A 71911-nucleotide genomic window follows, 5' to 3' on the forward strand; every position below is an offset into this window, starting at 1 on the left:
TCATAGCCTCTCTGTGCACCGGAAGAGCCACAAACACCGGCAAAAACTCCTCTGAAATGTTTTGAGTGGATAGTCTATGCCTCGGAGGTGGCGGTGGTTTGGGTAGCTTGGTAAGAAAGCGAGGAACATGGGCGGAGAAAATGGGCGCAGTGCGCCAGCTACAACGATGGCAATGGCGGAGCAAGGAGCACTGGAAGAGAATATGGACGTTGTGTCCGAGACAGACGAAGCAGGGAAGGACAAAGGCGTGCGTCCGCTCGTGTGCGTGTTATCAGTTCAACATAAAAGCGATTTAAATTTGGTTCGGTGATGGGTTAAAAACGAATAGAAAATGGACAATTTTATCACTGCTCGGCGTGTTGAGTTATGTCGTGTGGACCAATACAGATCGACCCGAACGATTTGGGGTGTGCCTTGGATTGGCCCGAGGATACTGTGACAACCCGAGACCGACGTTCCAGAAGATTCCCCTTCTATTCCGTTTTCGTCGTGTGTATATTTTTATTTGTCGCATCATCATCGCATCATGAGCATCATGTGCATCGCATCGGCACTCCGTTTCCGCCAGTTTTCAAAACTTGCATCCGTTGTTAGTTGCCGGTTCTCGTCGTTGTCCGTTCTGAGCCCGATAACACACGCACTTGCCCGTGGCATCGTCAAAACCTGTTTTTAAAAGTGTGTGTAAAATATTCTCTGATTGAGTCGAAACTTGACGTGCGGTCTTAATTAGTTGTAGCTAGGCCGCCTGTCAAATTTCGTCGCAATCGGAGTCCGTCTGGTACCCGAACGGTCGACCGTAGCACCACCATCTCCGGTCTATCGTCGGACGTTTATCGGTGTTTTAAAATCGCGTTGCCACGCCGCACCGTTTCCCTCTCTTCCCCAGCTAACCTACTCTACACAACCACTTACCCGTCCCCGCGTGCGAAACCGTCCGATTTAGATCGCGCGGTTGAAACCGGGGCGAAATTCTGCTAAACCTAGCCCCCCCCCCCCATTGTTATAAATAGGACCCCCATGCCATTTTAGACAACCATCCCTTCTCTCCTCGAAATCCGTACCACCCCCGAAACCGTAACCCCCAGTCTCTCTCCCTCCTTCAGCCGCTGGCCCGCGGAGCCCGCGTTGGGCCCGCCTGAGGCCATCTGGGCCTGAGCAGCAGCGCCCCTTGCTACCAAATCGGGAGGAGCCCCGATCCAGCAGCCTCGCCTCCCGTGGGACCTCGTCGGCCGGCCACCGGAGCGCAGCCGCCGCCCATCAGCCTTCCCGCCAGATCCGCCGAGGGACCCGCGTCGCGCCTCGAGCCTTGCCGCCCCGCTGTTGTCCTCTGGTGGTCGTCGTCGTCTGCCCCGAAATCCGTTGCCGCCTCAAGGCCACACCGGCCGGATTCGGCCAGATCCGGTCCGGGGACCCCATTCCCAAGTTGCGCCGCTCCTTCCCCGTTGGATCCCGCCGGGGACCCGTGTTGCCGTCGCCTGTGCGCCATCCTGCCGCCGCCATGGCCGCAGCCCCTCCTGTTCATGCGAGAGGACGGAGGAGAGTCGTCCCGTGACCGGCCTCGCCAGCTCCTGGGCCCAGAGCCGGCATAGCTGGCCAGCTCCGTCCGAACCGCGCTAGGCCAGGCCGCCTCCTTGTGGACCGGCCTCCCCAGCGCCTCGCCTTGGCCCAAGCTCCACCAACCTCGGCCCACCTCCAGATCTAGGCAGAGGCCCAAGGTGAGCCACCCCCGCACCCTATCCCCCACCCGTGGCGTGTTTTACTAAGTTGCACATGCCCAAATTAGGCCCATTAGCATATTTTAGGTTTTCCCCGGATTTATTTAATTCCAGAAAAATGCCATATTTTAAAATGCCCATAGTTTCTAAACCGTGTGTCGGATCGAGAAGTGTTGTATATGTAACTTGTGTAGTTTTGCGCGTAGATTAAGATTTTGCAACTTGCATGCATGTTTGAAATAGTTTGACTTGCCATATGCCTAGAAACGCGTGTTGTCCTATTATGTTTTCGTCTCGTATTAATTTTCGTGCGTGTCCGGATTGCTCACACCCCGTAGATAAAATGCTCATGTTTTTAGGGACCCTTTGCCATGTATTTTAGAGTAGTTGGTTGTATTTTTGCATGTAGGATTTCATAGCTAGTTTGCTATACCGTGTTTAGGATATATTCCCGCATATTCGTGTGACGTTATTTTGTTTTGCAACCCCACATGTTACATATGTTTTCGGGGTAGAAAAATCCATAGAATTTAACTGTGCAATTAGTTTTAGCTTTTGAGCAAGTTAGTGCGCGTGATATTTTGCCATGTTGTCCTTTTGTTTATTTTGTGGGACTTAATCTGTGCATGAAATGAACGAGTTGTCAACTAGAGATATGCCCTTGGATGTGTAGACTAGCCCCTGGTAATTTTGGTTGCAATAGAAATCCATGTTTAGGTGTGGTTTGCTTGCCCTCAACTTGCTAGGAAATAGTGTTGATTTGGAGATGCTGAAATATTTCTAAGTCTAAAATCCGTTATACTTTGTTGCTGTCTTTGCACGAGTTTATCTGGTGAACTGTAGCTCTTTTGAGGTTGGTGCAATGGAGTTAGTTGTAGACTTTAGGATTCTCTAGCATGCTGTGAATTTTCATGCCATTTGGAGTCCTGTAGCTTATAGTTTTTCTGCTATCAATATGCCTTCAGATCCAAAACTGCAGTGTCATAAACTGTGTTTTTCTCTAAGTTTGAAACTGTGTGTGAGATGCCATTTTATGACTTCTTTTCCTAGTGATCCATGCTTCCATGCTAGGTGTTATTAGTTGTATGTTGTAGTGCATCTTTCCCTCTATCGTCTCATGCCTCGGTTGAGCATTTTGGATTTGTGTAGCTCGTAGTTGTGGGGTGTAGAAAATGCTATGTGGCTGATTTTGGCAGATTGTAGTGATTTCTTGTTTAGCTCGTAGTTGTTGAACCGTTGCTCCGTTTTGATTGTGTCCTATATGAAACTTGCTTAGAATCTCATGTAGCTTCATATTATATTGCTGGTTCTGTGTTTTGAAATGTTTGTGGCTGTCGTTGCACACATATTGCATTCATGTCATCATATCTTGCGGTGTTTGTATCTTTTGAACCGTAGCTCCGTTGGAGATGTTCTCTATGTGTAAATTGATTGTAACGACGCGTAGAATCATGTGAACATATTTATTTTGCTGTTTAACAACCATTTTAACGTGTTAGTTCAGATCTGGAAAGAATTATAAATTAACGTATGAGGTCATCTCGGAGGTGCTATATGTCATTTCTGACCTCATTTGAAATGCTTAGATAGATAGATTAGTTACGCTTCACCTCTTGCCATGTTTAAACACAATTAATATTGCCGTGTACCTAATCGAGAGTGAACCAAATAATTCGTATGTGGAGTTCCGTCAATATGCAACTCGTTGCATATTGAACTTCACTTAATGTGTAGTGTTTGATTGTTGTGAATTGACATGTCATGTCTTGCACATATTCAGTTGTTCATGCATCATATGTGTCGTGCATCGTGTGGTGTATATCGAGTGTTGATTCTTGTTTCCGGTTTGCTTCGTATCCATAGAGTTCCGCAAGCGTGTCGGAATGTGAGGACACGTTCGACTACATCAGTTCGTCTGCTTCACGGAGTCATTCTTCTTCTCAGCGGGATCTCAGGCAAGATGACCATTTCCCCAGATACCATTACTATCATTGCCTTGCTAGTTTTACCGTTTCTATCGTTATGTCTCGCTGCCTACCACCTGTTAAATATCAGCCTCTCAACCTTGCCATGAAAACCTTCAACCTGTTCACAACCTAGCAAACCACTGATTGGCTATGTTACCGCTTGTTTAACCATGTGTTAGCGTTGCTAGCTGCAAGTGCAGTTGTTTCCATGTGATAACATGGGTTCCTTGTTTTATCACCATATTAAATGCTATTTAATTTTAATGCACCTATATACTTGGTAAAATGTGGAAGGCTTGGCCTTTCTAGCCTAGTGTTTTGTTCCACCTTTGCCCCTTAGTTTCGGCTACCGGTGTTATGTTCCATAATTGAGCGCTCCTAACACGATCGGGGTTGTTATGGGGACCCCCTTGAAAATTCGTTTTAGATTAAAGCTGGTCTGGCAAGGCCCAACATTGATACTATATTTGCCCAACATAATAATTCTGTTAATACTGAAAACATAGGGCGTGATGAACCCCAGGAGTAATTCTACATAATACAGGGGGGGCAGTGCGATGGTGCTGGTCCAAAACAGAGCCATTTGCGGGGCCAACTCGGGGCAACTCGGGAGATGTCTATCAGGCCACCGTATGTTGTGCTTATCCCTCGTGTCCTGAGAACGAGATACGCGGCTCCTATCGGGATCATCGACACGTCAGCTGGCCTTGCTGGATTAGTTTTACCTTTGACGAATGTCTTGTGCATCGGGATTCTGGTGATGCTTTGGGTAATCTCAGAGTTGAGGTTTTCCACTAAGGAGTCCGACGAGATCGCGAGTTTCGTGATCGAGGATTTCTATGCGGCTTGTGGTAATTTGTGATGGATTAGTTGGAGAACCCCTACAGGGTTAAATCTTTCGGAAAGCCGTGCCCGCGGTTATGTGGCAACGTGGAAACTTTGTTTAACACTGGTTCTAGATAACTTGAAATTAACTTAATTAAAACTTGCCAACTGAGTGCTTAACCGTGACTGTCTCTTTCGTGAGCTCCTTCTCCGATCGAGGACACGGTGGGGTTATGTCTGACGTAGGTAGGTGTTCATGATCATTCATTTGATCATCAGTAGTTCACGTCCGTTATGCGTAGATCATCCCCATCTTTATTCTTGTACTCGTAAGTTAGCCACCAAACAAATGCTTAGTCGCTTGCTGCAACCTCGCCACTTAACCATACCTCACCCATTAAGCTTTGCTAGTCTTGATACCTTTGGAAATGAGATTGCTGAGTCCCCTGTGGCTCACAGATTACTACAACACCAGTTGCACGTACAAGTAAAGGTTATTTGACGCGAGCGCGTTGATTGTTCATTTGGAGTTGCTTCTTCTTCTTCTTCATCGATCTAGGATGGGTTCCAGGCCGGCAGCCTGGGATAGCAAGGATGGACGTCGTTCTCTTTTCTCATTTGCTTTCGTCCGTAGTTGGATCCTGCTCTTCTTCATGATGTTTATGTATTGTACTGATGTGACTCTGATGTAGCTTGTGGCGAGTGTAAGCCAATTCCATATATCTCATCTATTCAGTACATGTACTTGTAACGATATCCATTCTTGCGAAATGACGAGATGCGCTTCTATCCCTGACGAGGCCCTCGTGCCAAATTAAGGATAGGATCGCATCTTGGGCGTTACAGATACGAACAACGATAATACTGCACTTACAACATGATGAGCAAATCCATCCACTAACAGCGAACGTACCACATGATGAGATGCACACCTTCAAGCCATCTCATCGGCATGCTCGGATCATGCCCCGCTTTTATTCCAAGGGGATACCGAGGTGCGTAGGCGCCCGTCTTTCAAGTTCGAAGAGTTCTGGCTCTGACTACCAGGCTTCAAGGAAATGGTGGCCACGACCTGGAATAAACATGTCCACTCAATTAACGCAATCCGCAAGGTTCACATAAAGTTGGCACAAACTGCAAAGGCTCTCCAGAAATGGCAAAGGGCACAATTGGAGTCCTCAAAACTCATATTGACATCGCAAAGGAGGTAATCTGGAGGCTTGACCTAGCCGAGGAGGGGAGGTCTCTCTCTCCAACACAACTGGGGCTCAGACGCAGGCTTAAGCTTTCATATCTTGGTCTTCTTGCCTTCCAGGAGGTTAAGTTGGGCCTGTGTGCACATCTCACGGGTATCACGCTTGGAGACGTCAACTCGTAGTTTTTCCATGCCAAGGTAAATGGGCGCCGACGGAAAAACTACATCCAGACGCTACACTCGGACCACGGGGTTGCCATCACGGCCAAAGCTAAGGAAGAAGTGCTCCTTTCCCACTTCCAAGACAACTTGGGTAGCCCCACGCCCCGGAACTCAAGTTTAATTTTGGACAACCTTGGGATAACTTCGCATGATCTCTCGGAGCTCGATGCACCTTTCGAGGAGGACGAGATAAAAGACATGGTTTTTTCGCTGCCCTCCGTCAAGGCGCTCGACCTAGATGGGTTTATTGGAGACTTGTTCAAAGCTTGCCGGGAGATCATTCGAAGTGACGTTGTTCAAGCAATCCTTCAGCTTGCTAACCTCCGGGGGGACAATGCTTCTCTCATCAACTCAGCGAACATCATTTTGCTCCCAAAGAAGGCTGACACTCGAGTGGTCGAGGACTACAGACCAATCAGCTTCATTCATGGTCTGTCCAAGATCTTCTCCAAGCTCCTAGCCAACAGACTAGCTCCGATCCTGCCCACACTAGTCTCTAAATGCCAAAGCGCCTTCTTGCAGAAGCGCTCCATCCATGACAACTTCTTGCATGTCTAGAATCTCATAAAGAACATGCATTGTTGGAACATCCAGGCCTCTTCCTCAAGCTTGACATTTCAAGACCTTTCGACTCTGTTAATTGGGCCTTCTTGCTTGAGGTCATGCAACGCTTCAGTTTTGGGTAGTGGTGGCGGGACTAGATTTGTCTCTCCCTGTCTTCTTCTTCATCAAGAGTACTGCTTAACGAAAACCCCGGAAGGAAGTTTAGACACGAAAAGGGCCTCCGTCAGGGTGTACCAATATCTATGATGCTTTTCATCCTGGCCATTGACCCTCTCCAACAAATCCTTCAGCTGGCCTCCTGACAAGGCATCCTCAATCCCATTCATGCTAGATCGGACAGATGGAGGATCTCCCTTTTCGCCGATGATGCAGGCATTTTTGCGAACCCAGACAAGGATGAGCTTCGTGCAATATCTGCAATTCTGAAGACCTTTGGGGAGGCAAGCAGACTGATCACAAACTTGAGCAATACTAAGGTCTTCCCGATCACATGTGCCAGCATTGACCTCTAGGATGTGGTGTCAGTCTTCCCTGCCAAGATTGCCACCTTCCCGGGACGGTACTTGCCCCCCTGCATTATCGCCGTCTTAAAGGGATTGATCTGCAACCCTTCATCAATAGGTTCACGAGTAGACTTCCGGGATGGAAAGGAAAACTGCTCAACAAGCCTCGCAAGGTGACACTCGCACAGTCTGTCTTCACAGCCATGGCTACTTTCCACATCACCGCTCTCAACCTATCAAAGGGGATTCTGAGAAAGATTGACAAAATCATTAGGGACTTCATCTGGCAAAAAGAGGACCAATCTCAGACCACGGGCGGTCACTCCCTTGTTAATTGTAAGACCGTCTGTCGCATGAGGCATTTGGGCGGTCTTGGGATCATGGACCTGGAGAGATTTAGCTGTGCCCTGCGCCTCCAGCGGCCGTGGTTGCAATAGACCGATCTAGAGAGGCCGTGGGTGGGATCGGAGTTACCATGTGACCAGGCAGACATGAACCTCTTTCGCGTGTGCACCTCGATTACGCTCGGCAATAGGCATAAGACCCTCTTGTGGCATGACAACTAGACCGAAGACAGCCCACTCAAGCTTCTAGCTCGAGAGCTTTACAAAATTACCTCCAAAAATAACAGATCGATACACAAAGAGCTAATGAACGAGAACTGGATCAGGGCGGTGGCCAGACTTCAGACACTCGAACTTAACCACATTTCGGGCACACTCTGTTGCCTCAGCCTACTCATGTTTCGACATGGCCAAGGTCTGGTCCGCAAACGCTGAGCCCAAATGCAATTTCTTTGCATGGCTAGCTCTACACGGAAGAATCGTCACCGTGGATATGCTCGTTGTGAGGGGATGGCCTCACGACCCTAGATGTGTGCTATGTCTTCAGTAGCCATAAACTACAACTCATCTCTGCAAGGATTGTCCCTTCACGGTAGCGGTATGAAACCAGGTGAACACATGGACAAATGAAGGCATTCCAATCTTCGGCTTCCTCCCGGAGCGAGGAAACGTGTTCGACTAGTGGGACAAGACACTAAAATCACAGCCCAAGCAGGTGCGTAAGAGGCACAGTGGAAGAATCATCTACACGCTATGGTCGATCTAGAAAGAGCGAAATAGGTACGTGTTCACTCGACAGCGACACACGCACCGCGAGGTGGCGGAACTTGCCATTGACGCAATTAATCAACGTGACCTGACGTTTGCTGCGAGCCTACCAATCACGGACATTTATTAAACTAGTTTTTAGATCGGTCGTTTTACGGTTCTGCGACGTTCCCTAAAAACACTGACCCCTCTATAAATTACTATACGTATTTTCGTCATCTCTTCGAAAAAACGGTGCTCTTGCCTGATCCTAAAGAAAAAAAATTAGTGACGGATGAGAGACCTCAAATGTGATTGTGAGGCAGACGACGTAAGGCTGGCCATAGTGGGAGTAACTAAGGTAGTATCATATACATGGGACTAGCAAACATGTTATTGTGGCAGACAATTAAAGAAGAGAGAGAGGGTTAGAGTAACATAGGTAGATACCGTAACATGTAAAATGCTATGCTACTATGTGTCATGCATGTCAATAAATAAAGTCATCTATGATACTATTTTATGATACTATGCACTATGAAGGTAGTATCATACAATAGTATCATATGCATGATACTACTATATGTTACTCCCTCCGTTCCAAAATATAAGACCTTTTAAAGATTCTATTAGAAGACTACATACGGAGCAAAATGAGTGAATCTATAATCTAAAATATGTCTATGTACATCCGTATGTAGTCCATAGTGCAATTTCTAAAATGTCTTATACTCCCTCCGTTCCATAATATAAGACCTTTTAGAGATTTCACTATAGACTAGATACGGAGCAAAGTGAGTGAATCTACATTCTAAAATATGACTACATACATCCGTATGTAGTTCATAGTGGAATCTCTAAGGTCCTGTTTGGAACCATCCAGATTATATAATCCAGTTTTTATAATCTATTATGTCTTCAAACAGGACAGATTATGGTGTAGATTATAAAAACTAGATGGATAGATTATTAAAAACTCATAATCTACTCTACACCAGCTAAAATCATATTATGAATTGCTAATGACCCATTACCCTTGTAAAGTTGGAGATAATTACATTCCTACTACCGCCACCCTCCTCTTTTAAAAAAACAGAGGACAGACAGGTCATTATGCAATGTAAAACATGGATTACAGTTTATATAATCTGGCCTTCAAACATGTCCACCTAGATTATTTTTATAAACCAGATTATATAATCTCTCTTCATAATCCAGATTATCATAATCTATTATGATTTTAAACAGGACCTAAAAGGTCTTATATTTAAGAACGGAGGGAGTATTTAGGAACGGAAGGGAGGGAGAGTACTCCCACTATGACCAGACTAAGCGGATGGAGGCATGCAGACGCCCACCCACACACCCATCCACCTCACGACATCCGGCGTCAGCCCTGCAGTCATGTGGCACCCACACGTGCTGGTCCTTTCCACGGTGCCAAGTGACGCCACTGCTTCGATCGGCCAGGGAACCCTCTCCCAGCTCTATCCAATAGAAGCACGACACGTGCCCCTCCGGCTGCTGCCTCCGGAACCCGTCCAGATACAACGAACCTGGCCTCCCGCCCGAGCTATATGTAACCACTCAGCCCCGTTTCCCTCGCCACAGAGAAAACACAGGAGTTAAAACACATTTGCCAACCCGGAGAAACATTCCCTGCGAATTCGAGAGGGAGGAGGGATTCAGCGGCCCGGTAATCAATGGCTTCCGCTACTGCTTCCATCTCGTCGCACTCGATCGCCTTGCGCGATCTCAAAGGTGAGGCCTGCTGTACGATTTCGGTTCCTCTTTTTAATTCTGGGTTTTGTGGGGAATCAGGCTTGGCGCATCTACTGCTAATTTATACAGTACTTTACTAGTAATAATTTGGGGGCAAATGATATGGTCATATGGTCGCATTTCCTCCAAAATTTAGACAGGTTTTTGTTTGAATTTGAGTTTTTTTTTCCGCCATCTGTTGGCGCATTCCATGAGGATGTTTCTCGACATGAGGCATCAGATTTTTCGATGTGAAACTGCGTGAGGACAATCCGTCTAAATTTCTTCCCTGGTTTTTCGCCCGTGCAGCCGCGAGGATTGGAGCCGTGAGGCAGCAGGTGGCCGTGCCGGCAGCGGCGCCCAAGGGCCAGCGCGCGAGGGCGGTGCGCCCGCTGTGCGCGGCGGAGCCATCGAGGAAGCCAGTGTCGGCCTCCGCGGCCTCCGCGCCGGTGGCGCCAGTCGAGGAGGAGGCATCTGCTGCGGCGTCCGTGGACTACGAGGCCCTGGCGCTGGAGCTGGTGGACGCGTCGCCTCTGGAGATCATGGATCGTGCGCTCGACATGTTCGGCTCTGAAATCGCCATCGCCTTCAGGTGAGACACACCAATCCTTGTTTTTGATGAAGTTTCTGATCATAGCGTACTGGATTAGGGGATAGATACACCCGTTTGTATGCTCGTGTCCTGTCTCCTGTGGTTTACATTCGTGCTTGGGCCCTGGTATCTCCCCAACGAATGGTCGTGGAGATTCCTGCTATTGCTAACGTGATCCTCACCTGATAGCTGAGTGTACGATTGTGATCTCATTGCCGGGCTGGCAAGTGGGTCGGAAGGTGATGTACAACTACTGTAGTTCTTCTAGTAGTACCAATTACCGCTGGATGATGGTCTTCATGTCCTGTAGCTTGGTAGTTATTCAAATTAGTTGATGAATTTTGTTACCATGAGGTTTGAGGCGATATACTCTATAATTGGGTCGGATCGGTTTCGCAAAAAACCCGACTGTTACCTGGCCCTCATGTATCTAGACCGCTGAACACAACTGGGAGGGCGTCCAGGTTCATTTTCTCCCTTGCCCGGGACTTTTCTTGGACTAGAGCTAGAATCATGGCCCACCAACCACGCACAAGCGGACACAAAGATTTCATATATGGAACATAAAATAGGCGCCGGCGTCAATAATAGGTTCCGTTACGTAGTGGTAGTAGTACAGTACAGTAGCACTTTTCATTTTAATAAAGCTAGCAACAACACGTAGTTGTAGTTCACATCATAATCTAAGCTAACAGGTTCCAAACGGAGAAGAGAGGACTGAAACGCAAACTGAACCAGCAATTCTATGTAGGATTGCCAGGTATTGTACGATCAAATAATCTGACGTCACTCGCTTGTTTGTGTTGGTAGTACGTCCCATTGAACAGTCATGTACGGTACGGTATGATATCCTGGGATAAAGAACATGACTGTACATGGTTCGGTCTCGTATAAGCAACTGCGATCATTCAGTAGTAGTACAGCATATCTGATTCATCACACGCACAAGGAACTAGTTGGCGTTTCACTGATGTCGATTCACTCTGGATTGTGCAGCGGTGCCGAGGACGTGGCCTTGATTGAATACGCGAAGCTGACTGGACGCCCCTTCAGGGTGTTCAGCCTCGACACGGGGCGGCTGAACCCAGAGACATACCAACTCTTCGACAAGGTGGAGAAGCACTACGGTATCCACATCGAGTACATGTTCCCAGAGGCAAGCGAGGTGCAGGACCTTGTGAGGACCAAGGGCCTCTTCTCTTTCTACGAGGACGGACACCAGGAGTGCTGCAGGGTGAGGAAGGTTCGGCCATTGAGGAGGGCCCTCAAGGGCCTCAAGGCCTGGATCACCGGGCAGCGGAAGGACCAGTCCCCTGGCACCAGGGCGAGCATCCCTGTTGTTCAGGTATGATGACACTCCACCATGAACCATGACACAAACTGCATTTTAGGGACTGTTCGGATCCTCTCCAGTTTGACAGCTCCGCTCCGCGCGGGGAGCTCGGTTTGAGCAACTCCCTGGAATTGTGCTGCCGATCCCTCCGTTCCGGGAGCTGCAGTTGCCGAGCAGAGAGCATCCGAACAGCCCCTCAGTAGTACCATGTTTAGACACCTAATTGGCAGCTCTCCTACCAACATTCGAAATGTTTAGACACCTAATGATCATTTGAATTTTTTGATGGTTCAGGTTGATCCGTCATTTGAAGGGCTGGATGGTGGAGCTGGTAGCTTGATCAAGTGGAACCCTGTGGCTAATGTGGATGGCAAGGATATCTGGACCTTCCTCAGGACCATGGATGTCCCTGTGAACACCCTGCATGCTCAAGTGAGTGCCCCCTCTGGTTGTAGAGGTGTAGTGTAATCAATGCCGTCATGCAATCTGGGAATTTCTTTTAGTACTTTGATGAGGAACTTACACGCACCTGTACTTTGTGTTTCAGGGCTACGTCTCCATTGGGTGCGAGCCGTGCACCAGGCCCGTGTTGCCGGGGCAGCACGAGAGGGAAGGGAGGTGGTGGTGGGAGGACGCCACGGCCAAGGAGTGCGGTCTCCACAAGGGTAACATCGACAAGGAAGGTCAGACACCCAAGGTCGGCGTCAACGGCAACGGCTCGGCTGAGGCCAGTGCCCCAGACATCTTCCAGAGCCAGGCAATCGTCAATCTCACCCGTCCCGGGATCGAGAACCTCCTGCGGCTCGAGAACCGCGCGGAACCGTGGCTCGCCGTCCTATACGCTCCCTGGTGCCCGTACTGCCAGGTACATCTACTTTGCGATCACAAGTACTCCTAGATTCTATTTCCAACTACATTCAGGAACTCAGAACATGGCTTGCTGAAACGATTGTGGTGTATGGTGTCGTGCAGGCGATGGAGGCGTCCTACGTTGAGCTGGCCGAGCAGCTGAGCGGCTCGGGCATCAAGGTGGCCAAGTTCCGCGCGGACGGCGAGCAGAAGTCATTCGCGCAGGCGGAGCTGCAGCTACAGAGCTTCCCGACGATCCTCCTCTTCCCCGGCCGCACCGTGAAGCCCATCAAGTACCCGTCCGAGAAGAGAGACGTACAGTCCCTCCTCGCCTTCGTGAACACCCTCAGATGAGTGGTCAGACAACCGGAGAACCATCGTTCTCTGCATTGATGTCTAGGCATCATTATACAGTGGTAGCAAGAGAGGATGGTTCAGAACATCAACGGAAATATTGGAGACAAGAGGAGTGTGGGGAGGCAGAGACTGCGGCTGAAAGCCCCTCCCTTATAAGGAGGTGGGGATATGTATGTAGTTGTAGCTAGATGATTGTAAGGAAGTTCAAATAAGAGTACTAGTTTTGAAAAAGTTTTGATCCAAGGCTTCATCCAATCCCTTTTACTTCAGGCTAAGTGGGCTGGGATTGCAACTAAATATTCTTGGGTTAATTGGATAGATGCCGCTACAATTTCCGGCTATTTGAGAAACGCCACTGCAACTTTCATCTTTCGAAAAATGCCATTGCAACTCTGTGTACATTTGACAGATGTCATTATGCCCACTTCCATGCATATACCGGCCAATATACCAACGTATTCCTGTCGTATGTACGTATAAATGGTGGGACCCACATGAATCTTTTTTTTTGAAGAACTGTTGACTCGCTGCATCCTTCCACCAGACCCCCGCATGAATCTTTTTTTTGGAAGACCGGTTGCATCCAGATTCCAGACCCCCGTTGCATACCCGCTGCATCCAGACCCCCGCTGCATCCAGACCTAAACCTAGATCGTGGCGACGGCCGGTGACGAGCATGGGCATGGCGGCGGCGGACGCCGGCGACCCCGGCGGAGAAGAGCACCTTCTTCCCGCAGTCCCTCCCCTCCTTGGCGACAGCGCAGTCCCTCCCCAGCTTCGTCACTCCCCTTGCGGACGGAAGGCGGCGAGCATGGAGGCGCTGGTGCCGGTGGAAGGCGGCGAGCATGGCGGGAGCGAGGACCTGATTCCTGCCTTCCTTTCCCTGCCCTCAGACCGGACGGAAGCTTCCCCCAAACCTCCTTCCCCTCGGCGGCTGAAGGCAATAAACATGGCGGCAGCGGACAGGCTGCAGCTTGGGGGCATCCAGGACCTGCTTCGTGCATCCCCGACTCTCCTTTCCAATCAGATGGAGGAAGCTCACCCGATGGCAAGCATGACTGCAGCCCCAAATCATCTCTCCCTGTAAGTATCTGAATAATATTTTGTTGGTGGTTCTCTGTCCGGAATGAAATTCCTTGTCATAGTATAGCAGTAGTCGTTGGTGTTGGTTCTTGACTGCCGTTTCTGCCAATTTTTGGTAGGTGCAACGGGAGCAAAGAATTTGACATAGATTGGGGAGATTACCTAGCCAATGATGCACGAATGCTAACTACAGGTGGCGTTTCTGCTGGTCCTTTGCTTCCTTTGCTTGTTCAAGGGATTGAGTGTTCCACATCCCAGCTTGCTAGTTCAAGCCAGCCAAATCATGTGGATGTTGAGCGCCAAACAAATGATGTAGATGGTGACCAAGAATCTGAATATTCTTTAGCTGACCCATTTGATAATGAAGAGGAGTATATTGGAGTTGATGATGAGAATATGCATGATGTTACCGTGCCTATTACTATCACAGCGCAACCCGAAGCCCCAACAATTATTGATGAAGGAGATGATAACATGGATGAGGCAGTGGTAATGCAACATATCCAAGAGGAGGCAGAAATTGCTGACTTTGATCCCCTGCAATACAGAATTGCGCATGATCCTGAAAAACCTGACATTAGAGTAGGGGCTCTATTCCCTGACATTGTGGCCTTTCGTAAATCTATAAGGCATCATGCTGTTCTAGCAGACTTTGAGTTTGCTAATGTGAGGACTGACCAAAGTAGATTCATCGCTAACTACGCATATGATACTTGTCCATGGCGCATTCACGCGTCTAGGCTGCGTGATGAAAAGGTTATCATGGTATGCTAATACACGTCTAGAGTTTGTTGTTTATAATTGATCTATTAATTCTGCCATTTGTTTTCTTATACGAGCATGACATCATTTTGCAGATAAAAAAGATGCCTTTCGAGCATGACTGTCCAACAACAAAGCTAGAAGATAGCAAAATGGCATCCCAAGATTGGGTTGCAGAGAAGCTCGGAGATTGGGTGAAGAAACCGCAGTAGATGGACACAACTGGTTGTATTACGTAGCATATGCTGTGTTTGATTCAGAAACAAAAGAGAATTGGACATGGTTTATGCAGCAGTTGCGTAGGGATGTAGGATCTCCACCAGGGCTTGTCATTTCTAGTGATGCTTGCAAAGGGTTAGAAACTGCTGTTGACAACATATTCCCTAAATGTGAATATAGAGAGTGCATGAGACATCTGTATCAAAACTTCATGAAGAAATACCATGGTAAAGTGTACACAGACCATTTGTACCCAGCTGCAAGGGGATTCACCGAGCAAAAGTTTAGGTATCACATGGAGAAGATATATGAGGCAGATCCAAAGGCTATTAAATATCTTGAGAATCACCATAATAGGCTATGGTATAGATGTGCCTTCGGGGAAGCTAGCAAGGTTGATTTTCTCACTAACAACATTTCTGAAAGTTTTAACAAGCAAATCAAAGATTTTAAAGGGATGTATCTGTGTGAGCTGTTGGATAAGATAAGAGAGCTCATTATGGTGAAGTTCAATGTGAGGAGGCAGATTTCTAGGCAGATGGCGGCCAAAATACTGTCGGCTGTCCTTAAAAAGCTCAATGCCCTTACAAACAATTGGACTACACAAAATCTCATGGAATACTGATACTCAAGCAGAGGTTACCCTTTATAATGTCAAAACCTATGACCAAAGGCACACTGTAGACTTGGAGAAAAGAGCATGCACATGTCGGGTATATCAAGTTTCCGGGAAGCCTTGTATTCATGCATTAGCGTTCATCTGCTCAATGAGAGTTGGAGGGGTAGAAATTCAATCCTTCGTTGATGACTACTACAACGTGGCCAGATTTCGGGCTGCATATGCATCGCCGATGCCAACAATGACAGATAAGACACAATGGGTGCAAGTGGATCTTGGCTTCACGGTAAACCCACCTATACAAGAGAAAAGGCCTCCTGGCAGGCCTAGAGTACAGAGAATTAGAGGGTCCCTTGAACCTGGCAGGAAGGTGGTTAAGTGCAAGAAATGTAAGCAACCTGGCCACTTTGAAAAAACTTGCACAATCCCTCCTCCAAGATATCCTGATTATGTTGATGAGGAACAACCAGGGCAGCCACAAGAGCACCACACGCCTAGTAAAAGGTATAGTAACATGTTTCTTTCCTAACTAGTTATAATGCACATTTCTTAATTTTCTATGGGATACATTGCAGGAAGCGACCTGCTACTGTAGCTGAGGAGCAAGATGTGCATGACGACGAGCCTATAGCTAATTACAAGAGGTAACTCTTCTTAATTCTAACAGTAGCTAATGGATGTTGCCTAAGATTTTTCAATAATATGATTCTCCATGTATCTATAGGAATAGGACTACACCAACCAAAACCAAGTCTCCGGTGAAGAAGACGACACCCGCGAAGAAGGCGACACCGGAAAAGAAGGCCACACCCGCGAAGAAGGCGACAATGGGAAAGAAGGCCACACCAGCGAGGAAGACGACTCAAATAAATAAACAAGCTAAAGGTAAAGAAAAGAAGAAGTCGCCCGTGAAGAAAAAGACTCCAGCGAAAAATGGCAAGAAAAAGAAACCAGAAGTTGTTGTACCATCCATAAGTGAGGTTGTTCTGAAGCCATCACTTGGAACCAAGCGAAGCCTTATGTACTGGCTTGGGGGCTAGTTAATGGTCTTGTAAGCATGTCGAACATTTGTGATGTTTTGCAATGGCCATTTGAACCTGTAGAACTGTTAATTGTTTGAACCCGGAGTATTTATGTACGCATGTGTGCCTAAGGCTTAATCCTTTATATCTGTTATGCAACCCTTTTAATGGAGCCATTTGAATGTTTATTTACATGTCAATTATTTTCTGCATTTCAAATTATTTACAGCAGCATTCCAATTTTATTTACAGCAGCATTTCAATTTTATTCTGTCACGATTTATTTCATGATTTTTTAAGCCTGATTCGGGTGGGTCCCACCATTTATACGTACATACGACAGGAATACGTTGGTATATTGGCCAGTATATGCGTGGAAGTGGGCATAATGGCATCTGTCAAATGTACACAGAGTTGCAATGGCATTTTCCGAAAGATGAAAGTTGCAGTGGCCTTTCTCAAATAGCCGGAAATTGTAGTGGCATCTATCCAATTAACCCAATATTCTTTAGATAGCAAAATTGAAGATGAACGTTTTTTTTGAAGATCCAGCAGCTGGCTGGCTTATATTGAACAAAACAGGTAGAAGGCGGGATACAACAAGGTGGGATTGATCCTAAGGGTCAAGGAAAAAGAAAGAAGAAGAGAGAAAAATGGGAACATCATCCCAGAAAACCACCTACATAACTTCTCCCGTTGATTCCCCGAATGGGTGCACAAGGCAGGCCGCTCCTGCCTGCCTCCAGAACTCTATGGTTGCTTGTACCGAGTTGTTTATGTTGCTGACGTCCGCTGTCGTTCCCTCTAAAGATGAACGTTTTGGCCTAACACACTACTCCTATATTTATCTGTCATCAATACCAAAATCACATTAGGGACCTTTTTTGAGATAAAATCATATTTGAGACCTAGATGCTCTTTCACAAGTTTTTTTGTTTTGTTGAAACAAGCTCTTTTTTTAGGGAAAGTCATCATGGCAATTTATATTTCATGCGTTTGTTAAGATATCCGCTAGAAAACCTGGGGGCTCTGATTTCTAAAGTATGGTTCGAGAGGTCTCCGAGTTCCTAGCCAACAAATCTGCCGCCACATTGGCCTCCCTAGGGCAGTGAGCAAACAAAATGCAAATAAAGTTTCTAGCTAAAAAGGAACATTCTTCATAAATTGCGACCGTCGGTCCTAGCAAATTTCCATCATCTTGCATGATCTCGATGACCTCAACATAAATTTTGTTGCACCCAACTTCATTAGCAAGGAGGAGTCTGTCTCGTAGACCTCGAGCATCCGCTGTAGCTGCATCTTCGACAAATGGGATATCGCTACAAGTTGCTGCCACAAAGAAACCGGCTTCATCTCGTAGGATTGCTTCCGTGCCACCTGCTCCCCTGTCATGATCAAAGGTGGCGTCAACATTGAGTTCGAGAATTCCCTCGGGTGGTGTCGTGGGTATAAGCCTGACAGTAGATGTGTAGGGTACGAATGAGATGGGCAGAGTCCTAGCTACGGCGAGGTTGTATGAGTTCAGGCCCCTCTACGGTGGAGGTAATAGCCCTACGTCTCAGTGCTCTTGGAGCTTGTTACCGAGTGTAATAAGGAGTACAATGTTTTTCTAACCCTTTTACCAGTGGGGGAGGGCGGCTTATATAGAGTGCGCTGCCCTCCACAACGGTTCTGATTCAAGGGTGGAGTAGTGGCGATTGAATGCATGCGTTACAGGTAACGTATGCTATAAATGCTAGTTAGTGCACCCAGAAACGTACGGCAGTTTCCCTCCAGGGAGGTTACGACGCACCGAGTGTATCCAGTCGGTAGGTCCGGTGTCCTCCGAGTCTTAGTCTCCGACTGGATGATTCTGGGCCCGTTACCGACTAGATGATGGGGGCACCTTAATACAGTCGGGCATACTTAAGGTCCCGTCTCTTGCGTGGGGTAGTCCTTGGATAGGACCTGTAGGACAGGCCTATGACCCTACCCTAGGACTATGACCCCATCATTAGTCCCCGAATGGATTGGGGTTGAAACGTCAAAGCAGTGCTCGATGCTCAGATCCGACTGGACTAGGTTCGGCTTGGGCGTTGCTTGCCTCTATCCATTCTATCTCTCCTGGCCAATGATCCGAGTGAATGTGTTTTGCGGAACGGACTGTCGGGAACCGAGTGCCTTCGCAACATCTTTTGACACGACTGGTCAACTGACAGCGGCGGATTTTCCGGGATCTCAAATTTCGGGTTCCGCGCGCTTAGCGGGGGGACGTCAGCGCGCTCGAGTAGCGCCTGACTCCTCGATCCTCGTGCCTTCAACTCTTCCGCCGATATCGCCGCGGCTGGTTGGGCGGATAAGATTTCGGGCCCGCTCGCGAGCGACCCAGTCGGTGTTCTATTTAACTCTGGCCGACGAGACCCTTCGGTTACGCTCGCCGAATCCTCTGCTCTTGCTTGCTCCGTCTTCCTCGCCACCTCTTGCGCTCATACACCTTTCCCTTCCCATCCTTCTCGAAAGCTCGCCATCGCCGCCATGACCAAGGGCCAAACCAGCAAGATGGAGGCAAGGAAGAAGAAGGGCAAGGCGGCGGCTCCTCAACGGCGGCAGCGGCCATTGCCCGCGGGATGGATCCAGGGAGACTTTCTCCCCTCCACAGTGACGGAGGGGGACCTGCTGGAGCTGGTAGAGCACGGCCAACTCGTGCATAAGTCTTGGAGGTTGCCGGCGGATGACGAGGTTGAGCCGGCGCCACGGGAGGGGGAGCGCGTCTTGCTCCTCAGCCACGTTCACCGAGGTTTCTCTCTGCCCCCCCCCACCCTTTCTTCAAGGGTATCATGAATCATTTTGGTGCACAACTCCATCATTTCCCTCCGAATGCCATCGTCCACCTTTCTGCCTTCATCTTTTATGCGAATGCTTTATTGGTTGTCCTTCCCATTGGGGTTTATTCAAATACATCTTCTCCGCCCGCTCTCAAACCATAAAACGTCTTAGTCAATCGGATGACAAGATGCATCTCCTCTAGCTCTGTGAGGGTTTAGGGTTCCAAAAGAAGAGTCGGAGCAGCTACCCTGCTCTGCAGTTGAGTGAGTCGGTTAGGAACTGGCAGTCGACGTGGTTCTACTGCCAGGATATAGCCTGCCCGAACGCGTCGACTGGGCTGCCTCCATTTAGTCTAGACCGTCCTGCTCCGCCCAAGCAACTCGCCCTCTCGAAAACTGAGAAGAACGACATCCAACCTTTGGTCGAGGCACTCGTGGATGTTGTCAGAAGGGGGGTCTCCGGTATTGACCTGCTGGAAGTCTTCATCGGTCGGCGGATCCAGCCTCTACAAGCTCGCCACCATGCTATGTGGCTCTACACAGGGCCCGAGGATTCCACTCGGACCGTCGCGGTGGGCATACTCGAGGAGAAGGTGACCTCGATAGTGCTCCAAATCACGGGACCTTGCGAGAACCCTAAAGGAGCTCGCCGAGTGGTGCCTTACAGCGCGGACAACCCGCCACCGAATCAGGTGAGTAGCATCAGCCGAATATATCGAACTGTTTTAATTTCAGCCGTTCATTTATATCCTCGTGTGATGCTTAATGTTTCCGACTGAATCTCATGTAGGAATGGACCAACTGGTCCTCCCCTGTCTCGAACGGGAATCCGGAGAAGGAGGAGGAAGAAGGTAGCCAGGAGGGGAGCGTGGAGAGCGCTGAATATGTCTCCGACAGCAGGGAGTCGGAGGAGGAAGACAGCGAGGAGGAGGAAGAAGACGAAGAGCACGACTCGCCGCCCCCACCGCCAGAACAGCGGAGTAAGCGTCGACATGAGCCTGTCGTCCCTTCGGCTCCCCCCGCGTTGTCGAGTGCTCTACCTACCGCTCCGGCGGTCCCGAGTGCTTGAGGCACGAAGAGGTCCAGGGACGCCCCCGCTGAGCCTGCAGGCCAATCTCCCAGGGCGCCCAAACCGAGTGGGCCCAAACCTTGGAGGGCTCTGCCGCGCATGAGGGTTGCCATCCCTGTCACATCCACGTAAGCGAATCCAACTCTCGGCTTTTTATGTTATCCGAGTGAACTCCCGCTTTACAAGTCGAATGGGCTTCACTTGACAGGGTCGCCACTTCTACAACCTCTCCGGTCCGCCAAGAGGATGACCCCATGGACACAGACAACGTCGTCTCGTCCCAGCCGGGTATGTTGTAGGAGAGTCGGGTGTTTTATTCCTGTAGACTGTACTATCCTTTTCTTTTTCTGAATCATCATGCTATTCGGCTTGTCAGGGGCGATTCACCCGGACGAAGACGGGCAAGGGAGAGCCGACCCGGCCGCGGAGCCTGTCGTGGAGCCTGTCCTTGAGGCTGCTCCTCCTGCTGCTGCCCCTGCCGCCGACGCTCCGCCGACTGAAGTGCCTCCACCGGTCGAACCAGTGCCGGTGGGCGACGAACTGACTGGAGCGAATCTTGGGATGCCCCAGGATCTTCCCACGATTCCCGGTTCGTTGAATGTTGAATTCAGCATTCGGTGTGTCCCAGAGGAGCAGGTGGGAGCGGCCAAGGGAGCCATGGTCCAAGCGGAGCTGATGACCGGGGAGGCCAAGAAGGCTTATGACTCTGTTGCGGCTTTGTACCAGCGGAGCTTGGAGCTGCGCGACGACATCCGAGTAAGTAGTCTAGTAAGTACTTACTTTGCTTCTGTAGCCCACTGGGTGGTATTGTTGTTGCAATGGGTTCACTCCGAGTGAACCCAGTGGGTGTAGTCCCCGAGACTTCTGTCGAGTGCTTGCACCGACAGTTGTCTTTATATATTTGGTCTTATTTTGGGTTGTGTCCGTAAACAATATTTCCGAGTGCGAGTACTTATTGCAGTCGGAGCGCTCTTGCGTTAAGAGTCACCGAGAGTAAGTTGCACGTAGGTGGAGTAGAATTAGCCTTTGAGACGTAGGAAAACATGCATCTCAACAGGGCGGACCTGCGGGAGGTGCATGCCAGTGGGGTCACTCTCAGTGAACCCACTGGGTGTAGTCCCCGAGACCGCTGTCGACCGCTTGCGTCGGCAGGGTCTTAAGAACTTAGCCTGTGAACTGATAAACTTGCTGATTACTCTTTGTTTCTTGATGCAGAAAACTTGTGAAATGGGGACTACTTATGAAGCCTTGAGGGCGGAGAGGAACCAGTACGCTAGTGAACTGGAAGCTGCAACGCTCGCCATGGCCGGCATGAAGAGTGCACTGGAAGTACGAGAGAAGTCCTTGGAGGAGCGCTGGAGGCAAACAGGGTGCTGGTGGCGGAGGTGGAAAGGGTGAAGAAACAGAGGACCGAACTACACAATCAAATGGCTGTTCGGAACAAACGATGGACAACTCAGGAGAAGTATGTCAACGACTGGGCTGTCCAGATGATGTCTCATCTGGCAGGTAAGTCTTATGCTTTGCCGAGTGGTTGTACCGTGTGACCAACACTCGGTTTTTACTGTATATTTGCTCGTTTGGTGCAGATTTTTGTACTAATGCCGAAGCGGAAGCAGCGGCGGTGGAGCGGTCCATGAAGGACAATGTGCCACTCAGCGAGGACGCCAACCGGGATCTGCACCGTGCGCATATCCGCGTATGCAAAGTGGGTCCTTTCGTCAACCGATTGAGAGAAGTCTTCGGCAGCATTGAGAAAGAACTTTGGCCGAAAGACGAGTCGCGGCAGGAGATGGGGAGTTTGTTGGGGCGGTTGGATGAGATTCCGGCCCGAGTGCAATCCTGGAAGAAACCGGCAGCACGTTGTGGTGCGGACGTTGCGCTGTCTTTGGTCCGAGTCCATTGCAAGGAGGTGCGGGAAGATAAGCTGAAAGCATTGAAGGTCGCCAACACGAAGAAGCTTCAATTCGAAGACTTCATGGAGACGTTCCTTGAGACTGCTACCCGCATCGCAGATGGAATCGACTTGGACACTTTTGTGGAGCCCTCCAGTCCTGACGCCGGCCCAGCTGACGCATGAGCGAACTTTATCCTCGGTATGCCGAGTGTTTACCTGTAATATACTCTGGCCACTTCTGTTGGCGGTCGTACTTTTAAATCGGTGTAGGTAAGCTTGATCTGCACCGAGTCAGCTATCATTTTTGAACTTATGTTGTCGGAATGAAAACATTTATTCTTTTGTTTGAATGCTGTGTCGAGTGCAACAATTAGTGCATACTCGGAGAAGATTAAGACTTAGGTGATTCTTGGTAACGTCTAAGTCTCCGAGTGCAACGCATAGTGCACACTCGGAGGAGGTTAATACTTAGGCGACTCAGGATCGCAGCTAAGTCCCCGAGTGTGACGTATAGTGCACCCTCGGAGGAAGTTAATACTTAGGCGATTCAGGATCGCAGCTAAGTCCCCGAGTGTGACGTATAGTGCACACTCGGAGGAAGTTAATACTTAGGCGATTCAGGATCGTAGCTAAGTCCCCGAGTGTGACGTATAGTGCACACTCGGAGGAAGTTAATACTTAGGCGATTCAGGATCGCAGCTAAGTCCTCGAGTGCGACGTATAGTGCACACTCGGAGGAAATTAATACTTAGGCGATTCAGGATCGCAGCTAAGTCCCCGAGTGTGACGTATAGTGCACACTCGGAGGAAGTTAATACTTAGGCGATTCAGGATCGCAGCTAAGTCCCCGAGTGTGACGTATAGTGCAGACTCGGAGGAAGTTAATACTTAGGCGATTCAGGATCGCAGCTAAGTCCCCGAGTGTGACGTATAGTGCACACTCGGAGGAAGTTAATACTTAGGCGATTCAGGATCGTAGCTAAGTCCCCGAGTGTGACGTATAGTGCAGACTCGGAGGAAGTTAATACTTAGGCGATTCAGGATCGCAGCTAAGTCCCCGAGTGTGACGTATAGTGCACACTCGGAGGAAGTTAATACTTAGGCGATTCAGGATCGCAGCTAAGTCTCCGAGTGTGACGTATAGTGCACACTCGAAGGAAGTTAATACTTAGGCGATTCAGGATCGCAGCTAAGTCCCCGAGTGTGACGTATAGTGCACACTCGGAGGAAGTTAATACTTAGGCGATTCAGGATCGCAGCTAAGTCCCCGAGTGCGACGTATAGTGCACACTCGGAGGAAGTTAATACTTAGGCGATTCAGGATCGCAGCTAAGTCCCCGAGTGCGACGTATAGTGCACACTCGGAGGAAGTTAATACTTAGGCGATTCAGGATCGCCGCTAAGTCCTCGAGTGCGACGTATAGTGCACACTCGGAGGAAATTAATACTTAGGCGATTCAGGATCGCAGCTAAGTCCCCGAGTGTGACGTATAGTGCACACTCGGAGGAAGTTAATACTTAGGCGATTCAGGATCGCAGCTAAGTCCCCGAGTGTGACGTATAGTGCACACTCGAAGGAAGTTAATACTTAGGCGATTCATGATCGCAGCTAAGTCCCCGAGTGTGACGTATAGTACACACTCGGAGGAAGTTAATACTTAGGCGATTCAGGATCGCAGCTAAGTCCTCGAGTGCGACGTACAGTGCACACTCGGAGGAAATTAATACTTAGGCGATTCAGGATCGCAGCTAAGTCCCCGAGTGTGACGTATAGTGCACACTCGGAGGAAGTTAATACTTAGGCGATTCAGGATCGCAGCTAAGTCCCCGAGCGTGACGTATAGTGCACACTCGGAGGAAGTTAATACTTAGGCGATTCAGGATCGCAGCTAAGTCCCCGAGTGTGACGTATAGTGCACACTCGAAGGAAGTTAATACTTAGGCGATTCAGGATCGCAGCTAAGTCCCCGAGTGTGACGCATAGTGCACACTCGGCGGAGGTTACTACTTAGGCGATTCTGGATCGCAGCTAAGTTTTTTTTGTGTGTGTGTGTGTGAGAACTCTGAATCTGCACAAAATTGAATCTGCTGAATATATTATTTCTTCAAACTTGTTCGTTACACTGCTTCAGTCGATGATCACGTATAAAAACGCTTGAGGAGATCTCCGTTCCATGCGCGTGGCTCGTCTGTATCCCTCTAAATATTGTAGAGTCTGTATGCTCCATTGTTCAGCACCTTGGAAACGATGAAAGGTCCTTCCCAGGCCGGAGCCAACTTGTGTGGTCTTTGCTGATCCACTCGGAGCACCAAATCACCAGCCTAGAACGTGCGGCTTCTGACATGTCGTGCGTGAAAGCGCCACAGATCTTGCTGGTAAATTGCCGAACGAGTGAGTTCCATCTCGCGTTCCTCCTCCAGAAGATCGACTCCATCTTGCCTTGTTTTCTCCGCTTCGGCTTCAGAGAAGAGTTCGACTCGCGGGGCATTGTGAAGCAGGTCACTCGGAAGGACCGCTTCTGCTCCATAGACGAGGAAGAACGACGATCGCCTTGTTGATCTGTTCGGAGTGGTGCGGAGGCCCCAAAGTACTGAAGGTAACTCGGTTACCCATGCACCAGCAGCATGTCCTATCTCTCGCAAGAGTCGAGGCTTCAAACCTTGAAGGATAAGTCCATTTGCCCGCTCAGCTTGTCCATTGGATTGCGGATGTGCTACGGAAGCAAAATCCACTCGGATACCTTGACTCGCGCAGAAACCTTTGAATCTGTCCGAGTCGAAGTTTGTCCCATTGTCCGTGATTATGCTGTGAGGCACTCCAAATCTGGAGATGATGTCTCTGACAAACTTCACGGCTGTGGAGGCGTCGAGTTTCTTGATGGGCTTGGCTTCTATCCACTTTGTAAACTTGTCGACTGCCACCAACAGATGTGTGTAGCCTCCTTGGCCTGTCTTGAATGGTCCGACTGTGTCTAATCCCCAAACTGCAAACGGCCACACAAGTGGGATTGTCTTTAGTGCAGATGTTGGCTTGTGGGACTTGTTGGAGTAGAACTGACAGCCTTCGCATCGATCGACCATAGCTTTGGCCATTTCGTTAGCCTGCAGCCAGAAGAATTCAGCCCTGAACGCCTTGGCAACGATTGCTCTTGAAGAAGCATGATGGACGCAGGTTCCCGAGCGGATATCCTCTAGGATCAACTGCCCTTCCTCTGGGGAAATGCAACGTTGGAGAACGCCTGAAACACTCTCCTTATACAATTGACCGTCAATGACGGTGAATGCCTTCGACCTGCGAACTATTTGTCGGGCTTGGACTTCATCTTCTGGAAGTTCTTGCCTTAGGATATATGCCATAATCGGCACAGTCCAATCGGGAATAATTACCAGAATCTCTGTGACCAGATCAACCATAGCAGGCACATCGACTTCAGTCGGGTCTGTTGCGCTCTTGGGTTGTACTGGCTCTTCCGTGAAGGGATCTTCTTTGACTGAAGGAAGATGGAGGTGCTCGAGGCAGACATCACTCGGGACGGGTCTCCGAGTGGATCCAAGCTTCGCCAACTCGTCCGCCGCTTGGTTCTTCAGTCTTGGAACATGATGAAGTTCTAGACCTTCAAACTTCTTCTCCAGCTTCCTGACTGCATTGCAGTAGGTTGTCATAGTGGGGTTCCTTACGTCCCACTCTTTCATCATTTGGTTGACCACCAAGTCTGAATCGTCGTAGACCATCAGGCGACGGACGCCGAGTGAGATGGCCATGCGCAATCCGTAGAGAAGAGCTTCATACTCTGCCTCATTGATAGAGGAATCAAAGGGTATCTGAAGCACGTACTTGAGCTTGTCACCCTTTGGCGATATGATCACAACACCAGCGCCGGATCCATTCAACATCTTAGACCCATCGAAGAACATTGTCCAATGAGCCGAGTAGATGTGAGTCGGTTGCTGTTGTTCTACCCATTCTGCTATAAAGTCAGCCAGTGCTTGAGACTTAATAGCTTTCTTGGCCTTGAACTTGATGTCACAGTACAGCATCTCCATCGCCCACTTCGCCACTCGGCCTGACGCGTCTCGATTGTGGAGAATTTCCGACAAAGGAGAATCAGAAACGACAGATACCGAGTGGTCTTGGAAATAATGGGCAACCTTCTTCGCAGTCAAATAGATCCCATAGATAAGCTTCTGATAATGGGGATACCTCTGCTTGGAAGGGGTCACGACCTCGGAGACGTAGTACACTGGCCGCTGAACTTTGTATTGTTTGCCTTCTTCTTCTCGCTCGACTGTAAGAATAGTACTAACGACTTGATTTGTAGCCGCGATATACAGAAGAAGGGGCTCTTTACTGAGCGGAGCAGTAAGAACCGGCTGGGTGGAAAGTAGGACTTTGAGGTCGTCGAACGCGACTTGGGCTTCGTCTGTCCACTCGAAGGTATCTGATTTCTTCATGAGTCGGTACAGAGGAAGTGCTTTTTCGCCGAGTCGACTGATGAACCTGCTCAAAGCTGCTAAACAACATGTGAGTCGTTGAACATCGTGTATCCTGACCGGCCTCTCCATTCGGACGATGGTCCCGATCTTTTCGGGGTTAACATCGATCCCTCGTTCGGAAACGAAGAAACCGAGTAACTTTCCGCTGGGAACACCGAATGAACACCTGGCAGGATTTAGCTTGATATCGTACCTACGAAGGTTGGCGAATGTTTCTGCCAAGTCAGTCAGCAGGTCGGAACCTTTGCGGGACTTGACTACGATATCATCCATGTATGCCTCCACATTGCGACCGATCTGGTCGAGGAGACATTTTTGGATCATGCGCATAAAGGTAGCTCCTGCATTCTTCAGACCGAAAGGCATGGTGATGTAGCAGAAGCACCCAAACGGGGTGATGAAAGCTGTTTTCAACTCATCGGGACCATACAGACGGATCTGATGATAACCCGAGTAGGCATCAAGAAATGATAAACGCTCGCACCCCGCAGTCGAATCGACAATTTGATCTATGCGGGGGAGCGGAAAATGGTCTTTCGGGCAGACCTTATTGAGGTGCTTGAAGTCAATGCACATTCGGAGTGACTTGTCCTTCTTGGGCACCATGACTACATTGGCGAGCCACTTGGAGTGGTGAACCTCGCGAATGAATCTGACAGCTAGCAACTTAGCCACCTCTTCTCCGATTGCCTTTCTTTTGTGCGCGGCGGACCGACGCAGGCGCTCTCGGACGGGCCGAGCAGCTGGATCCACATGCAGTCGGTGCTCAGCCAACTCCCTAGGTACACCCGGCATGTCAGATGGCTTCCATGCGAAGATGTCCCAGTTCTCACGGAGGAATTGGGTGAGCTCGGCTTCCTATTTGGGATCCAGGATGGTGGAGATGTTCGTCAGGGCGGCAGACTCGTCCGTCGGGTGGATGCTGACCTTCTTAGTCTCTCCCGCCGACTGGAACGCGGACTCAGAAGCTGGCTTCTTTGAGCGCATTAAGTCGGCGGGGTCGACTGTCTTCTTGTACTCTTCGAGCTCGAGTACAGCCATCTGCTGGTCGGCGATCCTCGACCCCTCTTGCAGACACTCTTCGGCTCGCTGGCGGTTGCCGGTGATGGTGATAACGCCTTTTGGACCGGGCATTTTCAACTTCAAGTACACATAACACGGTCGTGCCATGAAACTCACATATGCCGGGCGGCCCAGAATTGCATGGTAAGCGCTCTGGAAGTCCACCACCTCAAACGTGAGCTTCTCCTTGCGAAAGTTCTTGTCGGAGCCGAAGATGACCTCCAATGCGATCTGGCCGAGTGATTTGGCCTTCCGCCCTGGGACGACTCCGTGGAACTGCATATTGCTCTCGCTGAGTCTGGACATCGGAATGCCCATCCCCTTGAGAGTGTCGGCATACATAATATTCAACCCGCTGCCGCGGTCCATTAGGACTTTGCGCAGTCGGACTCCTTCCACCACCGGGTCGACGACCAGAGCCTGCCTTCCTGGGGTGGGGACATGTGTTGGGTGATCCGACTGATCGAAGGTAATCGCAGTCTGAGACCATTTGAGAAACTTGGGGGCAGTCGGAACGGTCATGTTGACTTCTCTGTTCACTAGCTTCAGTCGACTCTTGCTTTCGACGTCAGCGAAGATCATGAGGGTTGCATGGACTTGGGGGAACGGATCCTCCTTGTCCTCCTCATACTGTTCAGGATTCTGCTCACTCGGCTGCCCTTCGCTGAACCCCTGGATCAGGAGACGGCACTGCCGAGTGGTGTGCTTTGCGTATATGGGGTTACCTTCCTCATCCATCTTCGTATGGATTGGACAAGGCTGGTCCAGGATGGGATTGTTGAAAGGCTTTTTCTTGGGGGTGAACTGTGCTTTCCCTTTGCCCTTGAATTTGGCGCTGGTTACAGCTGCAGCTTCTGCTTGCGGTGTGGGCGGAACCTTCGGTTTCTGCTTCCGAGTGTTACCTCCGTCGGCATCGCCGACTGTCTTGTGTTTACCGCTCCGGATGCGGTTCTCTTCTTCGCCATTTGCATAGCGAGTTGCTATCTCCATCATCTTGCTCATGGAAATGTCGCCGGTTCGACCAAACTTCAAGTACAGCTCCCTGTACCGCACGCCTGCCTTGAAGGCACAGACTGCTTGATGCTCGGTGACGTTCTCCACCGTGTGGTAAAGAGTCGTCCATCGCTGGATGAAGTCGCGCAAGGGCTCATTCTGCTTCTGGACACAGTGCTGAAGCTCCACAAGACCTGCAGGGCGCTTGCACGTTCCTTCGAAGGTTCTGATGAACACTCGGGCTAGATCTGCCCAACTGTAAATTCTTGAGGGGGCCAACTGGTTCAGCCAAGCTCGGGCCGAACCGTCGAGCATCAGAGGGAGGTGCTTCATAGCGACATGGTCGTCTCCTCCTCCGATCTGGACCGCCACTCGGTAGTCGTCTAGCCATGTTTCGGGCTTGGACTCTCCTGAGAATTTACCGATTCCCGCAGCCAATCGGAAGTTGGGCGGGATATCAGCCGAGCGGATGGCTCGACTAAAACACTCGGGGCCAGATCCGATGGCCCTGCTTCCACTCGGATGGTCCATATCGCGGCCATCGTGGTGGGCTCGACCCCTGTCGACTCTTCGCTGAGCGATTCGGCCCCTTGCGTCGGGTCTTGGGTCGTAAGTGTCGCCGACTGAATGCCGATCATCATGATGCCGGGACCCGTAGGGCCCACCCCGCGGAGGGGTGCGTGAGCGACGACGATACTGATGAGATCCAGGGCTGTGAACCGATCTATGCGTGTTTGCATGGACGGAACTATTGTGGATCCGATTGTGTGACTGGGAGACTGCCGAATTCTGCTGCTGCGCCGTGCGCAACAGGGCTCGGATTTGTTCGATTCCCCTTCCTGCCTCTGAATCAGTCGGCTGGAGGGAATCGGCAATCTGGGCAGCCGCGGCCAGGTTGAGGAGAGGTGTGCGGAACACCTCCACGTTGCTCCGCCGAGTGTGTCGACTTGCAGAACGACGAGGTGGACGACGTGCACCGGATGCTTCGCCAACTTCACCTCGGTCGGCTTGACGAGGGTCTTCATGGGAGTTGGCCATGTGTACTTCTGCTGCAGGCCCACGACCCACGTACTCGGTAGGAAGCTCAGTCGGAACCGAGTCCGAGCACTGGGAGCGTGGGGCGACTACAATAGACTCCAAAACTATCACCTAAGAGGACGCGATCTGGCACGCTCTGGCATGCTGCACCCAACGTTGGAGACGCGGACTGCGAGACCGCTTACTGCGGCGAGTGACGAGGGTGTAACCCGGAAATGGAGCCGATTGTTGGAGAAGAAGAACGCCGCGAGCGCCGGCATGGAAGTGCGTGGCCCCGCAACGGGGAAGCGCCTTGATGTCAAGGGGTGCCTCCCGAAGCCACGCCGAATCGTCGACGACGAAGGAGAGAGCACCGAAGAGGATCTGGTGACCCATGCTCGAAACTCCACCGGACGACATGACGAAAGGAAGTAGTCGCAAACTCGTCGGAAGTCGCTTAGACGCCTGCCCCACGGTGGGCGCCAACTGTCGTGGGTATAAGCCTGACAGTAGATGTGTAGGGTACGAATGAGATGGGCAGAGTCCTAGCTACGGCGAGGTTGTATGAGTTCAGGCCCCTCTACGGTGGAGGTAATAGCCCTACGTCTCAGTGCTCTTGGAGCTTGTTACCGAGTGTAATATGGAGTACAATGTTTTTCTAACCCTTTTACCAGTGGGGGAGGGTGGCTTATATAGAGTGCGCTGCCCTCCACAACGGTTCTGATTCAAGGGTGGAGTAGTGGCGATTGAATGCATGCGTTACAGGTAACGTATGCTATAAATGCTAGTTAGTGCACCTGGAAACGTACGGCAGTTTCCCTCCAGGGAGGTTACGACGCACCGAATGTATCCAGTCGGTAGGTCCGGTGTCCTCCGAGTCTTAGTCTCCGACTGGATGGTTCTGGGCCCGTTACCGACTGGATGATGGGGGCACCTTAATACAGTCGGGCATACTTAAGGTCCTGTCTCTTGCGTGGGGTAGGCCTTGGATAGGACCTGTAGGACAGGCCTATGACCCTACCCTAGGACTATGACCCCATCAGGTGGCTTAATCCATCCATGTCTCTTCAGTTTTGCTTGCTTCTATTTTGCCTTGGAAAAGTTTTTAGGAGAGCTGATATTGCTTGTGGTGACCTGCTTGATTCATAGACATGCTCACCATGAGTGTAGCGGTGCCTTTCCCACCATATATACCATACTGCAGTGGCCACAAGATCATTGCATTCCACGTTGGTCACATGGGACATGGTAGTATTCGTTGACAGTAACAGATCAGCCAACACTGAGCCACCTTCCCTCTCCATTGAACATACCTCATGTACCACAGCTTGAAGCCCCAAGATCCTTCAATTCTATTGTACTCGAGGACACAGGAACATGGCATGTCTAATGTTTTCACAATCCAAAGTGCAAAGGGGACATTAAGAGCTCGTGATGACATGTCTATTTGCGAAGACTCTATTGCAGGGGATAGCTCCAAGCAATGATCTCCATACATGTATTTTAATTTTTGCGGGCACACGCAATTTTCAAATGATACGTCAAACTGGACTAGTACTTGAGGCTTGTATAGAGTTAGTCATCCTCAACTTTCGTCTGTTTTGATGCTTCCATTCTTCATGGTATGCCGATCTAACCGAAAAATTGCCACCCCTATTAAATTGTCATGATACAAAATCATCCATCATTCCAAAGCCAATGGGATATTTAATATGTGTTGCACATTCATAGGCCAAAACAACTTCGATATCAAGTGTTCATCCCACACTCTATTATGTGTATCAATAAGCTCAGAAACTTTTGTGATCACAATATTACCTCTTGGTGTCATTACCTTGCGTGTAGGGCTGGTTGGTATCCAAGGTTCATTCGAGATATTAATTTGCGATCCATCACCAACTCTCCAAATATGCCCTCGCTTGAAAGACCGAATACCACTCCCAAGACTCTACCATGAATAAGAGCTCCCTTTCTTAAGGTTGCAGTTAAGAAGGTCTCCGTCAGGAAAATTGTTACAATGCTGATGTTTATATTTTTTAGGAGTTTAAAAAAATGTTCCCGCTTCAAAAAATGTTCACAATTTTCTTTATCTCTTTTCAAGTATATTTTAGTTTATTTTGCAAAATTCATGTTCCGAACATTCTTTGGAAACATAAAAATGTTTGTTCTTCAAAAAAATGTTCATGTTTGCAAAAATTGTGGAACAATTCAAATAATGTTCGCATTTCCCAAAAACTGTTAGGGAATTTCGGAAAATGTTCTCATTTTGTAAAAAATCTTCAAGAGTTTTTTCTTCCATTTTTTTCGAAAATTTCAAATAATGACTAGGATTTCAAAAAAAATTCCTGTTTAAATTGTTTACATTTTTCAGAAAATGTGCTTATTTTCACATTTTTCCATTGTTTCTTGCTTTATTATTTTTTGAGATATCTTTTTGAATCTCTGGAAAAATAAAAACACCAACATTTTTTACAATTTAATAACAATTTCTGAAAACAGGAACATTTTTTGAAAGTCAGAACATTTTCTTAAATTTTGTGAATTTTGTTAACAAAAGCATTGACAATAATTTTGGAAAAAGAAAGGACTTTTTAAAAAAAATCCAGAACATCTTTAAATTTATGAACAGTTTCTGAAAATATGTCATTTTTTGAAATTTGGTTTTTCAAAAACAAGATTTTTTTCATAAACTTATGAAGAATTTTTGAACAGGAACATATTTTTTTAAAAATAAAACATTGAAATTTGAAAGGAAAAAAAGAAATAAATATAAAAAAAGAAACAGAAGGAATCAAACACAAACACTGAGTTCTCGTTTGCTTGCTCGCGAAACAGCAGAAACAGAAAACATCCTAGAAAGCCCGCCAAGTAAAGGTTTTGTGCGAAACAGCATTAGCTTGATGCAAAGAGCATTATATAGGACCTCCCGAATAGGGGACCTAGCGTGTATTTCATGTGGGCCGGAAGGAAGCTTCGAGAGTAATTAGTTATCGAGCGTTCCTTCAGAAGCATCCCAGCGAATACTTCCATGCGATGTCACTTGGCATGTTCTCAGCCGTCACCACATGCCGCGCTCTGAGCACTTCCTCTGATTTTTTTCCTCACGCGTTTTCTGCTTTTTAGATTTGTTTTTTTCTGATATTTTGTGTTTCGGTTTTCATCGGTCTTTTTTAGTTTTTATGATAAAAAAATAAATGCACGAAAAAATACTTTTTTTTGTAAGAGACACGGTTTTTGCTTTTACATGAGGCACGTTTTTGTTTCCGCGAGAGGCACGATTTTACCTTCCGTGCCTCTCAAAAAGGGGAAAAACATGATTTTTGATTATTATTTTCCTGCGAGAGGCATGGTTTTATTTCTGTGAGAGATACAATTTTGCCTTTGTGAAAGGCAGACCCGTACGTCTCAAAAAGCGGAAAACGCATTTTTTTGCGAGATGCACGATTTTACCTTCGTGAGAGGCACAGTCGTGCCTCTCGGAAAAGAAAAAAATAAATATGTTTACTATTTTTTCTATCACGAGAGGCACGGTCTCTTAGGTTTTGTTTTTTTCATTAAATAAAAAGTTCGTCAAAATCTATCAACATGAGATATAGTTTTAAAGATTTCTATGCACGGTTTACAAGATAAAATATTTTCAAAATAAGGATTTTTGAAAAAAAATTCCATGTTACAACAAATGACACACATTTAATGTGTCATTTATCACAACCTATAAAAAAAAATAATCTTTAAAAATGGACAGTGCTCTGCGCCGGTCGAAACTTTCGGCCGGCCGCGCGCGGGCCGCACGATCCATGAACCCCCGCGTGTCCGCACCGTTGGATCTTCATGCAATTTTTTTTCCCGATGTAGCAAAAATTCGACGCGATGCAACAATTTTTTTGACGGTTGCGACAAAAAACAAAATTTATAGAACAAAAAATATCTACGTGATCATAGCAAAAAAACGAAGATAATGATGCGTGGTAGCAAAAGTCAAACGCCGGTTGTAACAAATATCTACGTAAACGTGTATGCAACTTTTTAGTGAACAATTACAGCAAAAAATGATGTCGGTCATAGCAAAAATTAACACGGCTGTAGCAAAAGTAAAAAACATCGATTGTAACGAAAAATCCGGTGAACTGAAGTTGTAACCAAACATATATGCAGTTTTTTTACTGAACAAATGTAGGAAAAATAGCAACATTTTAGACGAAAAAATGTTGCATGTTCAATCAGTGTTCAGCGCGTGCGGATCACGTTTACTCCTTAATTAATGGTTTCGGGAAGCTACTTCTGAAACTAAAACGCAGAATGCCCCTTAGATGGGCCTGGCCGGTAGGAAGAATCTCACGACCGTGGGGAAAAGCCCTAAAAATTGCATTTCATAAAATAAAAAATAAAAAATGAAAAGCGGTGTCCCACATCGAGCGCGAGCTGCTCCAGGCGGATAAGCCTGCACGTGGTCTGCTCCACGCCATCACCCCACCGCACCCGACTCATATTAACCCTGTCTCTGCCCGTAGACCCCACCCTTCTTCCCCATAACAAGAAAACCTCTGAAAAATCACCTCCCCGTATCCACACGTTCCCCTCCTCACCACCGTGGGGAAAAGATCCCTCCACTCCCCAATGGCTCTCCTCCCCCAAATCCTCCCCTCCCCGCGCCCCCACCCCCACCTCCACCTCCACCTCGCCGCCTCCCCTGCCCATGCATTCCGCACAACGCCCCGCCTCCACGCCTCCGGCCACCGCCGCCGAGGCCGCCTCCTCGCCGCGTCAGGGCCTGGGTCGTCGCCATCGCCGTCGCCCGACCAGTACCCGTCCGAGCCCGACGATGGCCTTGTGGAGCTCCCTCTGTTCCCTCTCCCGCTCGTTCTCTTCCCGGACGCGACCCATGCGCTGCACATCTTCGAGTTCCGCTACCGTATCATGATGCACACCGTGCTCGACACCGACCTCCGCTTCGGCATCGTCTTCGCCGGCTCCGACGGCGCGTCCGACGTCGGCTGCGTCGGGGAGGTCGTCAAGCACGAGCGCCTCGCCGACGACCGCTTCTTCCTCATCTGCAAGGGCCAGGAGCGCTTCCGCGTCGCCCGCATCGTCCGCAACAAGCCTTACCTCGTCGCCGCCGTGCAGTGGCTCGAGGACCGCCCGCCCGCGGAGACGCCGGCCCCCGGGGAGGATGCCGAGGCGCTCGCCGTCGAGGTCGAGGCGCTCATGCGCGACGTCATACGCATCGCCAACCGCCTCAACGGCAAGCCCGAGAAGGAGGTCGGGGACCTGCGCCGGGGGCTCTTCCCCACCCCATTCTCCTTCTACGTGGGCAACACCTTCGAGGGCGCGCCCAGGGAGCAGCAGGCGCTGCTCGAGCTTGAGGACACCGCCGCGCGCCTGCGACGGGAGCGGGACACGCTCCGCAACACTCTCAACTACCTCACCGCCGCGTCTGCTGTCAAGGACGTCTTCCCCTCGTCACCGTCGTCGGGGTGAAGCATCCCCCCCTTTCGCCTCTGGCCTCTGTCCCATCTCGCTCGCCGATAAGGACTAAACCTCCCTTTTTCCCACTTTCCTTATAATTGCACGGGTAGGCTTTATTATTTCAATGTGGTAGTTTAGCGTGTAAAATTGTACGTATAATTCATGTGTATTAACTCAAAGAAAAATGCGGAGCTATGATGATGATCCATGGTAATGATAAGCATTTTGCTCAATGAAAGCGATGCATTCAGTGTGAAATAGGACGGTATTTACTCATTGGTCAGCTCTCTCGAGTGTAGACTGCCATTTCTCAATTGGAATTATGTTGTCTGACATGATTGGCTTACCATATAATTTTAGTTTCAGTTATGCAATGAAATACTCCCTCCGTTCCTAAATATAAGTCTTTTAAGAAATTTCACTAAGGAACTACATACAAAGCAAAATGAGTGAATCTGCATTCTAAAGTATGTCTATATACATCCGCATGTAGTCACCTAGTAGAACCTCTAGAAAAACTTATACCTCTAGAAAGACTTATATTAGGAACGGAGGGAGTAGTTCCAATAGAAAGCTACTCCATCTGTTCACTTTTATAAGGCGTTGTAGACATTTCAGACAGCGTGCAAAACAGCTCAATTTCAGTTGTCTGAAATGACTTATAAAAGTGAACGGAGTAAGAATGGAGTAATTATGTGATGTACGATGCTTTAGCAGGTTTATTCATCGTCAATTGTGTCTGTGTGACCTTACATATATGCATCCATCTGTTTAATACTCTCTTCGTTCCATACTAATTTGAACTAAACGCACAACAAGAATTATGAAAAGAGGGAGTCATTATATCTCCTATGTTTTTTTAGTGTATGATCCCGTAACAGGTGACTTGTTTTCTCCCACGTTCCGTTTTTCTAGAAATATCGTCCAATAAAAGGTGATTCAAATTCGGATGCCATGATGATGGTAGCATAGCAACACTCTTTGCATCCAGGTGAAAATGCAGCACTCTTTCCTGCCATCAAGTGAGAGTGTATCTACTGGCTGCAGATGTTGAATCTCTGTACAGATGTTTTCTGCATTTTCATTTTGAAAGAAGGTACTCTTCAGGCTACAGATGTTTTTTGCGTGTTAATGATTTTTCCATTGGACTAGCCACATAGAGGAAGCCGTTTAAAGATTGCATCGCCTGTTCTGGTTCAGTTTGGTCTAGAGTAGCATCCTGATCCTATTGTGGTGGCTGTTCATAATTCATATTTATCAGTTGTAGTTGAACAGTCGAAACATATACAATTCTGCTGGATTTGCTTAATGTTATGTCCTTTGTACCAGTAGTTTTCTGCGAGTTTTTCTAGTAATATAAACATGACTTTTTGAATTCCAATCTTATGAACGATTGTGTATGTGTGGATCCAGTAGTTCTGCAGATGCATAATTTGTAGTAATTTATTCAGATATATAATTTTGCTGGATTTGCTTCATCTTATGTCCTGTGTACCAGTAGCTTTGATGCATTTGTGAACATTGTATTTGTTGAACGATTTGCAAAATCTGTTTCATCATAATCCATAAGCATTTCACGAATAACACATGTGTGAGATCTCCGGTTTAAGGTTGCCAAATTTCTATGGGAGGTACTTGTTCTTTGTTAGCAATTGTTGGGAATTAACTTGGTTTATCCAAATTGCCGAATATTAGTACTTTCTCAGAAGCAGGGGCACACGTAACCACATGGAAAAGGTGGTAAGCTATTAGTATCGACTAACAGAAATCAACAGATGTAACACGACTTGTACAGTTGCTTGATTTTTTATTTTTAGGGGAAGGCCTTGAAGACTAGCTTTATTACTCAATAAAACTTACATCGTGTCTGCTAAGAACTTTACAATAAAATATGGGGTGGATGGAGGGTTTGCAAGGCCCCAACTAGCTAGCTTAGGGCATGTTCAATGGTTGTATGATGATCGTTGGAAAAATTGCTACATAGATGATTTTCATGACATGACGCATAATAAAAGAAGAGAGAGAATGAAATCGTATGAACTTGAAGCAACGGTTCACGCACAAGCTCCGAGGCAAGCATGGTTATTTCTTCCATGTTTGTGGACCCGCTTAGTTATTTTACATACGATTAATATATACTCTATTAAAGAGCTTGTATGGTGTGTTGTTGGTTATTGATGTGGACACTTATACCAACGATTGAACATACAGATTGTTGAAGATGCTCTTATGAGCCACATTATTTGGTTCTCGATTGCAACGCTCCAAAGTTACTACCTTCAAAGTAAAGCCCTACATTCATCAACAATCGGGCCTGCCCTCATAGGGTGACCTTCATTTGAGCAGATGGAATCCACCACAACAATATTATCCGGATGGAATCCACCACAACAATATTATCCATCGTCAACAAAACGTCGATGATGTCAAGATTATGCACTAGTTTTAGTCCTTCGTGAAGTGAAGTTGAAGTGAAGTGATATTGCTTCAGTCGAGACTACATCTGTGACCTGCACTAGGGCCCTGTTTGGATACTCTAACCTGGTTAGAGTTAGAGTTAGATTCTAACCCTTGAACTAACCTAAACTAACTCTAACTCTAAAGGTGTTTGGATGGGAGGGTTAGATTGACAATAAATGCTTTTTTCAATCATTTGGCTATTTTGGATCTCTCTTTTTTCCTAGACCCCACCTACTCTAACCCAAAAAAGCATCTCTTGGATGGGTTAGAGTTTTTGGGTGGGTTAGATGCATCTAACTAACTCTAACCCACCTGTTTGGATCTTCGAGGGTTAGATGGCTCAAATCTAACCCACTCTAACTCTAACCCTAGGATCCAAACAGGGCCTAGGTTGGCAGTGGCCGCTGCAATGAATCTTTCGCTATTGTCCTGAAGCACCGCTCCACAACCACTTGAGTTATTGCCTTCTTGGAAGGAAGCATCAACATTTAAGATCCCTTGGCATGAGACTACTACCCACAATGGGAATAACATAGATTAACATAGATGTTAGCTAAGGAAAAAAATGATGTGGCAACTAATTAATAAGAAGAAAGAGAAATTAAGTAACTTAGCTAGTTACTCGTACTATGAGTAACATAACGCATACCAAGGCAAGATGAGTCTATAAGCTAATAAATGAAAGGCTCAATGTTACTAGCCCTATGTTACTATCCACTCTGAAGGTAATAAATTATACTAGTAACATATGTATGTTCACTACTAGAAAAAAGACTATTAGTGGCGCACCACTTTTTGCTATTAATGGCGCACTATAAGTGCGCCATTATCACCACGCCAGTAGTAACAAATACTAATGGCGCACCTCTGATGCGCCATTATTACCACGCCACTAGTAACAAATACTAATGGCGCACCTCTGATGCGCCATTAGTATTGCAGGTAACAGTGGCGCACCTTGTAGTGTGCCATTACTAGTAACAAATAGCAATGGCGCACCTCTGGTGCGCCACTGGTAATTTTTTTTTGATTTTTTTTTTGAATTTAGAAGGCGGGAGAATAGTAGTGGCGCACCGTCTAACCCCCACCGTGCGCCATTGATATTTTTGAATTTTGAATTTGGATCTGGATCTAGATCTAGCTCATTTTTTTGGCTTGTTTTTTGATCTTTTTTGTTGCTTGATTTTTTTTTCAAATATCCTTCTCGATCTGGATCTGGTACGTTCTTTGTGTCGGGGGAGCTCCACATGTGGCCGGAAGTAGAGGAGGAGGTCGCTGGAGAGGAGGGAGGAGGAGGAGGAGGGAGGTCGCCGGAGAGGAGAAGGAGGACCGTGAGCAGGAGAGGAAGGAGGAGCACCGTGAGGAGGAGAGGATGGAGGAGGAGGTCGCCGGAGGAGGAGCACCGTGAGGAGGATAGGAGGGAGGAGGAGGTCGTCGGAGGAGGAGCACCGTGAGGAGGAGGTCACCGGAGAAGGAGCACCGAGGAGGAGGTCGCCAGAGGAGGAGTACCGTGAGGAGGAGTTCACCGGAGAAGGAGCACCGTGAGGAGGAGGAGGTCGCCGGAGAGGAGGAGATGGAGTGGAGGACAGGAGGAGAGGAGGAGATGGAGTGGAGGAGAGGAGGAGAAGAATGAAGGTGTAAGTGGCTGCTCGGTCCTTTTAGCCCAACTTAGCAGTGGCACACCTTGCACTGGTGCGCCATTGCTATTTTTTTGAATTGTGAAGGCGGGAAAATAGTAGTGGCGCACCTTGCAATGGTGCGCCATTGCAATGCTACATAATAGTGGCGCACCTTGCAATGGTGCGCCATTGCAATGCTACATAATAGTGGCGCACCTAGGCGTGGTGCGCGATTACTATGTATTTATTATTTTCATTTTTTTGAATTTTTTTGCCTCCAGATCTTAAAAGCATCATAACTTTTTTCTGTTATCTTTTTGGGGATTCTAAAAATCTTCCCCGGGGTCACCCCCGTTGAATTTGGATGTAACTTTTTGAGTAGATGATTTTTCATATAAAAAACTTTTTCATCGGAGGTCGTATGCAAAAGTTACGGCTATTTTACCGAAACATTGCAAAAATATTTAAAATTCATGTTTGTTAATTTTCCTAACAACTACTCCCTCCGTTCCTAAATATAAGACCTTTTAGAGATTTCACTATAGACTATATACGGAGCAAAATGAGTGAATGTACACTCTAAAATATGTCTATATACATCCGTATATAGTCCATAGTGGAATCTCTAAAAGATCTTATATTTAGGAACGGAGGGAGTAGAAAACATAACACATGGGCATCTACTTTTTTGATTTTTTTTGAATCTTTTATCATTTTCTTTTCTTTTTTTAAAAACATAAAAGGCGATCCAAGAGGGTGTGTGTGACGTTAGTAATGATGCACCACGCCTAGGTGCGCCACTACTATGAGGCATAGCAGTGGCGCACCTAGGTATGGTGCGCCATTGCTATGTCTGGTGGGGGGGGATGGATCAAAAAATAGCAATGGCGCATCACGCCTACGTGCGCCACTACTATGTAGCATAACAATGACGCACCTAGGTGTGGTGCGCCATTGCTATGTCTGGTGGGGGGTGGGGAATGGACCAAAAAATAGCAATGGTGCACTGCTAATGTGGTGCGCCATTAGTAAAAACATAGCAATGGCGCATCTGATTCTGGTGCGCCACTGCTATATATCATGGTGCCCCACTAATAGTGATATTGGGGATAAGCCTTTTTCTAGTAGTGGTTAGTGCTCTATGTCACTCCTAATTGTGAGTATTCTAACAAAGTGACTGACCATCTATTCAATCTTGGTTTGCTCTTTTGCTTTCATGTTGCACGCACAAAATTCAAAGTTAACGCATGGATAGCCATTGAAGTTCTCGCTGGTGAAGCTAGCTCTTCGCCTCGCACAAATTGTATTCTCTGCCACCACAAATACCAACAAGTTGCAGCAACCAAATCCGACATCTCAATCGGACCAGAGTAAGGCCTCCGAAACAAGGGGTCGCATAAAATGAAGTCGAGGACTGCAACACTGAGCCGATCAACAATACTTGCCTCCGTTATTTCATGTGCAATCCCAAGAGCTGCCCACACTGCACAGGCTCTGCTACACTTAAACAAAGCGTGACTGACATCCTCCGCATCTCCCTTGCAAATTGGGCATTGAGAGACAGTACCAATGTGATGGTTTGCTAATACACTGAAGCATGGTATTGCGTTATGTAGACATCTCTAGATGATTTTTTTATCTTTCCTAGCAATTTGAGGCTTAGTATCTTCTTCCACAACGAATGTACTGCAGATCCGCTCCGGTGGTTGCTCAAGGAACCAGTTGTGATCCACAGATGCTTGATTAGCACCACTTGATCATTGTATCTTTAGGGAAAACCCTTGATCTGGTTTGATCGGACGATAATGGCGCCTTGGTGTCGAATTCCTTTCTGGGGATTCGTTTTAGGAGCTGGATGTTGGCGAGCGATACCAGTGAAAGTCGGCAGTGTTGGCACGAGGCTTCTGTGGCAACGATGATGGGGTGAGTGGTGTCAGAACATGGCTATGGTTGCGGTAGTCGGTGTCGTGGGAATGATCGTGACAATAGTACCAGGGGTACGAATGAGGGGCGGGGCCTAGCTAGGCGCAGTGAATACACTCAGATGTACGAGTTCGGGCCCCACTCAGGAGTGGTAACGACCCTATGTCTCTTGCCCGGAGACTAGTGTTTGCTTATGGGGTGTGTGAGATTACAGAATGCTCAACCCTTGTTCAGGAGCTCGGGTGCGGCTTATATAGAGTGCGTCACGATCGGTCGAGCGCCATTACAAGGGTGAGTTAATGCTAATAACTACACAAGTTGCTAGTAACAACAACTCTAATTCCGGCGTTACTGGTAACGTCAGACTTCACTGCACTTCATGTGGTAGTTTAAGTTTGTAGCCGTTGCAGTCTCTTCGTCGTCCACGCCTTGCTGTAGTCCGAGTGTTGGGGCACATCCGACTGATAGAAGACGATTCGAGTGACCTTGTGCAAACCGAGTGAGAACCTGTTTGTCCCAGTGAGATCGTGACTGCACCGGTAGCTTTGGGAACATTGATGTCCATGTGGGGTCTTAGGTGGCCCCTCGAAGGCAGGTCCGTGGGCCTATCCCTAATGTACAACCCCATGAGTAGCCCTCGAATCGGTTGAGATTAATGGCTGAGTGAATGGCACTGTTTAGTGTCTTTGGTGTCTCGGAGACGCCGAGGTTGTAGCTTGGTGCTACTTCACTCAGACTCTCTGTAAACCACTACGAATTCAAGAGTGAAAATTCCTGAGTGTTTGAGCATGTCCGCATGCTTGCAATCGGTAACAATTGATTATCTTTCGGGGGCATAGGTTGACGATTTGGACGAGCGTGAGCTCGGAGCTCCGAATGCCGAGCGGCGAGACAGGACGGATCCCACTCGTGCTATGGTAAGGGCGATCAGGTCACCTTCTTGTTTTATCCGAATGATTGAGGTCCTATGGAAGGACGAATCGCGGGATGTTCGACTCACCTCATTATGCGCCGTGGATACAGAATCCATTCGGGTTATGAGGGAGGCAGAATTTCCGTGTTTTTTGAATTGAAGGAGCACGCACGAGGGTGGTGTAATGCCCCAGATGTAACCTTGCCATATTTGGAAACCTTTCATGTTTGGATCCATGTGGTCATGCTATATGAGAGTTATCATTTCATGTGTTCTTATGTGGTGTCATCACCTTTGCTTCATGCCATTCATTGCATCATGTCTTCTCCTTGTATTGTGTTGTTGTTGGATCCATGTTGAGTGCAAGTATGCTATATGGTGTGATGTGGTGATTGCAAAGCTTGGGTTCTAAACTATGCTTGTTTTTAAAACTAGGTTTCAAAAGGCCCCTTCTTCTTTATTCACTTGAGCTCAAGTTTAACTTGCTCCAATCCTGTTTTCAAAATGTTGTTCATTTTGTAGTTTTTCTTGTGTTTGAGGGGTATGGTTTTGGGTTTTTTAAAACTTTAGTGAAATGGGGTTTTTATCTACAAAACAGTATTTTAATTCGGTTTCGTAATTATTTTATTTGCTCCAAAAAGCATCTTTGTATTTTATTTAATTGGGTCATAATTCCCTTATGACCAGGGTTGTTTTATTTTTATTTTTGGAACCCCAGTATGTCCTAGGTGATTTATTTTGTTGTGGTTTTGTTTTAAATGGAAAAACCTTCTGGTTTTCCCTTAGTGTATCTAGCGTCAGCGAGGTGGGCTTCCTCCTTCCCGTAGGCCCAGAGCCTCCTCTCTCGCGCGCCACGCCCATCTCCCCGTCCCTCTCTTCTTCCTGACGGCGTTCCTCCCCTTCTCTGCTTTCCGTCAGTGCTGTGAGAAAGCGCGTTCGACCGCCCCCTCACGGACGTCGAGGCGTCCCTCCTCCCTCCTATAAAGCGGGCCTCGGCGTGCGAGCCCTAGGGTTCCTCCTCACCGCCGCCATTCTCATTCCCATCTCTCTCCCTCTCCCTCTGAAGGTAAGTTTCAGAGAAATTCACACAGCCGCCGCCGTCGAATCCGCGCCCCCTCGTCGCCGGCCGCTGTCCCCGTGGCGTCCGAGGCGTCCACGAGGATGGGGCTTCTTCCCCCATCCCGTTCCCGTCGCTAGAGGGGAGGTTCCCCCTCTCTCGCGCTCCCTCCGCGACGGCTCCGTCAGGCCGGAGCAGCACGTCGCATCGCCGCGCCTCTTCTTCCTTCCTCCTCGACGTCGAGCGCTTCTCTGACGTCCCCCTAGGTGAGCAGCCTTCCCCTCCTCTCCTCCCTGCGCTTAGGGCCCTCCACTTTGGGCACTAGATCAACGGCGTCGAGCTCTGCTTGGCCGGCGCAGCAGTCCCGTCGCGCCGCCGTAGTAGAGCACCTCCCGGTGAGCTTAGGGCGGGAATGGATCCCCTGATGACCCCTCTTCCTCCCCGCAAGCGCCACCTTGTCGATTAGTAGCCGTAGGTTTGCCGATGACCTTCCCCTGTTCCGGCGCCGTCGAGCTGCAGTATGAGCAGAGGGGGATGATCAAGAGAGAACCTTCCCCCTCCTTGTCAAGACTCTGATCGTAGCCCGACTAGTTGGTGGTGTGTGTGTTGTTGCACATGTCATGGGTTCGATCCCTGGAGAGCCCCCTTTTTGGTTATTTGTTTTCGAACAGTGGTAGATCGGCAGCAGGTGATAGCTTACCTGTTCTGCTGCTCCTTCTAGAGCAGTAGTTGAGCAGTACCCAGTGGTGAGATGTGGTATGTAGACCAGGGGGTCCTGGGTTCGATCCCAGTGGCTCCCCTTTTATTGTTTTGCTGTTTTGTATTTTTGTTTCACTATGCATTACTTGGGCAGCAAGTTGTCTTGGGTTTTTATCCAAACCAGTGGGTTTAAATATTTTAAGTTAGCTTGTGTATGCATTTGTGTGTATGTGTGTTCCCTAGTGTGTGTAGTGTTGTGTGTGTGTGCACATGAGAAGAGGTGCACATTTGTGAGTGTGTGTGTATGCATGTGGTGGCACATGCATATGTGCAAGAGGGCAGCCCCTCTTGATGCACCTCTTGTAGTAGGTGTGTGTGTGAGTATATATTTGTGTGTAGGTGTTCATGCATCTGTGTGTGTGGGCATGAGTGCACATATGCACATGTGCATGAGGGCTAACCCCTCATGCTTGCCACTACGATGATGTGGTGATGTATGAACCTTGTGTGTGTGCATATGTAGGAGTAGTGGATGCTATAAGTGCTAAGACACATGTGATAATGCTCCTATATGCTCATAGTGATTTCTATGTTGTTTTTCGAGCTAGCTTTGTGCCTACATGTTCCATGCAAGTACCCATGTATTATATATGCTTTTGGGGTAGAATCATCCCAGGAATCCACTGGTGAAATCAGATTTCACTTTAGAGCAACTTCACAAACTGTTATTTTTCTGTCTTGATGCCATGTTTAGAGCTTAGTGTCATGTGGTGTGTTGACCCTATGAGGATGAATCCTTGATGTGGAAGTAGTGGGTGAACCCCTCTACAGCATGGGGTCTTTGTTTTATTCATAGGAGTTTGTATGCACTTGTTGTGCCTTGTCAAAGTTGACACTTGGCTGAAATTGTCAGCTTTGTGAAAATCTGTGATTTTCACTAAGTCTGAGAATCTGCTGTAATTTCTTCCCTTGTTGTTTTGTTTGCACAAGCTCATGTGTTGGGAATCAGCCCATGCAACAAACTAAGGTTTGTGAGCTTTTGTGTTTGTCTAGCTCTCTGTTAAATTTCATGCTCTTTAACTTCCTGTAGATATCATTTTGGAGGCTGCCAAAATGCTTCAGAGCATAAGGAGCTGGTGAAAATATGAGATTTTCACTAAGTCCCAGAATCTGTTATTTTTGTCCAAGGTTGTGTCCATAGATCTTCTCATGGATTTCCCCATATCTTGTTTGGCTCATTTGGGTGGCTGTAGGTACTTTGAATGTTGTAGACAAACTGCTATGATGCTGTTTAGAACAGATTGCATGTTTTAGTTGTTTTGAAGCTTCTGTGGGCATTGTTGATGGTGTGGTGTGTTCCCATGCACCCCCTTATATTTGTTTGTTTGATCATGTGGTAACCTGTGAACACCATAGGAGTGCCATTGGAGTGTGCTTGTGATTGATTTGAACCGTAGGACTCCATATCTTGTTTTGTAGTTTCTGGTTGATCCGTAGCTCCGTTCTCAACGTTCCTTATATGTTTTTGCATCGTTTTCTCGTGATGCACCTCTTCATGCCATCCTCATGCATGTAAATATAGCTTAGTATGAAGTTCTGTCCAGAAGTACAACTCATCTCATGCATCATATTGTTTGTTGCATCATGTTGTGTTGGTGTTCATTGGATGTTATTTTTATCTTGGGTAGCACCAGGATTGGAGAGCGAGTACGTGGATTCAGGAGAGTACGTGCAGGAAGATCAAGAGCTGTTCCAAGCTGAAGACATCACAGGGAAGATGACCGTGACCTTGATACCGTATCTAGCTTTGTTATGCTTAGATTCACATTTCCTTCGATATATGCTCGCTGCCTACCACTTGATAAAAATCCCTCCTGTTAATGCCATGAAACCCAAACACCTTCCCCTCCTATCATTATGTTTAAACTGCTATCTAATTAATGCACCTATATACTTGGTAAATGACGGAAGGCCTAGCCTTTTGCCGGGTGATTTGTTCCATTATTGCCGCCTTAGTTTCGGTTACCGGTGTTTGTTTCCATAACTGATCGCTCCTAACACGTTCAGGGTTGTTATGGGGACCCCCTTGATAAGTCGTGTAGTGTTAAGGCTCGTCTGGCAGGACCCAACATTGGTTTTAATTTGCTAATCACCTAATAATAATTGACATAGGGAATAGCTACCCAGAGGAATTAATCAACAACCCGGGCCAGTGCTCCTCATGAGTGTTGGTCCACCCTGTCAACCACCGGTGGCTACCAGGGGCAACTCTGTGTTTGGCCTACCGGGAGTTTGGACAATCCGTCGTGTCCTGAGAACGAGATACGCGGCTCCTATCGGGTTCGTCGACACGTCGGGAGGTCTTGCCAGATTTGTCTTACCTTAGCGATATATCTTGCGTATGGGAATCCTGGTGAAACTTTGGATCTCCTCAAAGTTGAGGTTTTCCTCTAAGGAATCCGACGAGATCACGAGATTCCTGATAGAGGATTACTTTGCGGCCCGTGGCAGTTTGTGATGGACTAGTTGGAGCATCCGTGCAGGGTTTAATCTTTCGGAAAGCCGTGCCCGCGGTTATGTGGCAAACATGGATAATTTGTTAACATTCGGTTCTAGATAACTTGAATTAACTCTAATACAACTGCCAACTATGTGTGTAACCGTGACTGTCCCCTTCGAAGACCTCTCCTCGATCGGGAACACGGTGGGGTTATGTTTGACGTAAGTAGGTGTTCAGGATCACTTAGTGATCACCTAGTCTTCGACCGCTCGCATAGGCCACCATATCAAATACTCTGATCGTCATAAGTTACAAGTTGGTAATCTGAGCCTTACGACCATAGGATCCTTTGGGTGATCGAACTTGGCCGAGTCGAGTCTAGTAAAATGTTTTGAGTCTTAGTTATATCGGATAGTAGGTTTATTTTTTCTCCTCTTCTATGCTCTAGTGAGGTTCTCGACTTAGGAAATCTTAATTCTACTCCTCTTCTCGCTCAATTTTTTTTAAGGATCACACGGGTATTTTGAAATCTATATGATATCGATGTGACAGAGATCTGTCTTGGTGCCTCCTGTCTGACTTGATTTCTTACGGGGAGTTGAGCTCCATGGGATTCTTGTGCACATCGCCATCATTCACATTTCTTAGTATCTCAGGACGAAGGATGTTCGAAATTGCTTCAATATAGTAGTGGCGAGAGAACCCCGATGTCCCCAGTACTGGTGCAGATTGTTCGGGAGTACCGCCATACTTGTATCGTTGTGATTACGAGGGTCTGTAGTAGATGAAGGTCCGAGATTCTGGTTATGTGTTGACGGATGTGATACACTGGACGGGATAGTATATGAGTTGTGTGACATATTACTCCTTGTATCCATATACCAGATTGCATGACCAGATATTTCGGGAATTCATAGGTGGGATATCAAGTAGTGAATTATAGGACAATCTTCCTACAAATGCATGATGTGAGGTTGGGATTCGACATTCAGTGGGTACGTTTGTTCACGGTCATCTTACATCGGTTCTCGTTGTGTCTTAAACAGTCCTTGTAGCTTGCTACGACTCGGGGACGCTTCGTAAGTCGTGTGCACTGCCTTGCACAGGATGGCTACTGTAAATTCGAGCCCGTGCGATCATATCCACGGAGATATCGGATGAAATCTCGATCATACGTTTGTTCCCAGCAGTTCTAGCTCATACTTGGTTTGCAAGTGGTCTTTAATCAAATTTTGTCGACAGTCACTTTGAGGAAGAATTTTTACTATTTTGTTCGAGTGCAATTGCTAATATTCTTGTTCAGACATTCCTGCCTTTTGATTCAGCTTTACCTTCAATATTATTCTCTGGGCTAATGTGTTGTCCGTCTTCAGGATGGCTCCACCAACTCGTCAGAATCCGGGTCGTGAGGGTGCTGAGATGCCGCCACCACCCCCTCCGCCTCCTCCTCCGCCGCCTCCTCCTCCTGCAGAGGCTTGGCAAGCGGTGATGGCTGCAACAAATGCTAACACTCAGATGTTAATCCAGCTGTTGCAAGAGAGGACTAATCAGCAGCATGGCAATTTCAACCATGGTGGTGTTCAGTTTGCTACTCTGAGTCAATTCCTGGCAAACCAGCCGAAGACCTTGACGTCGTGTGATCAGCCGTTTGACGCTGAGGACTGGATTCGGGACATGAACAAACACTTTGAGTGCAGCAATGTCCGTCCAGAGGACTTTGTCAAGTTGCAACATTCCAGCTCAAGGGGCAGGCAATAGTTTGGTGGCAACAGTTGAAGGACTCCAGGGGTGCCAGAGTGATCACTTGGGATGAGTTCTGGAGAGATTTTAGGTCCCACTATATCCTGTCTAGCTTTGTGGAAGAAATGCGTGAGAAGTTCAGGCGCTGGAAGCAAGGTGGTTCCTCCGTGTACAAGTACAACGTCGAGTTCCACGAGCTAGCCCGATATGCCTTGCAGGACATTCCAGATCAGAAGAGCAAGATCTATCAGTTCAGAGGTGGTTTGAAAGAGGACTCGAACCTGGCCCTTGCCTTGCACGATCCTGATGAGTTTGATAAGTTCTATAACTTGGCTCTCAGGGGTGAGGCAGCTTTTATCAGGGTGGAGAATTCGAAGAAGCGTTTCAGAGAGTCCAGTTCGTCGTCCTCTACTCAGGTGGTTTAGAAGCAACAAAAATATTGGGTGTCTCCTCCTCCTCCTCGACACAGTCAGCAGTTCAAGCAATTAGGTGGTCGTGGTTCTTTCCACTCACCCAACCCAGCTTTCCAGCAGAGGTTTCAGCAGCAGAAGCAAGGGAATCCTCAGACGCAGTTCCGTCAGCCGACAGATGTTACTTGTCACAAGTGTGGGCAGAAGGGTCACTATGCCAACAAGTGCACCTCTCAGCTGTGTCTTCCGCCTCCTCCTCCAGGCAAACCTCCAAGCAATGCTATGGTGAAGTTCAATCCTAAGTATGCGAGAGTCAATATGGTGAATGCAGCTGAAGCAGACAACTCCTCACACGTGATTATGGGTAAACTCCTAGTTAATGAATTTCCTGCAAAGGTTTTATTTGATTCTGGTGCGCATTCATTCATTTCAAGGTCTTTTGTTGCAAAGCATGAGATGTGTTGTGAAGAGTTGCCTAGATCCTTAACTGTGGATTCTCCGGGGTTGCAAATGAATTCTCGCTTCATAGTTCCTGATGTCATTGTCAAGATGGGTAATTATGCTTTTCTGGCTTCTCCTATTGTCCTTGGCAACTCCGACATTGATTTGATCCTTGGGATGTATTGGTTGGCTATGAACAAGGCGTCTATTGATTGTGAAGCTAAAGAAGTGAAGCTAACTCATTCTTCGAAGGACGTGATTATCTTCGCAGCGCGTGATGACACGGTCCATCTGTTTTTCTTGAATGAGAAGGGTGAGATCTCTCCAATTTCGCAAGTCCCAGTGGTCTGCGTATATGAAGATGTTTTTCCGAAAGAACTGCCAGGAATGCCTCCGCACCGAGCAGTTGAGTTCGTAATTGAGCTTGAACTGGGTACTGAGCCTGTGTGCAAACCGCCGTACAAACTTGGTCCACAAGAGTTGAAGGAGCTGGAGAAACAACTTGATGAGAAGGAGCGTCTAGGTGTGATCAGACCAAGCTCATCTCCTTGGGGCTGTGGAGTTCTTTTCGTCAAGAAGAAGGATGGTACGGAACGACTCTGTGTCGATTACCGCCCATTGAATAAGAAGACGATTAAAAACAAGTATCCACTTCCTAACATCAATGAGTTGTTTGAGCAATTGAAAGGGGCTAAGATCTTCTCGAAGCTTGATCTCAGGATGGGTTATCATCATATTCGCATTTGCAAAGAGGACATTCCAAAGACTGCTTTCAGGACAAGCTTTGGCTCGTATGAGTATACAGTGATGTCTTTCGGTCTGGCCAATGCTCCACCGACCTTCTGTCGAATGATGAATTATATCTTCTCCCCATTCAAGAATGAATTCGTCTGGCTGTATCTTGATGATATTTTGGTCTTTTTGGAAACTGAGGAAGAGCATGAAGAACATCTCAGGCTGGTGCTTGATAAGCTAAGAGAGCATAAGTTCTATGCCAAGTTTTCCAAATGTGAGATCTGGTTGAAAGAAGTTGTCTACCTTGGGCACATCATCTCTATCGAGGGCATCAAAGTTGATCCGTCGAAGGTGCAGGCCATTGTTGAGTGGGAGCCTCCGTAAAATGTGAAGCAGCTTCGAAGTTTCTCGGGCTTGCAAGCTATTGTAGAAGATTCGTTGAGAATTTCTCCAAGATTGCTAAGCCTCTCTCAAGTCTTCTTCAGAAGGGTGTGGAATATGTCTGGTCTCCAGAGTGTCAGTTGGCTTTCGACACACTCAAAGAGAAGCTCACTTCTACTCCAGTCTTGGTTCCTCCTGATGACTCCAAACCTTATCAAGTGTTCTGCGACACCTCTCTTCAAGGTCTTGGTGCAGTGTTGATGCAAGACAAGAAAGTGGTAGCTTATACCTCGAGGCAGTTGAAGCCAAGTGAGAAGAATTACCCCACTCATGATCTTGAGTTGGCGGCAGTGGTACATGCTCTAATGACTTGGAGACACCTATTGTTGGAACGAAAGGTTGAAGTGTTCACCGATCACAAGAGTCTCAAGTACATCTTCACCCAGCCTAACCTCAATCTTCGGCAAACTCATTGGGTGGAAATGCTCCAAGATTTTAATCCGAGCATTGAGTACACTCCAGGCAAAGCTAATGTCGTGGCAGATGCTTTGAGCAGGAAGGCTTACTGCAACAGTCTCATTCTGAAACCTCTCCATCTGACCTTTGTGAATCTTTCACAAAGCTCAACCTTAAGTTAGTACCTCACGGATTTTTTTGCAAATCTTCAGATCTCTCCTACCTTGGAAGACTAGGTCCAACAAGCTCAACTTCTTGATGCAATGGTGAAGAAAGTTAAGATTGGCTTGGGAAAGGGAGTTCCCAAATATAAGTGCTTCAGTGTTGATAACAGAGATACATTGTTCTTTGAGGATCGTCTTGTCGTTCTGAAAGGGGATCTCAGAAAGGTTATCATGGAAGAAGCTCATAAATCTCTTCTCTCCATACATCCAGGAAGTTCCAAGATGTATGAGGACTTGAAACAGACCTTCTGGTGGACTCGCATGAAGCGTGAAATTGCTCAGTTCGTAAATGAATGTGATGTATGTCGAAGTGTGAAAGCAGAGCATCAACGTCCAGCATGTCTTTTGCATCCATTTCCCATTCCCGAGTGGAAGTTCGACCATATTGAGATGGATTTTGTCACAGGGTTTCCGAAGTCCAAGAAGGATAACGATGCCATCTTCGTCGTCATCGACAAGTTGAGCAAAGTAGCTCATTTCCTTCCAGTCAAGGAGTCCATCTCGACAGCTCAACTTGCAGAGCTGTACACTTCGAGGATAGTCTCTTTGCACGGTGTTCCAATGCTGATTTCTTCGGATCGCAGAAGCATCTTTACTTCCAAGTTCCGGGACTCATTTCTGTCTGCGATGGGTACTAAGATTCGATTCAGCACAACCTTTCATCCTCAGACTAGTGGGCAAGTTGAGAGAGTCAATCAGGTCCTCGAGGATATGCTAAGAGCCTGTGTCATTTCCTTTGGCATGAAGTGGGAAGACTGCTTACCTTTTGTTGAGTTTTCATATAACAACAACTATCAGGCAAGTTAAGGCAAAGCTCCGTTTGAGATTCTCCATGGCAGGAAGTGCCGTACCCCGCTCAACTGGTCCGAGACCGGCGAGCGTTAGATTCTTGGGAATAACTTGATCGAAGAAGTAGAAGAGATGTGTCGGGTCATTCCGGATAATCTCAGAGCAACGCAGTCCCGTCAGAAGAGCTACTATGATAGCAAGCATCGTGGCATGTCTTATGAGCTCGATGACTTCGTCTATCTCAAAGTGTCTCCTATGAAGGGCACTCAACATTTTGGCATCAAAGGCAAGCTTGCTCCTCGTTTTGTTGGGCCTTTCAGAATTGTTGGAAAGAGAGGTGGCCTTGCTTATCAACTTGAGCTCCCTTCAAACTTCGCAAATGTGCATGACGTGTTCCATGTCTCTTAGCTCCGGAGATGCTTCAAGACTCCCGAGCGCACAGTTGATTTTCTGATATCGACCTTCAACCCGACCTATCCTATCGTGAGCATCCAATTGCAATTCTTGAGACAACTGAGCGCAAGACCCGCAAGAAGTCAATCAAGTTTCTCAAGGTGCAGTGGTCACATCATTCCGATAAAGAGGCCACTTGGGAGCGCGAGGATCACCTCCATTCCGAATTCCCTGAGTTCTTTCAGTCCTAGATCTCGAGTCGAGATCTTCTTGTAGTGTGGGAGAGTTTGTAATGCCCCACATGTAACCTTGCCATATTTGGAAACCTTTCATGTTTGGATCCATGTGGTCATGCTACATGAGAGTTATCATTTCATGTGTTCTTATGTGGTGTCATCACCTTTGCTTGATGCCATGCATTGCATCATGTCTTCTCCTTGTGTTGTGTTGTTGTTGGATCCATGTTGAGTGCAAGTATGCTATATGGTGTGATGTGGTGATTGCAAATCTTGGGTTTTAAACTATGCTTGTTTTTCAAACTAGGTTTCAAAAGGCCCCTTCTTATTTATTCACTTGAGCTCAAGTTTAACTTGCTCCAATCCCATTTTCAAAATGTTGTTCATTTTGTAGTTTTTCTTGTGTTTGAGGGGTATGGTTTTCGGGTTTTTAAATCTTTAGTGAAATGGGGTTTTTATCTACAAAACAGTATATTACTTGTGTTTTGTAATTATTTTATTTGCTCCAAAAATCATCTTTGTATTTTATTTAATTGGGTCATAATTCCCTTATGACGAGGGTTGTTTTATTTTTATTTTTGGAACCCCAGTATGTCCTAGGTGATTTATTTTGTTGTGGTTTTGTTTTAAATGGAAAAACCTTCTGGTTTTCCCTTAGTGTATCTGGCGTCAGCGAGGTGGGCTTCCTCCTTCCCGTAGGCCCAGAGCCTCCTCTCTCGCGCGCCAGGCCCATCTCCCCGTCCCTCTCTTCTTCCTGACGGCGTTCCTCCCCTTCTGTGCTTTTCGTCAGTGCTGTGAGAGAGCACGCGCGATTGCCCCCTCACGGACGTCGAGGCGTCCCTCCTCCCTCCTATAAAGCGGGCCTCAGCGTGCGAGCGCCAGGGTTCCACCTCGCCGCTGCCACTCTCGTTCCCATCTCTCTCCCTCTCCCTCTCAAGGTAAGTTTTAGAGAAGTTCACAAAGTCGCCGCCGTCGAATCCGTGTCCCCCTCGTCGTTGGCCGCCGTCCCCATGGCGTCCGAGGTGTCCACGAGGATGGGGCTTCTTCCCCCATCCCGTTCCCTTCGCTAGAGGGGAGGTTCCCCCTCTCTGGCGCTCCCTCCGCGGCGGCTCCGTCAGGCCGGAGCAGCACGTCGCGTCGCCGCGCCTCTTCTTCCTTCCTCCTCGACGTCGAGCGCTTCTCTGACGTCCCCCTAGGTGAGCAGCCTTCCCCTCCTCTCCTCCCTGCGCTTAGGGCCCTCCTCTTTGGGGAGTAGATCAACGTCGTTGAGCTTTGCTTGGCCGGCGCAGCAGTCCCGTCGTGCCGCCGTAGTAGAGCACCTCCCGGTGAGCTTAGGGCGGGAATGGATCCCCTGATGACCCCTCTTCCTCCCCTCAAGCGCCACCTTGTCGATTAGTAGCCGTAGGTTCGCCAATGACCTTCCCCTGTTCCGGCGCCGTCGAGCTGCAGTATGAGAAGAGGGGGATGCTCAAGAGAGAACCTCCCCCCTCCCTCTCAAGACTCTGATTGTAACCCGACTGGTTGGTGGTGTGTGTGTTCTTGCACAGGTCGTGGGTTCGATCCCTGGAGAGCCCCCTTTTTGGTTATTTGTTTTAGAAGAGTGGTAGATCGGCAGCAGGTGATAGCTTACCTGTTCTGCTGCTCCTTCTAGAGCAGTAGTCGAGCAGTAGCCGAGTGGTGAGATGTGGTGTGTAGACCAGGGGGTCCTGGGTTCGATCCCAGTGGCTCCCCTTTTATTTTTTTTGCTGTTTTGTATTTTTGTTTCACTATGCATTACTTGGGCAGCAAGTTGTCTTCGCTTTTTATCAAAACCAGTGGGTTTATCCCTTTTAAGTTAGCTTGTGTATGCATTTGTGTGTATGTGTGTTCCCTAGTGTGTGTAGTGTTGTGTGTGTGCACATGAGAAGAGGTGCACATTTGTGAGTGTGTGTGTATGCATTTGGTGGCACATGCATATGTGCAAGAGGGCAGCCCCTCTTGATGCACCTCTTGTAGTAGGTGTGTGTGTGAGTATATATTTGTGTGTAGGTGTTCATGCATCTGTGTGTGTGGGCATGAGTGCACATATGCACATGTGCATGAGGGCTAACCCCTCATGCTTGCCACTACGGTGATGTGGTGATGTATGAACCTTGTGTGTGTGCATATGTAGGAGTAGTGGATGCTACAAGTGCTAAGACACATGTGATAATGCTCCTATATGCTCATAGTGATTTCTATGTTGTTTTTCGAGCTAGCTTTGTGCCTACATGTTCCATGCAAGTACCCATGTATTATATATGCTTTTGGGGTAGAATCATCCCAGGAATCCATTGGTGAAATCAGATTTCACTTTAGAGCAACTTCATAAACTGTCATTTTTCTGTCTTGATGTCATGTTCAGAGCTTAGTGTCATGTGCTGTGTTGGCCCTATGAGGATGAATCCTTGATGTGACAGTAGTGGGTGAACCCCTCTACAACATGAGGTCTTTGTTTTATTCATAGGAGTTTGTATGCACGTGTTGTGCCTCGTCAAAGTTGACACTTGGCTGAAATTGTCAGCTTTGTGAAAATCTGTGATTTTCACTAAGTCTGAGAATCTGCTGTTATTTTCTTCCCTTGTTGTTTTGTTTGCACAAGCTCATGTGTTGGGAATCAGCCCATGCAACAAACTAAGGTTTGTGAGCTTTTGTGTTTGTCTAGCTCTCTGTTAAATTTCATGCTCTTTAACTTCCTGTAGATATCATTTTGGAGGTTGCCAAAATGCTTCAGAGCATAAGCAGCTGGTGAAAATCTGAGATTTTTACGAAGTCCCAGAATCGGTTATTTTTGTCCAAGTTTGTGTCCATAGATCTTCTCATGTGTGATGTCTTTGCAGTAACTTCTTGCTCAGGCTTGTAGAGATTTTAAATGGCTTTTGCCACATATCTTGTTTGGCTCATTTGGGTGGCCGTAGGTACTTTGAATGTTGTAGACAAACTGCTATGATGCTGTTTAGAACAGATTGCATGTTTTAGTTGTTTTGAAGCTTGTGTGGGCATTGTTGATGGTGTGGTCTGGTCAGATGCACCCCCTTATATTTTTTTGTTTGATCATGTGGCAACCTGGGAACACCAGAGGAGTGCCATTGGAGTGTGCTTGTGGTTGATTTGAACCGTAGGACTCCATATCTTGTATTGTTGTTTCTGGTTGATCCGTAGCTCCATTCTCAACGTTCCTTATATGTTTTTGCATCGTTTTCTCGTGATGCACCTATTCATGCCATCCTCATGCATGTCAAGATAGCTTAGTATGAAGTTCTGTCCAAAAGTTTATCAACTCATCTCATGCATCATATTGTTTGTTGCATCATGTTGTGTTGGTGTTCATTGGCTGTTATTTTTATCTTGGGTAGCACCAGGATTGGAGAGCGAGTACATGGATTCGGGAGAGTACGTGCAGGAAGATCAAGAGCTGTTCCAAGCTGAAGACATCATAGGCAAGATGATCGTGACCTTGATACCGTATCTAGCTTTGTTATGCTTAGATTCACGTTTCCTTCGATATATGCTCGCTGCCTACCACTTGATAAAAATGCCTCGTGTTAATGCCATGAAACCCAAACACCTTCCCCTCCTATCTAATGTTGTTTGGCTAAGTAGGATTGCTCAACTCTAATGAATAGCTTTGCTAGTTGCAAGTGCCACCTGTCTCATGTGATAACATGAGTATTTTGATATCATTATGTTTAAACTGCTATCTAATTAATGCACCTATATACTTGGTAAATGACAGTAGGCCTAGCATTTTGCCAGGTGATATGTTCCGTTATTGCCGCCTTAGTTTCGGTTACCGGTGTTTGTTTCCATAACTGATCGCTCCTAACACGTTCGGGGTTGTTATGGGGACCTTTGCATAGGGAATAACTACCCCGAGGAATTAATCAACAACCCGGGCCAGTGCTCCTCATGAGTGTTGGTTCACCCTGTCAACCACCGGTGGCTACCAGGGGCAACTCTGTGTTTGGCCTACCGGGAGTTTGGACAATCCGTCGTCTCTTGAGAACGAGATACGCGGATCCTATCGGTTTCGTCGACACGTCGAGAGGTCTTCCAGATTTGTCTTACCTTAGCGATATATCTTGCGTATAGGAATCCCGGTGAAACTTTGGGTCTCGTCAAAGTTGAGGTTTTCCTCTAAGGAATCCAACGAGATCACGAGATTCGTGATAGAGGATTACTTTGCGGCCCGTGGTAGTTTGTGATGGACTAGTTGGAGCACCCCTGCAGGGTTTAATCTTTCAGAAAGCCGTGCCCGCGGTTATGTGGCAAACATGGATAATTTGTTAACATTCGGTTCCAGATAACTTGAATTAACTCTAATAAAACTGCCAACTATGTGCGTAACCGTGACTGTCCCCTTCGAAGACCACTCCTCGATCGGGAACTCGGTGGGGTTATGTTTGACGTAAGTAGGTGTTCAGGATCACTTAGTGATCACCTAGTCTTCGACCGCTCGCGTAGGCCACCATATCAAATACTCTAATCGTCGTAAGTTAGCCACCATATAAGCTTAGGATGCTGCAACCTATACACTAAACCTTCCTCACCTAATAACTTGACTAGATTCGTTACCAAGGTCATCCGATTGCTGAGTCCCCGTAGCTCACAGTTTACTACAAAACCGCAACAGGTATAGGTACGCCCGACGATGGAGATCCCGAGGGCACCTAGCTGGCGTGGAAGTATGATGAGGAGACTGACCGGCTGTACGTGAACTATCCGGAGGACTGAGGCCGTGGTCGTGATCGTGGGCCAGCATGCGGGATTTCATAGTCTTTTCCTTGTTTCATGTTGTCCGTAGCGGGACTAACTTGTTCTGAATAATTGTGTGGATGTAAACCTTATGTTATACTATGTCAGATGGCAAGTGTATGCCCTACTTGTCATTCTTTGAATATGTAATGTTATGATTACCTCGCTTGCGAAATGTTTAGATGCGCCTCTTTCCCTTTTTGGGCATGGCCCCCAAAATAGGAAAGGGCCGCATCTTAGTCGTTACAGGTGGAAACGGCGGCGACATGGGTAGTGGAGAGGCGAATCGATTTCCATGCGTGAGATGTCGCCGTCATGCCATAGGTGCGATGCCCCAGGGATCCATGCATGTCGTTTCCATGCGATTTCCATGCGTGAGATTTCCATGCGTGCTGGCGAGGTACTTGATGGGAATCTCCGAGTGGCGTATAAAAGGGACAAGGCACAGAGGGGATAAGATCATGCCGCCAGATCTAGGCCATTTCCATCTCCATCTCCTCCATGAACCTTGTTGTTGTAGTTGAGATCTCTCCTCCATCCCCAGCCTCATGCCGCCTCGCCCACCTCGCCGCGCAACATGCAGATGGGCGCGACAACAAAGGCCGATCGGGCCAAGAAGGGCTCACCCGGGTCTTCTTTGAGTGTCGGGGCGCTCCCGTCGGGCTGGATCCAGGGCGAGTGGATGTCGTCCCGAGTCTCCAAGGGGCGCCTGCAGGAGGTGGAGAGCGAAGGTCTGGTGGTCCCAGGGAGTTGGCGACTACCGGAGGAGGGCGAGCTGGAGCCCGCGCCGATGGGTGACGAGCGAGTGCTCCTCATCACCCATGTGGAAAGAGGATTTTCTTTGCCCCCACATCCATTCTTCCGCGCGTTCCTAGACTTTTTTGGCACACAACATCATCATCTCCCCCAATGTCGTCTCCTACCTAGCTGTCTTCGTGTGTTTGTGTGAGAACTTCCTGAGATACTGTCCGCATTGGGGATTGTTCAAGCATCTGTTTACGTGCTGAGTGATGATGGTGAAGAAGTCTTCTCAGTAGGGGGAGAACGAATGTAGTGCAACTCTGCGGGGGTTTAGGAATACATTTTAGAGGGAAGAGTAGTTTCCCGCAGATGCCCTTCCTTGATTCTATGAAGGGTTGGCAGGAATTCTAGTTCTATTGTAAGGATGTTCCAGTCGGTGAGGGTCAGTCGGGTTAAACACCTTATTTGCCTGAGTGAATCTAGTTAGCTCCCTCTTTGACCGCGTCGAAGGACGAGAAGGTGGATGTAGACATCTTGGTGATAGCGCTGGTTGCTCTCTTATGGATGGGTGTCAATGGGATGGATCTTCTCGAAGTCTTCTTTTAGCGGAGGATCCAACCCCTCGAGGACACACCTCACCCCATGTGGATGTATGGTGGACTGAATGACCCTACCCACGTTCACTCAGAGGAGATCGGGGTGGAGCAGTTGGAGAATAAGATCAAAGCCATAACACCCGTGCGATACAACCCTAGGGCCACCAGGTTGGCGCCCCCTTTATCAGAGGAGTATCCGCCGAATGAGGTAAGCTTTCATGTGTTTGAACCGAGTGAACTTCACTGACATATTTTCCCTTTGTTTGTAAACTTGTTTCCTTCATTCGACATGCCTTTACGATGTTGGTCAGCTCCGTGCCAACGGTTGACCGCACACCAATTGATGTGCAAGCGACACCGAGCACCTAGAGGGATCGAAAAATGATGAAGATGACGATGATGAAGAGCATACAGAGGAGAGTTACGATGAACATGGGGACGAGGCAGAGTCTTCTTCGTCCGATGAAGTCTCGTCCGAGGCCCGCTCCAAGGTGCACTAGGACCCTGGAGTCCGTGCTCGAGGCGCCAAGACCCCGAGGGTGGAGAGACCGACCCTGTCGTCCATGCGGACCCGCAGTTCTAAACGGGGCCAGAGTGAGCGTGAGGTGTCCCCGGAAAAGGTCACCAAGCAGCCCAAGACCATGGCCTCCAAGCCTCAGAAGGATTGTTCTGCCGCGCATCAAGGTTGATGTGCGTGTGGCTTTGGCGGAAGTATTCTTGTCAAGTGATATGTTTTTATCGATCAAGATATCCCGAGTGATGGTTGATTTCCTTGCTATTTTTGTTGCAGGCCTGATGCATCGAGCGCTTCGCTGGAGCCCAAGACTTCTGATAAAGGGAAAGCTGACGCCAACGTTGCCTCCTCCAAAGGTAATTCTTGAGGTCACTTGTGTTTCATTCATGACTTGAGACTTTCCCTCAAAATGCCTGTCGACGCGTGAAGGGCCGTGAGATGTGATCGAATTTGAACCTACCAGTCCTTCGGTCATTGACGAAGCGCCGAAGCAAGACATGACTCCCAACCTAGTGGTTGAGCCCTCGTCTGGCAAGGTTATGACTCCCGTGGTTCGGGGGACTACCTCAGCTGGGGCGTCATTCGGACCTAGTTCGTGTGCTAGTCCGTCGCTTCCTCCCATAGACCGCAGTTCTAGCTCCACCATATCCAGGAGGACCAAGAAGGCGCACGCAAGGAAGCCCTAGCTCAGCTGGGGCTGATGGTTGGGAAACTGAAGGAGGCATATGATACCAATGAAGCTGGGGCAAAGAACATCCGGGTGAGTTCCTTTCTATACACATTTTTTTCTTTCTGATCCCAAGTGGATTTGCTCCGAGGCACACCCACTGGGTGTCCACTTTCAGTGGGGGCGCACTGAGCACACCCATTGAGTGTAGTCCCCGAGGCTGCCGTCGACTAAACTAGTCGGCGGTAGTCTTAGTTCCTATGTTGACTCGAGAGAGGATGATGGGGTAAGGGGCCTTTGTCCCTCTTCTTATTTTTCCAGTGGGGGTGCGCTGAGCGCACCCATTGGGTGTAGTCCCCGAGACTGCCGTCGACTGAAGCAGTCGGCGGTAGTCTTAGAGTTATAATTTTTGTACTTCACGTAATTTGTGTTTGTTGATGACAGACCGCCTGCGGGCTCGGGAGCCGTGATGACGCTATGGAGTGGGAATTGCAGGACATGCAACTCAGTCTTGGTCCTGAAAAGGACAAGAGTGAGCGCCTAGAACACTAGAAACACGTAGTCGAAGGTAGGCCTTTCCTGTCCGATTGTCTTGTGGTTTGATCTTTCTCCCCATCCTACTAAGGTTATTTTACCAGATTGCCTTTCTGAGAGGCTAAATAATTTTGTTTCTTTAGTTACCATGAAGGAGGCCCTCGTGAAAAGGTGTTTGGGCATATTTTGTCCTAAGTGATTTTGGTGATTGATGACAGCACCTGTGCGGACTAATTGTGTGCATTGAGCATTTCAGATAATACATGGCAAGGTACAATATGATTCATCTCCCCTCGGTGGTTTTGAAGCACGGTGAATTCTACGGTTCTCTTTGGTGGTTTTGAGTCGTAGGAAAGCCGTACTATTAAGAGGGGGTCCGTGTCGGAAAGGTTTGGGAGGAATCAACTCACACACGCACACTTTTTCTTTCCACCACCTTTTCTTTGCAGCAATGGAGCTCCCACATGTTCTCTCCCTGTCTGTGCAAAAAGGTCCAACGGTAGTACTCCTCCGGATGAGCGGTAGTACCGCTTCGGGATGGTAGTACCTCTCTCTCTGAGCGGTTGTACTTCGTCGGACTTTTTGCGAGTAGTTTTCCAGCGGTGGTAGGCCCGGTAGTAGTATTTTTACCACCGTGGCTATATGCCTACCAAGCGGTAGTACCGCTGGGGCTGGCGGTAGTACCGCTCCCCACCAAGCGGTAGTACCGCTAGGGGCAGCGGTAGTACTGCTTCCCCCAAGCGCTAGGGGCAGCGGTAGTACCATGCTGAGGGTGCTGTAAGTGGGGGTGACAGTTGGATTTGTTCCCTCACTATATAAAGGGTTCTTCCACTCCAAGAACCCTAACTTTCGACCTTCTAAGACTCCATTGTCGCTCCTAAGCTCATTTTTGCCCGATCTCTCTCCCTAGCCAATCAAACTTGTTGATTTCCTAGGGATTGGTTGAAAAGGCCAAGATCTACACTTCTACCAAGAGATATTTGATCCCCCACTAATCCCTTGCGGATCTTGTTACTCTTGGGTGTTTGAGCACCCTAGACGGTTGAGGTCACCTCGGATCCATATCCATTGTGGTGAAGCTCCGTGGTCTTGTTGGGAGCCTCCGAGCATTGTGTGGAGATAGCCCCAATTTTGTTTGTAAAGGTCCGGTAGCCGCCTTCAAGGGCACCAATAGTGGAATCACAGTACCTAACATTGTGTGAGGGCGTGACGAGAATATGGTGGCCCTAGTGGCTTATTGGGGAGCATTGTGCCTCCACACCGTTCCAACGGAGACGTACTTCCTTTCAAAAGGAAGGAACTTCGGTAATACATTCTCGTCTTCATCGGTTCCACTTGCGGTTATATCTTACCTTTACTTTGTGTATATTATTGTTTTTGTGTATTTCTTGCTTGCACTAGTTGTCATGGTAGTTAGCATCATATAGGTTGCTCACCGAGTAGTTAATTTAGAGAACCTTTGCGTTGCTTTCTCTAACTTGTTAATAAGAAATAAAAATTGGTAGTTGCCTATTCACCCCCTCTATTAACCATATCGATCCTTTCAATTGGTATCAGAGCCACGTCTCTTTATTAAGGGTTTCACTACCCGAAGAGTATGGTTGACAATGGAGAGGGAGTCAGTGGACCACCCTAGGCCGTGGCCTTGAATTCGGTCACAAGTGACGACTTGAATGAGGCTATGTCCTCCCTCAGGTCATCCTTGACGAACGAAGTCAAGTCCATGTTTAAAGAGTTGCTTGAGGGGTTAAAAAATTCTCCCGAACCGGCGTTGCTGGTTAAACCTACCAACTCGGAATCGGATGCCAATTCCACCAAGGAAACGGCTAAAGGTATGCAACCTTCTTCCCCTCTCAACAAGAATGGGACATGAACGTTTGCCTCGGTTCCACCTCCCCCGGTCTATGGAGGACCGGTTCCTACACCGCATATTAATAATCTTGGTCCTCCTCCTAAGCTTGTTAAGGGGGAGTTTGCTAACTGGGTGTTTTGCATTAAGTCTCATTTGAATCACACCTCAACAAATTAATGGAGAATCATTAAGCAAGGCTTCTACCCGCATGACCCAAGCAACCTCACGCCAAGAGAAGAAGCGGACAATCAATACAATCATTCCGCATTGTTCATTCTTCAGTCCGCGATGCCTCCTGAAGATCTTCCTCACTTGCGTCCTTTCACTCGTGCCAAGGACTGTTGGGAGCACATCATGGTGTTGTACAAGGGAAGCTCAAGCATTCAACGGTCCAACTACGAAGTGGTTCTTGATGCGACCGATGAGTTTGTGATGAAGGAAGATGAGGACCCTCGAGATCTTTATCGAAGGGTGTCTGATCTTGTTGTTGCTCTCCAGGATCAGGGGAGCAAGGATGTGAATGACACATGGATCAAGCGCAAGTTTATCAAGGCCATCATGCCATTCAACAAAGCCATGTCATCTGTCATTCGTCAACGGCCATATTTTCACTCCTTGTCCTCCGGTGAAGTGTTGGATGAATTCATTGCAATGAATATCATGAACAAGACTATAGATAATGCTCTTGCTCGCGTTTGATCAAAGACAGCTTCACCCAACCTTGCCTTAAAAGCCAAGGTTATTTCTGATGAAGAAGAGGAAGATGAAGAGGATGGCTGCCGTGAAGACACTAAGTATGCTTATCACAGGCACATGGCTCTTGCGTCAAGGCAATTCTGGTGCAACAAGAGAAACTCAAGGCCCAACTTCTCCAAGAGTAACTCGAGTGGGTCCCAGACCAAGCAGCGTGTGAGGACATGCTATAACCGCGGCAATGTGAGTCACTTCGTGGCAGGTTATTCTTATGAGAAGAGGGAAGACAACGGTGGCAAGCTCATTCGCAAAGACAAAGCCATGTCTTTCCCAAACAAGAACAACTTTGTAAAGAAACCCCATCCAAAGGGTATGGTGGCACTTGAAGAGTACACCTCCGATGATGACGATGATGACACGATTGCAACGGCTACTGTAGCCATTGCCACCTCCTCTCCCAAGGTGTCTCTCTTCAGCACCCCCAACGACAACCGCATCGCCAAGTGCCTTATGGCCAAAGGTATCGATGAGGTAACACCCAACATTAAGAGCACCATCACTACTGCTCCTTCATTGTTAAACTGTGTTGATGATAGTGATGCTATGGAACTTAATGAGCATGCTTTTGACAAATTTCTGTGTAAAATCAAAGGAGAATCCAAGAAGCATTTTGTTGCTCTTTTGGAACAACTAGGTGAGGCGAATGACCTCATTGAGTCTCATGAGGAGACTATCTCCGAGTTGCAAGGACATAGTTGTGACTATGCCGATGAGATTGCTGAATTATCTATTGATCTAGAAGAAGAGCGCAATCTTCGTTTGGCTCCTGAGGAGTCACACAATGAAGATTGTGCTAAATTACAAAAGAGCTACATCACGCAATTGTCCATACCCGTGTGCTTAAGTCTGAAAAGGATGCACTTGGGGTTGGCCATGAAAGACTCAAGGGAGATTTTGATACACTTGACAAGGCCCACAAGGTCTTGAAAGGTGCACATTTCTCCCTGAAGGAGTCTCATGATCAACTCCAAGCAAAGCTTACCAAGGAGATGTCTACCTGTCCTCCTTTTGTTTTAATTGATAATGCTTGTGCAACTAACTCCTGTTGTGAGCATGTACATCTTGTGGAGGAAAATGCTAAGTTGAAGGATCAACTTGAGAAGGGCCTTGTGTCATGCATACAAGGTGAGAAGAACCTAAACGACCTTTTGAGTAATCAAAATGAAGTTGTAGGAAAGGAGGGGCTTGGACTTACATCCAAGTTGAAAAGAAAAAGGAAGAACAGGAACAAGCGATCGCTTACTCTCAAGGACATCTTTGTCAAAGAGGGCGAGGCGACTCAGAAGGAGAACAAGAACAAGGTAGGGGATGGTAATGCCAAGAAGGGCAAAACCATCCCTACCAACACAGCCGGCAAATTTAATCCTTCTTATGTTTTATGTCGTGCTGGTGATGGGCATGTCTATGCCAGATTTGTTGGTTCTTATTATGAGTCCATTGAATGGGCTATTTGGGTTCCTAAGACCCTTGTTTCTCAAAGGACCCATTCAAGAATGGGTACCTAAAACCAAGCCTTGATCTATTCCAGGAGTTTGCTTCCGGTGGGGCGTCATGGTTGCTCGATAGTGGAGAAACAAATCATATGACCGGAAGCAAGGACTTGGTGGTGGACGTGCATCCTACCCCATCTATGCCCACCCATGTCCAATTTGCTGATGCTTCAACGTATAAGGTACTGAGATTTGGTAAGGTGGTCATCTCTCAAGATTTATCTATTGAGAAGGTCATGCTTGTTGAGTCCCTTGCTTACAATTTACTTTTTGTTCGTGAACTCGCAGTTATGGGCTTTGCCACATTGTTTAATCTTGATACCGTGGCCCTTTTTTGGAGCAAGACTGTTAAAGTAGCCTATGTTGGATATGTCGAAAATGGTCTCTATGTGGTGAACTTTTCACGGCGACCCACTAAGACTGCGGCTTGTCTAATGGCTAAAGTTGATGTGGGCTGGCTTTGGCATCGCCGACTAGCCCATGTCAACATGAGATCTTTGCAAAGTCTTCTCAAAGGGGACCATGTTCGTCGACTAACAAATGTGAGTTTTGCCAGAGATCGTGCTTGCAGTGCTTGTATTGAATGGAAGATTCATGAAACTACTCATCGTCCCACGACTCTCATTTACACTAAGAGGCCCTTGGAGCTCCTTCATATGGATCTCTTTGGTCCTCCATCTTTTGATAGTCCTGGGGGCATAAAGTACTGCTTGGTGATTGTTGATGATTACTCAAGATACACTTGGGTATATTTCTTCTAGAGGAAGAGTGAGACTCAACAGACCGTCATTAACTTTGCTAATGAAGCTCAATGTCAACATGAAGCAAAGATTTTGATGATTAGAACTGACAACGACACCGAGTTCAAGAACTACACCCTGGATGAGTTTCTGAGTGATGAGGGGATCAAGCATCAATATTCAGCACCATACACCCCTCAACAAAATGGTGTGGCGGAAAGGAAGAACCGGATATTGATGGACGCGACAAGAACAATGATGGTGGAATTCAAATCTCCGTACAACTTTTGGGCCGAAGCCATCAACACAACATGTCATGCATCCAATCGGCTCTATATCCGCAAAGGCTTGAACAAGACTCCATATGAGATCCTCACCGAAAACAAGCCCAACCTCAAGTACTTCAGGGTTTTTGGGTGTAACTGTTTCATTCTCAAGAAAGGTGCTCGTCTAGCTAAATTTGATTCTAGAGCTCAAGAGGGCATTTTTGTTGGTTATGCTACAAACTCTCATGCTTACCGTGTCCTCAACAAGTCCACCGGACTCATTGAGGAGACGTGTAACATGGAGTTTGATGAAAATAATGGCTCCCAGGTGGAGCAACGTGGTCTTTGTGATGTAGGTGATGAAATTCCTCCCCAAGCCATAAAAAGAATGGGGATTGCTCAAATACTCCCCATTGAGGTACCCCTTGTGGCTGAAGGAGAAGGACAATGCTCTACTCAAGTGGAGCCATCACCCTTGCTAGTCCCACACGCTTCTGATGAACAGAGTGAAGACCCTCAACCAGCCGAACAGGATCAACGACGAGATCAACCACACGAAGATGGTGATGCACCAAATGATGTCCAAGTTCTAACACAAGGTTCCGAATCTGCTCAAGATCAAGATCAAGAGCAGCCAAAAGATAGAGAACAAACCAGTGAGCTTGCTCAAGACGATGATCAAGTTGATGCTCCTCAATTAACTAGCGCGGGACTCCTGGAGCGTCGCGCAGCCCAGATAGCATCCAAGCTAAGGGCCAAATCACATCTTATGAAGAATGTGCTTGGAAGCTTAAAAAGGGGAGTATCCACTCGTAAACAAATTTCAAATTATTGTGAGCATCATGCGTTTGATGCGTATTGTGAACCTCAACAGGTAGAGGAAGTGCTCGATGACGAGGATTGTCTTATGGCCATGCATGAAGAACTGAACAACTTCGAGCGCAATCAAGTTTGGGAATTAGTGCCAAGACCAAAGGTGGAACATAATGTCATTGGGACCAAATGTATCTTAAAAAACAAGCAAGACGCCAATGGGATTGTGGTTCAAAACAAGGCAAGACTAGTGACTCAAGGCTACTCCCAAGTCAAGGGTATCGACTACGGTGAAACCTTTGCCCCTGTTGCTCGTCTTGAATCTATTCGCAAGCTGCTTGCATTTGCCTCTCATCATGATTTCAAATTACAACAAATGCATGTGAAGAGTGCATTTCTTAATGGTCCTTTAAATGAGTTGGTATATGTCAAACAACCCCCGGGGTTCGAACATCCCAAGCTCCCCAATCATGTATACAAACTCAACCAGGCGCTCTATGGACTTAAACAAGCCCCACGTGCGTGGTATGAGTACCTTACCGAGTTGTTGCAAGATCGTGGGTTTGAAATTGGGAAGATCGACCCCACCCTTTTTACCAAAAAGGTCAAAGGGGATTTATTCATATGCCAACTATATGTTGATGATATCATTTTTTGTTCTCCTAACGAATCTTTCAATGAAGAATTTGCTGCACTAATGACCGAGAAATTTGTGATGTCAAGGATGGGTGAGTTGAAGTTCTTCGTCGGATTCGAGATTAAACAAGGCTTAGAAGGAACCTTCATCAAACAAGCCAAGTACACCCATGACATGCTCAAGAGGTTCGAGCTAGAGGACGTCAAGCTAGTCAAATTTCCCATACCAACCATATGCAAGCTTGATAGTGATCCCGATGGTAAAGCAATGGATCAAAAGGTATATCGCTCCATGATTGGATCCCTTCTTTACCTTTATGCATCTAGACCGGATATCATGTTGAGTGTAGGGATTTGTGCACGGTTTCAATCTGCACCAAAAGAAAGCCACTTTGCGGTTGTTAAACGAATCTTTCGATATTTGGCTCATACCCCAAACTTTGTCCTATGTATCCCAAAGGAGCAAGCTTCAATCTAGTGGGCTATTCTGACTCAGATTGGGCACGAGACTGTGTGGAGAGGAAGTCAACGTCTGGAGGATGTCAATTTGTTGGTCGTTCACTAGTAAGTTGGTCTTCAAAGAAGAAAAACTGTATCTCACTGTCTTCCACCAAGGCTAAGTATGTTGCAGCTGCAAGTTGTTTAGCACAGTTGCTATGGATGAGGCAAACTTTAAAGGATTACGGTGTCACCTTGTGAAAAAGTGCCTCTTCTATGTGACAATCAAAGTGGTATCAAGATTTCCCTCAATCCGGTGCAACATAGCAAAACCAAGCATATTGATATTCGTCATCACTTCATCCGTGAGCATATCAAGCGTGAAGATATTGAGGTGAAATTCATCAACACTCAAGAGCAACTTGCAGATATTTTCACTAAGCCCCTAGATGAAGCAAGATTCCGGGAGTTAAGGCATGAGCTAAATATCATTGATTCAAGTAATGTGGATTGAAACTAGGCACTCTGCACCTCACTCTGCATTATATATTGGTCTAGGTGTAGGCATGGACATAGGGAGAGTGTTGTTCAACCAATGAACTTTCCCTCCCCCCATTATGCATAAATCGATCAAGTCTTTCACATTAGCCATTATTGATGGCACTTGTGCTTCAAAGACGAGCTTTGGTCATGAACCCAAGGATAATTCTTCGCGGTGTCATACCATTTGTCTCAAACATAGGTGGCTCCGGCCACCGCCCCCTTCGTGCAAAAGAGGGTTATGATAATACCAGCAAGTATATTTTGTTTGCGTTTCTATTCTAATAATGTCTGGTATGTGTTCATAGTGATTTCTCGCAGTTTTGGAAATTTCTGGATTTTTTGTGATTTTTCTGGCATAGTACCTCTGCTCTGTCAGCGGTACTCCCGCTATCTGGAGCGGTACTACTGCTCTGACATCGATACTACCGCCTTCAGAGTCTGTACCGCCTCAGGGGGAGCGGTACTACCGCGATGACCAGAGCGGTACTACCGCAATGACTCGAGCAGTACTACCGCGATGACCAGAGCGGTACTACCGCCCTGCCCTTGCCCTGGGGGTATATAAGAAGAGGGGCAGTTTTTCTGCCCCATTAGTTCCTCTCCCGTGGAGGTCTATCTCTTTCTCTCGAATCTCACCACAAGAGATCTCCCTCCTCGACGCTTCTCCTTCCGTACCAGTTGAAGGGATTGCCCCCTTCCTCCTCCTTGTGCCATGGATCTCGGTGGTGGCTCCCATCGCTCAAACCCTGTTCGTGACACCCAGTCCAAGAGGTTCCGCAACCCTGATGACCCGGAAGGTTCCAATCCTCCGAAGCGCAATATCAAGAAGACTGCATCGAAGGACAAGGAGGCCAACGTTGACTATGATACTATGCCTCTTAAGGAGTATGTGCGGCATTGAAAGATCAATCCGTATTTCACTGAGAGGGCTCATATCAAGGGCTGTGAGATGTTTTGGTCCAAGCAACAAGTCCTGATATATCCAGATGTAGTCCCGACTCGGAAGAAAATCTATCTCCCGGTGCAGTGGATTGATCTCAATCCTATCCAGAGGGATCCTGCATATTTTGGAGAGGCCCTGAATATGATACAACAGCTGGGTATTGAGGACGTCATCACCTTTCACTATGACTCCGATCCAGAGGTAGTGGCTCAATTCTATGTCAGTGTCCACTTTCATGCTGATGTGGATCGTACTATGACCTGGATGACTAATGGAGAGAAGATGTCTGGCTCTTGGGTTGAGTTTATGAAGCTTCTGAATGTCCGTGACGAGGGGCTGCATAAACCTGTTGGCTTGCGCCCTCATGCCAACCCCAGTGCTACCCCCGAGGAGAAGCTGATGCCCTTCTATCTCAGGAAGAATGTGCTCCCCACATTATTGGATGTCATGCATAGGATCTTCCGCAACACTCTGTTCCCTCGGGTTGGCAACAAAGAACAAGTTCATTCTTATCTGGTGGATACACTCCTTATGTGTGAGGAGGGACGTACGAAGAACACTGGGCCACTCGATGTATCTAATGTGATGTTCTGCGAGCTTCAGATGGCAATATACAACCGTAAGGTTCCCATCTATGGGCCTTACCTGTTGTAACAACCCAAGTGCTTTCTTTCCCCTTTTGTAAGCTTTTCGATTTGTGGCAACCATGTTGAAGCTATGTTATGGAGGTGGTGATGTGGTTATCATTTCATGTGCATCTCATGCATCATGCATATCTTGCATCTTCCTTTTTTTTTGCTTAGTCTTGTTCTTGGTGTTGTGCCACCTTGGTGAGGTGGTTGTATGTGTCTTGGATGTTCTTATGGAGTGTGGTGTGGGTGCAACAAGGAGCTTCAAAATCTTAGTTGCACCATGGACCAAATAAAACCCTCTCTCCTTTCTATTCGAGGCAGATTTTAGTTCCTGTTTTGGTCCATTAAAAATGTTCATCTTCTTTGAAAATCCATTTAAATATTTGTGGGTGTCAACACTCACCTACTTAAATTATTCTTCCTTTGTTCTTATATTTAAAACAAGGCCAATTTCTTTAAACCAATGTATTTTGCTTTGCTTAAAAATGCCCCACCTATTTTTTCTAAGTTGGGGGCTCATTGTGTTTTCCAAAAAATACTTATCTTGCCATCACCCCTTTTCCTTTCCTGATTTTTTATTTCTTTTCAAACTGTTTTTAAGAAAATAAGCTGTGTGTTATTCTTTTAGTAACAGAGAGAGAGAGAGTGTCGCCGTGGCTCAGGGACGTCGAGGTGCCGTCCCATCCTCGCCTATTTAAGCCCCCTCGGCATGCGTGCCATCTAGGGTTCCCTCTCCCCGCCGCAACCTCTTTCCGCCTCTCCTTTCCTCTCCCTCTCAGGTAAGTTTCAGAGAAGGGAGGTTCAGATTCAGAGCGTCGCGCCGTCCTCCCCCTCGTCGCTGGTGCGCCTCCGTGGAGTCCAGGTGGTAGGGAGGATGCTGGATCCCCCCTCGACCCGTTCCCATTGCTAGGGGGATGGATCCCCTCCTCTGCCGTCTTCTCCACGTTGGCTTAGTCGGAGACGGAGCAGAGCAGTGGTTGTCGCCGGTCGCCTCGCCTCTTCTTCCTCTTTTCGGCAACCAAGCCTGTCACCGAGACCCCCAGGGTGAGCGCCATGTCCTCCTCTTCCCTCCCCCGTGCTTAGGTTCTCCCCTCTATGAGTGGTGGTCGCCGACATCGAGCGCCGCTTGGCCGGTACAACAGCTCCATCGAGCCGTCGTCGTGGGATTCCTCCCGGTGAGTTAACCCCGGGAATGGAACCCCCATGGACCCGCTTCCCTCGTGTGGTGCTTAGTTGAACATTTAAGCACCAGAGTGCACGATGGCGCCGCCCCCTCTTCAGGCGGCGATGATCTGCTCTGTTGCTTAGTAGCAATAGCAGCAGATTTAGAGGACACCAGTAGTAGCAGTTCCTAGTGATAGCGTTAGTGTGTTGTAGCAGCAGCAGCTGTAGGTGGCGGCAGTAGCGCAGCTACTCGAGAGCGCGAGTCCGTGCTAGCGTTCCCTCTGGAGTGTCTGCGTGCGTGCAGTTGTGCGAGTCTGAGCAGAACGACGACGACACGCGTGGTAGTTTTCATCTGGAGTGGAGTCCCTCTTTAGGCAGAACCCCCTCCTAGTCCTACTGGTTTGAGCGTAGCGATGCGCCCCTGAGGTCCAGGGTTCGATCCCTCCTCGCACCCCTCCTGTTTCGTTAGTTTTTTTACCCTGTTTGCGCTAGGATTCAGAGCAGGTCGAGTTACCTGGTTCGTGGTCTCTGTTTGATCAGCTAACTAGCTGAGCCCAGCGGTAGCTGGCTATGTGTGTAGCAGGAGGGAGTGGGTTCGATTCCCCCTGGCATCTTATTTTCTTGTGTATGTGTGTTTAGTTGCTGTGTGTATGACAGTGGGCCTCTGGACCCACATGTCATCCTGTGAGGGCCACTGCCAGGTGGACCCCCTCATTATATTTTCCCTATAATTATTTTGTTGTTTGTAGATGTTTCCATGCCCTAGTATTTTTTCCCTAAGTGTTGTAGCTTTAACACCATGCCCTCTTTAGAGCCTTGTAATAAGTATAGTGTTGTTCTTTTGATGCTGCTTCAATGGTAGAAATGGTAGTGGGTGAATCCCTCTACAACTTGGGACAAGTATTTTGTTCTTAGGATTTTGCATGTTAGATTTACACCTTGTCAAAGTGGGCACTTGGCTGAAATGACAGTTTGTGAAAAAACTGTAATTTTCACTATGTCTCGGAAACTGATGTTATTCACTTGCCCTGTTGTGTTGTGTGTATTTGCTTTCCTGTTGGGAATTAGCCCAGGCAACAAACTAATGTTTGTTTGCTGGTATGTTTGTCTAGCTCTCTCTCAAATTTCATGCCCAGTTACCACCTGTAGATATCCTTTTGGAGGCTGCCAAAATGCTTCAGAGCATAAGCAGGTGGCTATGTGTGTAGCAGGAGGGAGTGGGTTCGATTCCCCCTGGCATCTTATTTTCTTGTGTATGTGTGTTTAGTTGCTGTGTGTATGACAGTGGGCCTCTGGACCCACATGTCATCCTGTGAGGGCCACTGCCAGGTGGACCCCCTCATTATATTTTCCCTATAA

General features: G+C 47.7%; 2 protein-coding genes across 2 annotated transcripts; both read left to right on the forward strand.

Moving 5' to 3' along the window:
• The first annotated feature begins 9675 nt into the window (after nt 1-9675).
• On the forward strand, nt 9676-13205 carry LOC123425929 (probable 5'-adenylylsulfate reductase 1, chloroplastic). The gene is made up of 6 exons (XM_045109694.1): nt 9676-9843; nt 10153-10435; nt 11432-11780; nt 12063-12200; nt 12316-12633; nt 12741-13205. Exons 1-6 carry the CDS (start codon nt 9786-9788, stop codon nt 12969-12971), a joined length of 1377 nt encoding a protein of 458 aa, XP_044965629.1. The 5' UTR covers nt 9676-9785; the 3' UTR covers nt 12972-13205.
• Nucleotides 13206-34582: 21377 nt separating this feature from the next.
• On the forward strand, nt 34583-35739 carry LOC123425930 (lon protease-like). The gene has a single exon (XM_045109695.1). It carries the CDS (start codon nt 34633-34635, stop codon nt 35491-35493), a length of 861 nt encoding a protein of 286 aa, XP_044965630.1. The 5' UTR covers nt 34583-34632; the 3' UTR covers nt 35494-35739.
• The last annotated feature ends 36172 nt before the right edge of the window (nt 35740-71911 follow it).

This window comes from Hordeum vulgare, chromosome 2H (assembly GCF_904849725.1).
Source record: "Hordeum vulgare subsp. vulgare chromosome 2H, MorexV3_pseudomolecules_assembly, whole genome shotgun sequence".
Lineage (NCBI taxonomy): Eukaryota > Viridiplantae > Streptophyta > Magnoliopsida > Poales > Poaceae > Hordeum > Hordeum vulgare.

Coding starts and splice junctions, on each gene's coding strand:
- LOC123425929 (XM_045109694.1), top strand. CDS start 9,786: ATGGCTTCCGCTACTGCTTCCATCTCGTCGCACTCGATCGCCTTGCGC. Junction 10,436..11,431: donor GAAATCGCCATCGCCTTCAG/GTGAGACACACC, acceptor TGGATTGTGCAG/CGGTGCCGAGGACGTGGCCT. Junction 12,634..12,740: donor CCTGGTGCCCGTACTGCCAG/GTACATCTACTT, acceptor GGTGTCGTGCAG/GCGATGGAGGCGTCCTACGT.
- LOC123425930 (XM_045109695.1), top strand. CDS start 34,633: ATGGCTCTCCTCCCCCAAATCCTCCCCTCCCCGCGCCCCCACCCCCAC.